General features: G+C 48.6%; 1 protein-coding gene across 2 annotated transcripts; it reads left to right on the top strand.

Annotated features, from left to right (window-relative positions):
- Nucleotides 1-24,865: 24,865 nt before the first annotated feature.
- Nucleotides 24,866-69,966, top strand: PODXL (podocalyxin like). Of its 2 annotated transcripts, none has more exons than XM_082280417.1 (9): nt 24,866-24,966; nt 52,638-53,477; nt 55,598-55,752; nt 56,254-56,319; nt 62,520-62,676; nt 63,483-63,544; nt 63,636-63,800; nt 65,122-65,178; nt 66,392-69,966. In XM_082280417.1, the coding sequence occupies exons 1-9, from the start codon at nt 24,921-24,923 to the stop codon at nt 66,581-66,583; spliced, it is 1,740 nt and encodes a 579-aa protein (XP_082136543.1). In that variant the 5' UTR covers nt 24,866-24,920; the 3' UTR covers nt 66,584-69,966. The 2 variants fall into 2 exon arrangements, with proteins under 2 accessions (XP_082136543.1, XP_082136542.1); XM_082280416.1 differs by having other exon boundaries at nt 66,389-69,966.
- The last annotated feature ends 1,017 nt before the right edge of the window (nt 69,967-70,983 follow it).

Raw genomic sequence — 70,983 nt, 5'->3', positions numbered from 1 at the left:
TCTCTGTTTTGTTCACTATTCCCTTCCAGTAATTCCTAACATTCAGTTCCCCTGGGCTCTGGTGCCAGGATCTCTTTTGTGAGTGGAAATAGCTACCCCAGAGACCATCACTGTGTATAAATGTTTAGAGCTGCATTTCCCACACGTGCATTACTCTGAATTTACTAACACTCAGTGTCACCTGTCTCTTTGTTGCCCGGTGTTGGGATGATCCTACAACTCCTGATGGGAATATTAGTTTCAATTTCCATGAATAATTCTGTGTCATCAGCAAATTTCATCACTCTTTTATTGTCAGTCGTTTCCAAATCATTTACAAGTGCGTTCAAGAACACAGTTCCCAGTGAAAAACCCTTCAGGACTCTCCTGGCAACGTTTTCCATCATCCAAAACAATCAATTCTTTGTTTCTTACCTTTTAATAAATTAATAATCTACAAGAATAATTAATCCCACAACTTCATTGTTTGACTGCTCTGTGAAAGACCGTGCTGACAACTCCTCCATTCCCACTATGCCAGCTGGGTGGTTTTATCACACGTTCACAAAGTCCTTCAAAACAGTTTGATTTGTGGGGATTAATTCCTCTAAAAGAAGAGTTGCCTTTTCCCCAACGTGTTGCATTTAGCCCTGGGACTATGGGTGCTGCTCCTCCTTGCAGACCCCACCAGTGAGTTTAATTCCGATGGCAACATTAATTTCCCCGACCCTTCATGGTGCCCTTCTCAAGAATTCCCAGCACAATTGTTATTTTACATTCCCCTGCAGCTAAGTCTGATTGAAGCAACAGGCTGCACACCATGATTAATAATACAGTAGTTTTGTATCTCCATTCCCTCTTGAATCATGTCTCCTTTCTTTTCATTGATTTTTTTTGTAGTTTATTTTACTAACCCTTCCGTTAGGGATCATTCCTGTGATTGACTCATTCCCTCTTCTTCCCCAAGATAAATGTTGGTGTGGGAACCATCTGAAACTACTCCACATTTAATAGGATTGGAAAAATTCATCAAACCTTCCTGCTGCACGCAGTGACCATCTCTTCCTTGCACACCTCCTTTACTCCATTTAAAAGTCCCATAGAGTTCCAGACAGATTCTTGTACCAATAAATTGCAGTGAGGTTTTATTGATATTTCATTCCTTTAGTAAAATGTTTCTTCAAGTCTTGTTGGCATAATTTATTGATGTTCTATGTTAAACTTCCAGATATTGACTTTTTCTATGCCTCATTTCTCATTTAGGTATTTTTAAGGATTTTGTTTTGCTTCAATCACTTTTAGTCTTTTACTAACCACTTATTTATCTAGATTTTGTCTTTTCCCAAAATCTTTTTAATACATGATATATATTTGTCCTCTGAGTATCCAGTTTGTTGCTTTTGAAGTATTTACTCTGCCATATATAAGAACTTTGCCATTTATTATATTTTCTTTTAAAAGTTTCCCCCTTTTTGAATAAGTTAAGCCCCTTTTGGAGCATAAAGTTTCTTTAGAGGACTTTTTTATCTTTTCCCCCCTTGCAAATATTTGTGTGCATTACGTTCACTGTCAAAGTACAGCGTAGGTTGCCTTTGGAAGCTGCTGGAAATTCCCAGGCTTCAGGAACAAGGAAATAAGATCTGGTGATCCCTCCTGTATCATGCCATTCTTTGCATAGCTTTTATTTAACCACCTTTATACCTCTGGTAGGGAGCAGGAAAAGCTGCACTCTGAGAGGTGAGAGTACACCAAGGATGATCCATCATTTAACCATAGCCTGATTATAATGAGAATTAATTTCAAAGTTAGATTTTGTTGTACAAGATCTCACCTAGTCCAGCTTTTAACCTCTCTAAGGATAGTCTGAAGCTGTTTCAATAATCAGTCATGCCCATGGTGAAGAATTGCACCTTAAAAACAGACAGAATTTCTTTTTCTGCATTTTTTTAACTTTTCTCTTGCCATCCCACTGCTCACCTTTGTCTTCACTGAGCAAAGCCCTTCTCCTGCTGCAGCCTCACGATCTGTCCATCCAGTCCCCATCTCTCCAATCTGTATACAGACCTGTGAGACCACATCAGAAGCCCTGCTTAAGTACAGGTAGGAGACATCAGCTGCTCTTGCCTGTCAGCTCATCCCAGAAGTCAAAGAAGTAGTCCAAACACAGCCTGCTCTCAGTAAGTCCTATTCATAATCCCTTTTTTTTTTTACTTCCCATGCTTGTAAATAGCTCCCAGGGGAACTTGCCCTGTTATTTTCCCAGTGGCTGAAGAAAAGTCAACCAGATTTTAGTTCCTTGGACACCTTTACCTGCCTCTTTGAAGCTGAGTGGGATGTTTTGCCTTTTTCCATCAGGAAACCCCAGGAGTTGCCACAGTCATTCAGACATTGGCCAGCTCCCTCAATCTCCTCATTCTCTCCTGTCTCCTGGATTTGTAATTGCCTACAAATGTTCCTGATTTAATCCTCCTCTACTCTGAGTACTGTCTCTCTTCCCCTGCCACAAGGCAGGTAGATCTGGGAAGTTTGGAGAAGAAGTTTCCAGTAAATACTGAAGCTAAGAAAGTCCTTGGTTATTTCCTTATAAAGCATCCTACAACAGTTTTGCTGCAACAGAGAAAGCAGCTGCCTCTGTGGCCTTTTCCTGGAGCACTTTCAATCAGAGACACTCTTTTGAGAGTGGCTTTTCTGTGCAATGTCATCATCATTAGAACAGAGCTATGGGATACCTGATGATGATATCAGCTGCTTGTTTTGGAGCTAAAGCTGTTTTCCTCCACATGTTGTACAAGGCTCAGTAAATGCTAACCCTTCCCACAGATGTCAGATATCAGCAGAGCTGTGATCAGAGAGCCCTACCAGCAGGTCTGATATTGCTGAGTAGGGGGCAGGAGGCAGAGTATCCTCTTCATCACTGCTGCAGGGCACAGAGTCATCCATCAGTTACTGCTAACCCACAGCTCAGGATTAAAATCCAAATGTACAACAACCACATGCTGCCTGCAAAGCTGGGCTGCAAGAGAGGAAGAAGGAGTGTTGCTGTAGTCCATCCTGTTGGTTGTTTTTTGTAGGATCAGATTCTGACTTTGGTGTGGGTCAGTCCCTTGTCCTGATTTGTCTTGTACCCCAAAGCAGAGTCCAGCTCTGAGTTTGCACGGGGTGAGTTGGAGGAGTTTGGACTGACACCTCCTTGCTCAGAGAGCCGTGTCTGGAGCTCCTGGGCTCCACTACTAATTGGAACACAGGTACATTTTCAGACTGTTCCTCTTTCCCCACTGCCAAGCTCTTTCCTTTCCCCCTGCCCCACTGTTCCTTCCTTAAATCCAGCCCTCTCTTGTTGTGGCTCTGAATTCACACTGAAACCTGCCGTTCATTTCTCTGCCTTCCCACATGCCAGCTGCCCTTCCCTCCCTCTGCTCCCTGTAATTTACGTTCTCTCCCTTCATTGACACAGATGGGATTTCACATTTAAACAATGTTCCACCATGTACCATTTCCCCCCGATAAGCAGGCTCAGTCCCAGAGTGACTCAGCCCCGTGGCACGCAGGTAATTTCTCCAGCTCCCTCCCATGGCATTCCTCCCTGGTGCCTGCCTGTGAGAGATTCCCACATTCTGGATGTCTGTGTGCGCTGTAGGTGACTGGATAATCTGTTTGCAGTGCACGAAGATGTAATGCACAGATTTAATAGAAATCTTCATAGCAGCTCTGTCTTGAAAACCTCTAATTGTCCTCATTAGGAGAAAAAGCGTTGAGCATTCCAGGGATGGGGCAGCCAGAGCTTCTCTGGGCAACCTGTTCCAGTGTCTCACCACCTTCACAGGCAAGAATTTCTTCCTAATATCCCATCTGAATCTCTCCTCTTTTGGTTTAAAGCCATTCCCCCTTGTCTGTCGCTACATGCCCTCGTAAACCATATTGCAAAGTGCCGCATCTTGTTTTTGGAACAAGGATTCCACCACATCCCTGGGCAGCCTGTTCCAATGCTTAATCAATTTTCTAGTGAAGAAAATTTCATAATATCCAACCTGAACCTCCCCTGGTGCAACTTGAGGCCGTTCCATCCTCTCCATCCCATAACTACACATCCATTTTTGCTGATGAATTTTGAAGATTCCTCTGTGATTGTTTTTGGGCTGCCTCATCTCTCGAGTGGTTGAGATGGGTCGGAATAACACCATGAGGGACTATGCCAACATGGATAGACATCACCACAGGGAGAACCGCAGCTTTTTTCCCCCCAAAACATATGTTCCTCTTGTTGCCATAACTGGAATCAGCCTGCTGGAGAGCCAGGTGGAGTGTCCCAAAATAAGTAATAATTCACTCTGCGGATCTGATGGGTTTGTGTCAGGATTACGAAGGCAAAATCCAAGACAGTTACAAATCTATGGAGTAATGGTGTGCTGATAAAAGCAAAGAGGGAGGAGGATCACATTCCTCCCTGCCCAGCAGGCTGACAGTGCAAAAAGAATAACAACATTTAGTGCTCTGTACACCGAGTCCTCAGCCTGGCAAAGGGTGTGAGCCTTATCACCTGGACAGGGACTTCATATCTCCCTGAGTTCCTCACTAAGACAGGTCACACCTCTGAGGTGTGATCCCCATCCCAGGTTTGTTTCTGCTTTGTATTTCTCAGCTGGGCACTTCCCCATCCCGAAAAAGCCCATTGGATGGGCTAAATTAACTGGTTTTGCTTCCAAAAGCAATATTTTGGGGTTTACCCACAAATGATAGGAGATTTAATTGTCCGTTTTCCTTCACCTTTTTTATTTTGCTACCACAATGTCCAAAAATGTATCTTTTCTTCTTTATTTTCCCCTTCTTTTTTTGAGCTTTGAATACTGACTGGTCCCCTTTTTTCTAGTTGCCCAAGCGAGGTTTAGAGGGGTCAAAAATGTGCTTATTATAGGTTTTTCTCAAGGCTAGCAGATCAAGATGGTCCAATCTAATTATAGAGAAACATCCTCCTCCAGACTGAGTTGTGGTGGCAAGAGTCCTGCTAGAGGGTACCACAGATCTGCCTGTGAACTGCTCCAAGGAACACTGTCAAATAGGAAAAAAACCTATATGTGGATAAATAAATAAGTCAGAGATGTTGAAAAAACATTTTTTTACTCATTTTCAAACCGAAATGTTGAAGTGCTAAATTGCAAACCTGGCGGTGATTTAAGATGACCTTTCCTAAGAGCTTGCAGGGATAAGCAGAAAAACCCACCTGATTTGAAATGTTTCATTTTAGGACAAACCCAAAGTGATGACTCAACCTGATAAGATTTTTGCCTGCTTTTCTATTTCTGTGACAGAAAAAAAAAAAGAAAAAAAAATCATTTTAGTTCAGCCAATATCCATATTTTGATTTTTGACTGACTATATTTTCTGAGAACAGCTTCTGAGCCAAAAATCTCCCAGATGAAGATGTAACACTCATTCTGACTGTGAAGCAGCTGATAACCACCAGACACTTTCTCTGTTTTTATGGAGGTCACCTACATTTAGATAGGTATTTCTGGCAAATATCTATGAAAACAGGAGTCCTCAATTCCCTGCATCAACAACAAAATCAGAAATCCCTCCCAAGTTCCTGGGACATCCTCCTGTGCTCAGTCTGCTGTAAATGACCCTCTTTGGACACACCAGAACATAGGGAAGGACCTTGAAAATGAAGATGTGCCTTGGATCCAACTAAAGAGCCTGACTGAACACCCAAAGAGCAGATATCCTGCTCTCTTTCGGATTTATTTCCCATCTGACTCTACTTATTAACTTTATTTCTAACCAGCCAATCTCCAAAGCTGACTCCCTTCATGCCCTGAAGATGCACTGAAAACTGTGTAAGTGCTTAAGAGCTGTTTTCCATGTCTGCTCTGCATTCCAAGAGGAAACTTAGACCAACTTTCACATCCCAGCTCAGCTGCAAAGGTGAAGAGATTTTCAGGCAAAGCTTCAGAAAGAAAACCAGGTTCACCAAAATAAGTCTGTGCCTGGCCTTGTTACCTCCACACACACTTTGAAGCAGCTGAGCCAGAGCTCTGGGATCAAAGTTAGGGATCTGTTTAAATTTTACATTGCAAATCTGTCTGGAGAGCAGGAGTGTCATGATGGTGTCACCAACCCATGTTCCCAGTCTCTGAACGATAATAAATCATTCTCCCTCAAGTCCCCCTCAGTGCTTTTTGAAAACAGAATAATCTGAATGAATACTTTAAAATATTTACCCCATGTGGAGGAAAAACTTAGTCTGCAGCACTACAGGGGGAAGATACAATCAGATTTTTGGGAAAAGATCATTAGATGATCTTTAAGGTCTACAAGATGATTTTTGGGGTCCTTTCCAACCCAAACCAGTGTCTGGTTCCATGAAAAGATGGTGTCTGCTCTCACTTGCACTCCCTAGACTGGTACAGAGGAGGGGCACGGAAACATCGTGCTATTTGCCTGGAGGAAACACACCACCAGTGACTATTTGCTTTACCTTTGTGCAAACAAAATGTAGATTCTTGCTCTGAAGCTGATTCTCGGTCACTTTTAGCATCCACCTTGCACACAGTGCAGATGCAGTCCCTGCCTCATGCATTAGCACAGAGACAATAAGGTGGGACATGCCTTAGGATGGTCACGAAGAAATACCAAGGCCCTTGGGCTGAGCTTTCTCCATCTGATGGCTCACAGTCTGTCCCAGCAAGCAGCCAGGTCACTGCAGTGCTTGCCAACAATGCTTGGCACAGGAATGTGGTGCTGATCACACCCTCATAGCTTCCTGCAGCCACAGGCACGGAGTCAACTCCCCTGTGCCAGGCCAGCACAGCAGCTCTGTCAGCCAGGATTGAATCTTTGCCCTCAAAATCTGATGTTTCCCTCACTTAGAACCATGGACTGATTTGGGCTGGAAGGGAAACCAAAAACCATCTCGTTCCAAGCCCCCTGCCATGCACAGGGAGACCCTGGCTGTAGGGCTGCGCTTCTCCAGCTCTAGCTCAGCAAACTGGGAAGGATTCTGGTCACCTAAAGACTAAATATCACCATTCCAAATCTACAGAAGAGGGCTGGAGTGGGCACGTGCCTTGCCCCAATCCCACCACAGCAGGAGAGCTGATCTTACCCAGCTCCTCAGCTCCATGTCAACCAACAGTATTCCTTGCAAGTCTTCCCACTGTCGCCTTTTGGCATAAAGAAATCTTTGTGGATCCCTCTGGATGTTTCCCTCAGCCATTAATGCACGGTGTGGAATCATGGGAATGAATGTGTGGAATACGTTATGCCTTGATTCCTCTGAATTTTGAACTCGCTTGGCTTTATTTGCCATGTTGCTGTGATTATTATTTCATCAGCCTCCCCCAAAACTCCTCTTCTGACCCCGTCTTTCAGCCACGCTGACTGTGCAAAGTTCATTCTGGCTTTGTGGCCTTGCCTCTGAGTCTCTCAAGAGGTTCTCCTTGCAAAGAGGGGTTTGTAAAAGTGGGTATAAATTGTTTCCTTCTCATGAAGCAAACTTTCTTTGATTTCTTGAATAGAAATTGTGGAAAGGTAGACCTGGTTTCAGTGATCAGTGTGTCCCTTTAATTTTCACATACTCTTGTCCTAGGAAGGGCATCTTTTCAATTTATCCAGCAAGAAAACTCCAGCCACCACCTCTTAGTTTGAAACTTCTTTCAAGTAGCACCACTAAAACAAAGCTTTCACTTAACAATGCATTTCCTTATGTTCTTTAACTCTCAAGAGCATGGGAGCATATAATCAAAATCCTGGCTAAACAGAAGTTTATTTTAAGTAGAAATATCTATAGAAATTGTCAAGAAGGGTGTTCCGTCAAACGTCACCGCTCCTGCCAAAAATATATCTCAGCCAGTATTGTATGATGGTCTCAAACCCACGGAAAGCTCCTTGAGGATAAACAATGCACTGCACTGCACTTCCAGGCTGCAGGACAGATGGTGACACAGGAGCTGTTAGCTGTGGGTGAAGGAAAAGATCAAAAGTCCCAAGAACTCAAGATAATTGACGTGTTGGAATTTATTACAAGATAAAATATCTCAATTCCAATTCTTTAGCAGAATTAGGCCTGGACACACTCTCCATTGAAGGTTTGGGAGCCTGATTGCTGTGAGAGCTTGTATGCAGAGCAAGACTCTTGGGGGATCAGGGAGGTGTCTCCAGTGGGTCAGATGATCTCTGCAGTCCCACTGCACAACTCGTGCTGCCTCAGCTCTAACCTGGGCAATTCTTCCTAGCCAGGGATATGGAATACCCAAACCCTTTGGTTTATAATTCCCTGGCCCTGTTGGATGAGTTTAGACAGGTTTGAAATTCTGGGGGTGCTAGTTTTGCTTGCGAGCAAGTTCAGAATCCAAAATGTGATGTTCTGTTTGGCCATGAAAGCCAAACATGGTGTCATTTAGGCGCTCAGATTGACAGGAACATGATCCTTAAGTAGTTCAAAGCAGCCTAGAAAACAAGATGGAAAGGGACATTTACAAAAGCATGGAGTGACAGGACAAGAAGGAATGGCTTCAAATGAAAGGGTTTAGATTATAAATTAAGAAAAAAATCTTTACTGTGAGGGTGGTAAGACACTAGAGCAGGCTGCCCAGAGAAATTTTGGATGCCCTATCCTGGAAAGTGTCCAAGGCCAGGGTGGATGGGGCTTGGAGCAACCTGACCTAGTGCAAGGTGTCTCTGCCCACGACAGGGAGTGGAACTGGATGATCACAAAGTCCCTTCCAACTCAAGCCATTCTGTGATTTTGCAATTCTATTAAAATAAATGTCCAGTGCAAGTGCACAGTTATGTACATACATATGGCAAAACATGGAATTTTTGCCCCCCGTGACTGGAGTTTTCTTTCTGTGAATAAATAAACATCACATCAATAACAGGTATTACACCCTCATTGCACCAAACACATGCTAAATGAGTTTTGAAGCACATTGCAGCTCTGGCCTAATCAGTAGCATCCAACTTCCTGACCCAGCAGACTTTTGGTTTAGGATCCACCATGACAAAACCGTAACTGTGAGGCATTAACTTCCCTCAGCAGGAGGGTTTGAAAAATATCCTTATTTGCCATAGTTCATCTCCATCACTCAAGATGACTTTCAGTGTGATAAATACTCTGGAAATATCAAGATTTCCTTGTCTGGTGTCCATTAATTTCAGTGATGTTTCTAATTTAAGCCTAGAGAGAGAGTCCCCAATGACAGTGAGTTACCCAACCACAAGCAGATGATTTAAGAGCAGATGCAACAACCTCATTCTCTGAAGTTTCCTCTCTGCCTGCCTGCCTGGTGAGTTCAAGATATCCCACAGGATGCCAGTAGATAAGTGCTTCCTTTGGCTGGAATCAAAATATGCCCTAAAATTCTGCCCATGACACAAAATATGTTTGGGGTGGTGTCTTTAAATAGATAGAGGGCATGTTTAGAATGGAAATTAAGAAGAAATTCTTCCCTGTGAGGGTGGTGAGGCCCTGGCACAGGTTGCCCAGAGAAGGTGTGGCTGCCCCTGGATCCCTGGAAGTGTCCAAGGCCAGGTTGGATGGGGCTTGGAGCAACCTGGGATAGTAGGAGGTGTCCCTGTCCATGGCAGGGGGTTGGAATTGGGTGAGTTTAGGCTCCCTTCTAATCCAAACGACTCTTGTGATTCATTCTGTGATTCCACCCTTTTGAGCTGGGTATTTAAACCCCCCATGGAAGTCAACAGAGACTGAGGGCTCAACTCAGCTGAGCTGTGGCACCAGCTGAGGTGCTCTAGGACGTCACAGAATATCCTGAGATGGAAGGGATCCCTTAGGATCATCCAAGTCCAACTCCTGGCCCTGCACAGGACACCCCAAGAATCCCACCCTGTGCCTGAGAGTCCTCTCTGTGGGATACAGAAATATTACAGATGTATCAGACACCTCACAGAGACAACTCAGATGATCCAATAAACCCATGACAAGGCAGCTGAATCCCACCTACTGTGCATGGCATGGACAGGAGACCAAAGGGAAGCTCAGCTTGAGGAACAAGCAGCATGGAGGATACCTGCACTCAGTAAGAGCTTCCTCACAAAGGGAGCAGAGACAGGTCAGGAATACCAGACATTATACAGGATTAGTTTGCATAGCCAGAGACAGTTCCCAAAACAAAATTGGTCTGGATCTCATCGCTTTGTGGGGGGCTGGTCCAAAGCAGTGGCTAAAGGCATGATCAGCTGTGTGCTGCCCCTGTCCCCATCCCTCAAACCCCACCTCCTCCCTCCACAGAGGCAGCTCCTAAGCCTCAGGGACCGGGAACCCACCAGTGGTGTTTTGCTGCTGTTTGTTAGGCGCCAGCAGACCCCAGAAATGGTGGAAACTAAATATAAACTGGCTCAGGCTCACAGATTTCATTATCGAGCTCAGAAGAGGAAACACCTGGAGCGAGGGGAGGAGGGGCTGAGCACAGCCAGCTCTGGAGCTGGCAGGGAATACCCGCCCCAGAGGCAGCGGCGTTCCCATCACGGCCTCCTGACAAACAACAAACAGATAGTGTTTTCCATCCTGATAGCACATCCCTTCGGAGTGACTGTCCAACCTCAGGCTGTAATTACTGAGCCAGGCTGCTGCAGACCCCTCAGAGAGCTCTGCAGATCCATTGCTCATCGAGGGACTGGGGAGGATGAGCGAGAAACATTCCGTCCACCTGCCAGCCCTTCATCTTCTGCTGGCCAGGATTCCCCCCACAAGGGACAGTGATGTCTTGCACACGTTGGATCCCCATCCCAATGTCCCCACCACCGCCTAACTCATGGCAGGTGCCTTTTCTCCCGTCCCAGCCTCCAGCTCAATCCACCTCCTCCATCCCTGGCCTCGACTCATCAAAGGGCTCTGTGTTGCCCCTCCCGCTCGCATTGAGGTCGGCACTACAAATTATCCTTTCATTGCTGCTGTCGTCCCCTCGGCACAGCACTGAAGTCCCTGTCCCCCACTACTCTCTCCAAGTTCAAAGCTGAAAACAAAAATTACATTCTGTTTTTCCCCAAGAAACACAGTCCACCTGCTCTGATTTTTGTCCCCATCTCATTTTCTGCCCTTCCTTGGTGTGTTGCCTGTTCTTATGGGAAAACATCCACAATGGAAGGGATCAGAGGCGGTGGGGAGGATCACACAGGAGCCAGCATCCGTCCAGACAGCTGCTCCTGCTCCACCAGCCAGCAATAAAGATTTTGTTTTCCTCTCTCCCTTCACATGCTAATCACCCAGCAGTGATTAGAGCTGCAGCCTGACTCCAAGGGAAAGAAACAGAGGCGAGGGGCCGAGAGGAATTTTTTCAGCTCTGAGTAGAAAGGGGGGAGAAATTGGGGAAGGGAAAACAAAACAAAGCAGCAAAACCAAGAAATGGGACTTGAAGAAGCTTCATTCCATATGGTTGGTCACGTCCATCCCTTTCGGCATTCAATCCCAAAGTGACCAGGCAAGGGGCCTATTAAAGATCCCTATTTTGTTATTAGTATTCCTCCCTCCCAGCAGGAGGAGGTGGCGGGGGGGGGGGAGGGAGATGGGAGCAGGTCTGGGGAGGGCGCTGGGAAATTCCTGGCATTTCTCTGCCTTTGTGTCTGGGGGCTGAACTGAAAGGGAGGGATGCCGGGCTGAATTAAGCCTCCTGCCCCCTCCAGCAGAGAAGGGATTGCGCTCCCAGAACTGAGAGCCTCTTTATCCCATTCCTTAGACGGCTTCCAAGAAAAAAACCTACAAATTCGGTGGGGTTTAGAGGGAGAAATCGCTCTGAAGGGAAGTCTGGGATCTCCCTGCCATCTCACTTGGTAACACTGACTCCTTTCGATCCCCGTAGGAAAGCAGATCTTCTGCGTACATCCCTTCATTTTTTCGGCTGGTTTCACTTCATAATTGCTGTTTGATGGGACTCCCCTGGCTCGCCTTTTGACACGATTCTACAGTGCTTCTTTTCACTGTCAGATCCCGGCTGGTCACACGCCTCAGGGAATAACAGCCACCACCCTGGAGCTCAGCAAAACCTGGTCTGAGCTACCACCACGTCCCCAAAATAACCGGGGGTGGATAAAGGGGGAGAGTGGGAATGGAGGAATATTCCTAGAGAGCAGAATAAGAACTGCAGCAATAGGTGATCTCCCCAGGAACTCCAGCACGAGGGTGGTGGTCCGGAGCATCATGTTCATCAGCCACCAGTAGATTTGTCCCCCACGAATTTTTTTCAGCTTTATTCACGTCTCTGGTCTTCACAGCATGCTGAGGCAGCAAGAGCCACACCTGAGCTCTTCCTGGCTCTTGCTTGGCTGAGGGATGCTGCCCAGCTGCTGGAGTTAGGCGAAGGAGCTGATGCTCCTGCCTCCTCCCCCTCGCCCTCCAGGTGCTGTGACCCAGGGGCTGCTCTCCTGCTCAGCTTTCTCTGCTGCACACAATGGGGACCCAGTCTATTCTTACACAGGAGCCAATTCAGGGCCTAGAATTGTTCCTGGTGCTTTTACCTTTTCCAGCACTATTGTATCCTCCTGAGGTGGGGCATCAGCATTGTACCCACCACGCAAGGGGTCAGTGCCATGGGGATTCACTCCATGCCACGGTGGGGTTTTTTTTAATAATATTCTTCTTGTCCAAACTCTAGACTCCTATTTGACCTTTTTTGACTCTGGCTGAGTGCAGTGTTGACATTTCACTCAACACTTTCCAGGGACCCAAGGATGACACCCTGGGAATGGCTAATTTGGGGTCTGTGTATTCTCAGGCTGCTTTGTTTTCCATGTGCAAACTTTTCCACTTTTCAACATCAAACGTAGGCTGTCCCTTTTCCTGCTCACTTCCTGCAGACAAGGAAGAATATCCTTCAGCAGGTTTTCCTGGTGAGTTTTCAGTTGCATAAATCTCTGCTGGCTTCACTATTCAACCCCTTTGCCAGATCACCCCTGAACGGTCTGGGCAGAACAAGACCAGCATCATGACTCTTCTGGGAAAATCAGCCATGCATCCCTGTCCTTTGTTCCCCAGCTTTAAACATTTAATTAATCCACTGCAGCTTCTGAATAAGGACAGTAGGATAGTCTCTCCAGGAACTGGATCAATCCCATCAGATTGGATTCTGCCCATGTGCCAACTCACCCATGTTTTTGACAGGATCCAGCAAAAGAGGCCAGAAAGTCCCCAGTGGCAGGATGGCCTCACTCCTGAGGCTCAGACTGCTGCTTTTTGGTGGCTGTCAGGAAGAATTCCAGCAAGAGGCTTTCCTGTAATCCACATCGTCCTGTGAGAAGATGAATGTGCCTTATAGTATGAGGCTCAAGCATTAAGTCATAGAATCAGAGAATAGTCTGGGTTGGAAGAGACCTTCCACTAGACCAGGTTACTCCAAGCCTGACCTTGAATGTTTCCAGGGATGGGGCATCTACCACCTCTCTGGGAAACCTGTGCCAGTATTTTTTCACCCTTCTTGTAAAAAATTTCTTCTTTACATCTAATATGAATTGACCCTTCTTGTTTAAAACCATCACCCCTTGTCTCATCACAACAGGCTAAAAGGTTTGTCCGCATCTTTCTTTCAGTATTGAGAGGCCACAACCAGGTCTCCCCAGAGCCTTCTCTTCTCACTGAGTCCCCAGAGCTCTGCCTGGATTGATTTTCCCTGGGGGAACCATCTCACTTATCCCACCCAGTCTACCTGCAGGACACATCTCCAATCCTTCTCCCCTCCTTCATCCTGCTGGCACCAGGAGGAGAAAATGTGCAGGATTTTACATCATGGGGAGCTATAAACTGTGTCCAGGTCTGTTGCATGGAAAGAATTACGAGGAGCTGAAACATCCACATGTCATCAGATAGCTAAAAATAGGAAGTGTCCACCAGGAATTGCCAAGCCCCACCTTGGCGTGCCCATGGAGCACCAGTGGGATGTGTTTGCAGCTACACAATGGGAGATGGGGAATGCTAAATATAGAGAGAGCTGTTCTTTAGCACAAAGGGGTGGGGTGGGACATGTGCAATACCAGGAGAGTGGCTTTTGGCCAGTAAATAAAAGATGGCAACAGTCAAGGAGGAAGAACTGCATTTATTCCTGAATATGTGCTGTCTTGTGCCTCTGTGTCCTGCCAGGAGTGACCTCAGGGAAACTGGGAGCTCCTCACCACCTCCTGCTCCTCTCCTTCCCTACTCCTCTTTCTGCTTTGGACTCCTCTGTTTCCCATTCTCAGAAGAATCTCCCTCATTCATTGACAAATGAATGTCTCATATCAAACCCACAGCGCACTGGAGAGGAAACTCTCCATGACTAATACACCAAGGGAGGTTTCAGGATTCCATTTTCTTTCTCACTATTTCCTGTGATTATTCCCTGTGCTTTTCAACAAAGAATGAGCAGTCCAACCCTGCCTGGTGCTGTAGGAGCTGGGGAAGCAGATGAGGCAAACTCAGTGATGTCACATCAAAATAGGAAAAGGGAGATCCCAGCTTGGGGTGGTCACTGCAGTGTGGCTCTCTGGTTCTCATTCCTCTGAGGTTCAGGCCTCAAAAAGGACAACTAAGTTGGGAACCCACTCACTCAGTTTTGAGGATGAGGTCAGGCCTACCATATTTTGGTTTGTTATCTGTAGAATATGGCCATAATATTTCCTGTTTTCCATGTTTGCCCTCCTATGTGCAGGACTACATGCTGTTCTGTAATACCACCCATGCAGACACGTGAAAGGGAAAACAGTTTGAAGAGGACAAACAGACTCTTTTTGGAGAAAATGAGGGGGTTTTGTGATTCTATGTGTGAACTACAATGTTACAACATCAACCTGTTCTTTAATCCGGCATCTTGAAAAGCAACAATAGGAGTCAACATCTGGGTTTGTCATCTACCCTGTGGATTCAGTAGCTTTGAAGGAGGTGAGGCTCTTCCTGCAGGGAAGATTCTCACGGGACAGCAGCTGTGCTCACAGACCTTGTTTCAGAGGGGTTTCTCCACGTTATAAAGCAGGAAATTTGCATTGATCCAGGATGAAGCTTTAGACATTAACTAACCATGCTCCTTAAGTCTAAGGAAGAATTAATTTTGTTCTCAAGACCTTGGAGACGAAAGGGCTGGGAGTTCTTCCAAGGTTGCCTAATTCTTCCCAGTGCTGCAGCTCCCTTATCACCCTTGTGAGCCCACCCTGCTCCTTCCACTCTCTCTCCTGGGTGCTCCTGGACATCGTGGCTGCTACACACAGATGGGCAACCCTGCCTTCCCTGCTCATCTCAATGCTTGAGCCCACTGTCCAGAGGCTTAGAAATACAGAAACATTACGGACTTCACATTTTCCTAGTTGACTCAGGATCCTAAATATTTCCAAGTATGAAGGAAGTCAGTATGGCACTGCCTTCTGGGGTGTGTGGGGAAAACTGTGCCTCATCTCACATTTCCCAGAGGAAAAAAGTGAACATCCATGCTAATCTCTCTCTGTTCATCCCACCCAGGGCAATGGAGGGAAACATCTCCATCCTCTCCAGTGATTGGAGAGACCCTAAATGGAGAAACACACTTGAAAAAGTCCGGCTGCTGCTGACCCAGGAGCCTCAGGAACTTCACAGTGGGACGTGGAGCACTTGCTAGTCAGGGGTCGATTGAGGCTAAGCCTTCCCTTTGTTTCAGACCAAGATATTCTAGATGGAGACCAAGAGTATTGATAGAGATCAGTAGTGTAGATTCCAGTTCCACCCTGCTCCAGACAGGTGTGGGATCCAGCTTTGATCCTGGAGTAGGTCAATCAGACAAAGCATGGAAAGCACACCCTCTTTATCCCATGCTGCCTGGTTTGCCAAACCCACAAACCTGATCCATCATCAGAGCCATGGGACCTCTCCAGCATGGTCACTGCTGGTGGTGAGCTGAGGGCTAGCTGTTTGTAAGCCTGTTGGGGAAGAATTGCAGGTTTTCTGTGAGTGGATTTGCCATTTGCTAGCAGGAAAACCAATCAGGTTCAACCTGGAGAGAGAGGTCAAAGCCTTGTGTGTCCTTTTGCATCTTTTGCAGATGTTCTCCTCAGTGGGCCGTGGCTCTCTCACACACAGGATGCAGCAACATAATGACAACTTCCTTTGATCCCAGAAATGTCAGCAAAGCTGTCCCCACAACTGGAGCCTTCCCACCATGTTTCTTGTAGGAGCAGGTCCAGCCCAGCCCCCTGTTCTACCCAGAATTTCCTTTTATTGTTCATCTCAGCAGAGTGGAACACAGACCACATCTGGAGTGTTCTCCTGGACACTCAACCGTCCCACCAGCCACCCTTCTTCGTGATGTTTATTGCCTTCTCTGGAAGGAGAGATTCAAGCTGCCCCCTTGGTTAACTGTTATTTTAATTGACTCCTGAGGAATTTCTCTGCTTTGCTGTGTCCTGCTGTGTACTTGGCAAGGAGCTGAATCCTAAAAAACTCTCCAAGTCTCTCTGCAGTGTCTTCAGATCTCTTGCCCTTCTGTGTGCACCATTGCACAGCTTGCTTGGTATAAATACAGAATGTATTCACTCAAATGCAGAATCACCAACAAAGCAGCCACATCTTTCACCTCCAGGAGCACAGGGTGTTTCTCTGGGCCCTTCAGTAAATGCAGTGTCCATTTGAGAAGTCCCAGAGAACCCCCCCGGCTTCCAGCTACCGCATCTGTCTCCTCTAGTTACTGGGACACACCTGCCTCTGTGGGTGGGTGCCCAAAAACCTGACAATTTGAATCACATTCCATCCTTAACTTGTGCCCCAGAAGTGGTCACATTTCAATACAGGGCAAAGCTGGATGTGATGTGCACCCTTCCAGGTTCCCAGATCCATATTGCAACCCTCGTGTAACTGCAAGGACTCCTGGAGAGAGGAGACCAGGCCACACAAACTGCAGATTGCTGGGGATTTATTAATTTTATTAATTTTCTTCTTTTTCTCTCCACTCTGGCTTTTAACTCTCCTCTTTTTATTATCTTGATAGAGCTGCAGCCCATCACACTGCAGAGCAGAGGGGAGTGGGATGTGCATCTGACTGGTGCAAGTGTAGGGGTGCCCTTGCAGAGCACCCTCCTTCAGGATGCTCAACCTCTGAGCCAAAACTGACATTTTTAGGACAAAGCAACTCCCCTGCCATCACCCCCTGCATCTGTGAGCTGAATCCCTCCTCCTGCAGGTAGCAGAGAGCTGAGGCACGAAGCAGGGCTGTATCTGATGTAAAATACCAAGGTGGAGGGTTGTGAATGCTGCTAATTGTCCTTCACGAAATGTCAGCTCCCCAGGTACCTCATTAACATCCTTAACCCAGCCAAGAGGATGTGGCTTTATGCTGTGCTGGGACAGGGATGCTCTCCATGCCTGTTTGCACAACACTGAGCAAAAGGCAGCTTTGAATCCATTTGAGCTTTCTTAGATCAATCTGAACCACAAGAATGAGCAGTGATATTCCTCAGGTAGAAATAAATCCCATTTCATTGCCAATACCCCAGGCTAAAAGGAGAATTTCTTTTTACTGGTTGAGGCTGCAAGCATTCTGCCTCCAGGCTGGCTCGATCTCTAGGGGGTGAAGTGTTTGCACAAGGTCTCCTGGCAACAATTTCCCAGTGTCTGGGCAGTAGGTTTGGCTAAAGCTGAATCAACAGTGACTCCACAATTTGGGGTGATTCAAATTGATAACTCCTGCCTACTTATCTTAGATCTGAGTGCCAGAGAAGAAGTTAAAGCCATCACAGATCACCAGTACCCAACTGCAGGAGGGAAACACCTCATAATCCTTCCCCAAGGTCAGCACTGTCAGAGGGGAGATGATGACAGGCTCTCACACCTTCAAAGTCTTTCCTTTCCCAGCTGCTTGGAAAGCCCTGAGATGCCTTTTCTTTTCAAACACCACGCAAAAATTGTCATGCTGGGGGTGCTGCAGGTGTGGGCACCTGCACAGAGCTGCAGGAATGGTGAGGAACTGGCTGGATGGAGACTTCCCCTGCTCATTTCCCCTTTTCCCCTGGCTATTTATTGTGGAGGATTCTTTTGCAACTGGAGAGAGAGAGCTTTGGCCACATGTTTTGGTGCAAGCAGGAATTCTCCTGTCTCTGCACTTGTCCAGCAGGGAAATTTATCTCCATCTTTGTCAACCTTGCAACCAGCATCCTTCTGTAATTCCCATTACTGCTGATGAGAGTGACGCATTTCCACTAACTGGGTGAATGCCCCTTAAATTAGTCTTCACTGAGACATGGGAGCAGGGAAATAAAAGGGAGGCAGGGTTTCAATTAGCTCCTAGTTTGTTTTCAGCCTTGTCTCTAAATAGGAGAGCTCCACATAAAGTGTTTAAAAACCCCTCACTATTAAGGAAGAAAAAGAGCAAATTTGTTCATCTGTACAAAGCTTTAGTTTGTGAAAATAACAACATTTATTATTTCCACTGCATGTTCTTTCTGTAAATGTCAAAACCTTTCACAGACCCAGCCCGTGACGATCTTGTTAATCTTGTTGAGATGTAGGATGTAACTTGGAGCTCGTGTTGGGAAACTGAGGAACTGGAAGGGAAAAATACAGGTTAAAAACTAAACCAGTGTGAACATTAGAAATGAGACTTAGGAGTGGGGTTCACCTCATCTGATTTCAAGAAATAACTCACCTGGCCTAGCCTGGGTTCCCACTGTACAAGTGAATTCCCCTGCCCAAAAGCCCGTTTCTCACCTTAATCCACCACGAACAAACACCAGCATAAGGATGGGAGGTGCTGGGGTGACACGGGATTCACACCAACTCTGCCGTGCTGATATCCCAGGGAGGAGTTTTAGGGGTGGAAGGAAGCCATCTGAGGTGATTCATGTCTCAGCAACCCATAGTTTGCACCAGGCATAAGGGAAACTGCTCACAAGGGCACTGGGAGCACCAGCCCCACAGTGGACATTGGAGTGGGGAAGAGGAAATGAGATTTTTGATAGTGCTGGAGGAACTGGAGGGGTCAACCACTTCTCTGGGACATGAGGCTTTAATTTGACCCCTTCTTTCCTCTTTATTTTTTATCCATGTCTAAAAAAGCACAAGGGAAAGCAGGAGGACACCAACTGAAACACAGTCCAGGACAGGGAGACAAACAAACAGGGATTTGCCCAAGGCTACCTGACCCAACCCAAGCCTCTGGCCCTCACTCCCTGCCCTCACTGTCCCCCAGGCACCCTCAGAAAGCCCCAACCACATCCTAAATGCTCCATGGAGGGGCTCCACAAAGACAATCCACAAGCTCCCTCCCATCCCTTTCCCCACTCCAGGCTCCGAACAATTCCCCTCATCTCTAATAATTCAACGAGCTTTGTTATGACAGGGCAATGCACTTAATGGACAGTGAAATTGAAGAAGAATGTGTGGAAGTTGCAGCTTTTATCTCTAAAATAAATAGTGAATTCCTCAGGGCTGCTGCAGCCCCAAACAACGCTCCAGAGCTGCTGGACTTTTGCAGGTTGCCCTGGTAACTTCCAGGCTTTTTTGGGGGCAGGTCCTTGTCAGAGGGAAGACGTGGTGGCAAAGCCACTCCAAAGAGATGTGGAGTTGGTGTTGGGAGAGCAGTGTGGGCCCAAGTGGCAGAAGATATTTAGGTTGGAGAGGTCTGCTGCGCCCAAGGATCATCGTGGGTAATTCTCACTGAAAAATCCAGCTTGGGATTTCCAGGAGCTTCCTCTCCCCATGTTGAAGGAAGTATTTCTGGTCTCTTGTCCAGTAAAATGGAGCAATCCCTCCCGAATTTCTTTTAGAGGTTTCCTACTGGTCCTTCACATCCCACAGACCTCTGCAGGAGTTTGTGGGGAGGATGAACTCAAGGGATTTTGGAGCAGCAGTGGCCACTCACTGTGGCCTTGGAAAAAGGGTTATCTGTATTGGTCTCTACCCCTTCCTGAGGAGGGGAAGTGGGGAGGGAGGTGCTGAGCTCTACTCCCTGATATCCAGTGACAGAACATGTGGGAATGGTTCAAAACTGTCCCAGGAGAGGTTCAGACTGGACATGAGGAAGCATTTCTTTACCCAGAGGGTGGTCAAACACTGCACCAGGCTCCCTAGAGAGGTGCTGCATAGGCACTGCAGGAAGGCTGGCAGCTTGCTGAAAATGAGGTTCCTTGCTTTTTCTCTTAAAAAGTTAAACTCAAGAGAATCAGAAATTACACCTGTCTGAGTGGTCAAGTGCAGACAAAAGTGGAAGAACAGAAGTTCTTCAAAATACGATCACAGCTGAGACAGGAGATTATTTCAGAACTGAGGGCTGAACCTGGATTTTGTAAATCTTTGTCTGATACCAATGGGATTTTTGCCTCTCCATTCACAGAAGTTTGGGAACAGACAGCTGGCATTGTGAGCAGTATCCCAGGCTGTTCTTGGCTTTCTTAAGACGATTCCTGCTCCTGAGGCTAAAAGCTGCATTTTGTTTCCTTCTTCTGGGTCAGGTCCAGGCTAAGGAGCAGATTCCCATGTGACATTTCTGACTCCCCAGCTTCTGAAACATAAATACAAACATCAGACCTCTGGTATTTTTGTCTCTTGATGAAAGGAGGGTAGTTTGGGTTTGGGTTTTTTTGCTTCCCTTCCTGGAATAGCCTCTAATGATCCTCAACCCAGGAGCCCACAGGCTGTTGCTCACACTGTTACTGACGTCAGAGGTATCAGCCCTTCATCTTCCCCATTGTAGCCCCAGATCTGAATTCCAAACATTATTACTTGGTGCCCAGTTGCACAAGGAGATAGGTGACGACATTCAATAAAATCGGATTACTGGCAAGTTAAATGATCCTAAGCTGGATCTCAGCCCAAGGATTTTTGAGCTGCACAGGCTTCCCTCGGTCATTTTCTGTGAGAAGAGGTAAATATTGCAAGGCTCCCTGGAGATGTCAGTCAAATGTTGTGATGAATCTGAACGCAGCCGAGAAGGAATTACAAGGTGCAGAGAAGATAAAACTGTCTTGGGGAATTTATCCCAGCACTGTGAAGCACAAGAGCAACTCCTACTTTATGTTTTCTTCTCCTTTGTCCAGTTTGCATTAAATTGCAGAGAAATGGGGTGTCTGTAGCCTTTGGGGAAACACAAAAACATCTTGGGATTTCTCCAACAAGGAAATCTTGTGTCATGTGGAGTCTTCCTCCTCCTGAGAGGGTTTCAGCCCAGCTGACTTGCATACCTTGAAACCAATGACTCCCTGTGCTACTCTTTCACAGCCTTACGTAAATATTTGGCTGGAACACACAGACCCAGGTACATGTGAACCTGTGTGCAACCATATTAATGTCAGGATTGAAAAACACACTTGACTGACTTAAGCCCATGAGATTTTAAATAATCATAATGTCAATAATAAATTTTAAAGTGAATTCTTATTTTTGACTCCCACTTCTCAGAGAGATGTCCAGGCCATTCTCCAAAGGGTTTCCCTACACCTCTAAGGCATTCATGTTTGGAGTTGAAAGCAAAAGCCTCTGCATAATTTCCTGGCCCAGTGATTTTGGTATTTAGGAAAACCTCCAGAGCTGGGATACTCGTGATAAAGCTCCCAGTTAGCAATGCTGCATGTCTTGGAGTGTCAGAGACTGTTTCCATCTTTCTGGGAAACACCGATGCCTTTTTGACACCCCCAGAAAATGCCCAGTTTCCCAAATTAGGGTTCTTTTCCTGGCCTTTCCCCCAGCTGATGGTTGGGATGTACTTTATCAGACACCCAGCTTTTGAAGCAGTCTTGCTAAATATCCCTTTATTTTTCCCTCAGCTGCTCATGATTCATAGCCTTGATCTGACACCCTCAGTAATTATCCCTTTTGCAGCAGAGGCAGATTCAGAGCTGGCGCAGGTGGGAAGGCGCCTGTACCCTGCAAAGCAGCAGGAATAATGGGAGACCTTCCTGCTGCCCTCCTGGAAAAGGAGGCTTAACTCCATGTTTCTGGAAGAATCTGTTTTTCCAAGAAGCGGAGGCCATGCCGTTGTTTCAGCCGCAGTGACGATTGCCAGCAGCCGAGGCTTGAGGAGACAAAAGAGCATTGCGTCCAACAAGCCTCTTGAGAACTCACAAAACTGCCTGTGTAAGTGCCAGGGTGCCTTTTGTGATAATTAAGAGAAAACCTACGTCCCAAATCAGCAATCTAGAAGGGTTTAGATGCTCAGGGGTGAGGCTCCTTCCTCCTCCTTGCCCAAGGCCAAAGGACCAGCACAGCCCAGATCTGCTGATGGGACCAACCAGGCAGAATTCTTCTCCTAACTCTCATTACAAACAACAAAACCAAATCCAGCCTGATTTCTAAGTGGATTTCAGGCAGTTCTGTTTTCCTTAGGTTGCTGCCAAGGCAGCTCTGTTCTTATCTGTTATTCCCACAGCCCTCACTTTGAGAGGACACCCAGCACACCTTGGGGAATCCCTCATCTCCCAGGCACTGCTACCCCTGAGCAATGAGCCACGGGATATTTTTGCAGTGTTTTAGGGGCACTGGTGCCATAAAGAGAGAATTTGAGGAGCTCAGCATCACCTCCCTCCTGTCCATCCCAACCTATACTGAAGCAGCTCAGGTTTTTCCCCGAGCTGTCTTGGCTTGGCAGTTAACAACAAAAATTCGGAGAGACTGTGTGTATGAATGGGATCTGGTATTAAAAATACTCCTCAGGGAGAGAAGGAAGTGCCTCTCTGATACTGGCAGGATTAACAACGTGCACCAACACATTCATTCATTTATTGCAACTCGAGTTTCACAGCTTTTGGGTGCTGTGTAGTGCAGAGTGGTAGCAAGAGGAGCTGAGTCTGGGCTGAGGCACCTGGAAAGTCTCTCTGCAGTGGCCCAGAAGTAAATCAGGACAAGAAGCCTTTTCTGGGGACAACATGTGAAGCAGGGAGAGCTGAGCCAACAAACCCAAGCATCTCCTCATCTTCTGAAGGTGACCTTGCAACAAGAACAAAGTCCACCTTTAACTGAAGGCGTCAAGAAAATCGTATTTGAAAAATCCTTTTTGGAGTGAAGGTTACCTTCACCACCTCTGGGTCCAGGCTGGGAAGGTTCCTGGATCCAGCAGAGCCAGGAGGAGGATCCAGTGCAAAGGTCTGACCTTATTTTCAGTCTCCTCCCAGCTGCAGCGAGCGCTCCTTGCCTGAACACTACAAAACAACTTTTGGTGCCTCAACACAAAACAACGCCGAGATTTGATCATAGTTTTGTCCTTCTTGGACACGTGGCTGCCTGTGAGACATTCTCAAACAGGAGCTAATCTTTCCCAGAAAACATCCTGGGAAAATGTACATTCTCTGGGGGGAAGAGGAGGGGTCAGTGTGTGTGTATATGTGGTGTATACGCAGAAGGTGATCCCAAATTAATCCCACCTTCTGATGAAAACTCCAAATAAATCCCCAACCCTGCTGAGAATCCCAGAACTAACCCAATCTAGACTGAAATCCCCAAGTAACCCACACCTGGATGTGAATCTGAAATCAAACCCCAAACCCCCATCCAGATGAAAATCCCAAATCCACCTCCAAATGCCCATCCTGATAAAACCCACACATTTTTGCCTTGCAGGTGGGAATCCCAGTGAGATCCCCAAGTCTGCATCCAGACAAAAATCCCAAATCCTTGGTCATGTGGGTGGGAATCCAAAATTACAAAACCCTATCCAGATTAAAACTCCCAATCCCTCACAAGTCTTCACCATGACAAAAACCCCCAAATACTCCAGTGAAACCCCCCAAATCACTCCTATGTATGTTGAAACACCAAATCATCCTCATGCCTCTCATTCCAATAAAAACCCCAAATCCTCCCCAACATCCCAAATCCAACCAAAACCCCAACCACCCCCCCAGAGATGGGAATGACAACAAATCCCCCCTCAAATGCCCACACTGACAAAACCCCAAATCTTTCCAAAGTCTTCATCCTGATGAATATTCCAAACTCCCTCCATGCAGGCAGGAATCCCACCACTCCTCAAGTCCCCATCCCATTGGAAATCCCAAATCCACCCCTAAATTGAATGTAAACCCCCATGTAGTTGAGAATCCCAAATCCCCTCCCCAAATTTCCACACATCTTCACCTCAATGAAACCCCAAAGTCCTCCCCAAGCCCCCAACTCTAACAAAACCCCTGAATCCCCTGTGCAGTTGAGAACCCCAAATCCCAATAAAGCCTCTAAATCTTTCCAACCTCCCAATGCCAATGAAACTCCCAAATCCCTCTATGCATTTGAGAACCCCAAAATTTAATCCGAACGAAACCCCCTAAACCCTCTCCAACCTCCTAACTCCAACGAAAACCCCCAAATCCCGACAAAACCCCTAAATCCTCTCCAACCTCCTAACTTCAACGAAAACCCCAGATCCCTCCATGCAGTTAAGAACTCCAAATCTTCATCTCAACAAACCCCCCAAATCCTCTCCAACCTCCCAACTCCAACGAAACCCCCAAATCCCTCCATGCAGCTGAGAACCCCAAATCCCCCAGACACCAATCCCAACAAACCCCCTAAACCCTCTCCAACCTCCCAACTCCAACAAAACCCCCAAATCCCTCCATGCAGTTAAGACCCCCAGATCCCCCCTCCCACACCTCCACCCTAACGAACTCCTTAAACCCTCTCCAACCTCCCACCTCCAATCAAACCCCCAAATCCCCCCCAGACCCCCATCCCAACCAACCCCCGCCTCCCCTCCGCAGGTGCATCCCCCGCTCCTCGCTACCCGCTCCATCCCATCCCATCCCATCCCATCCCATCCCATCCCATCCCATCCCATCCCATCCCATCCCATCCCATCCCATCCCACGGCGCTCTCTCCCCCCGAGCCGGGGGCGGAGGCGGGGGCGGGCCGGGGCCGTTCTGCGCCTCCCCCGGCGGCGGGGGAAGGGGGGGCCCGTGGCCGGGGCCGTGGCCGGGGCCGGGGCCGGGGCCGGGGGAGGGAGGGAGGGAGGGCATCGCCCGCCCGCCCCGCCGGGACAGAGCGCCGGGAGCCGCTCCGGGACGGCCGCGCCGAGGCACCATGCGGGCTCCGGGGCTGCTGCCGCTGCTGCCGCTGCTGCTGCTCGGTGAGTGCCGCCTCCCGCCGCTTTCCGTGCCTTCCTCCCCGCTTCAAGCATCCCTCGCCCTCTCGCCGCGCTCCGCTGTTCCCGTTGCTATTGGCGAGTTTGGCGGAAAAGGAGCTGCGGGCCGCCGGGCGCCCACCCGGCTCCTGCTTGCAGCTTATCGCGCCGCTTATCGGAACCCCGGGCACATCCAGCGCTCCGCGGCAGCGCAACTTGGGGCGCGGGAGCCGCAGTGCTGCTTCGTTCTGCGGCGGGATGAGCCCGACCCTCCGGCACTTCCCTTCCGCATCCCTCTCCTAAAGCCCCCGCTCGGGGCTTGGGGCTCTTGGGAGAGCGATGCGCGGAGCGTCGAGCTCCACACCCCGCTTTTGGGGTCCCATCGAGCAAGGGGGGACCTTGGGTTCGGCGTGGTGGGGCTGTTCTTGCCGCGGTCCAGCGCGCCAGGTGCTGCACCCGTGGAGCGTGAGCCAGAGATGGCGCGGGAGGAGAGGGGGGAAAACTGCTGGAGACAGCAATTCCCTGCTGGAAGTTGATGGTGGAGTTGGGAAAAGGTTAAGCTGGAGACTTAGGGATGTGTCGTGCTGGGGAGGTTTGGGAGAGGAAACAGTGCCTGGGGTCCTGTGGTAGTGTTGGGGTTCAGGGGTGATGGAATGGGAGTTCCGGTTCTCTGGTGGGGTGTTTTGTCGGAGAAGTGGCCATAAACCACATGGAAAAGTAGCAGGGAAAGGAAATGCACTGATTCTTTCCAGAGTGAATAAAGGTAGGGAGGAGTGGGGCATTTCTCCCGTGTAATCAGGGAAGGCGAGGGAGATGCGAAATGAAAATAAAATTTAAAAAATAAAATTAAAAAGAAATTTAGAAAATAGAGTAAAATAAGAGAAGGTGAAATCCTGCTCCAACCCATGTGCCACAGAAGAGCCTCTGCAGAGCTGAATGTGCTTTTATTCAAGGTAACAAAAGCTGGGGGATGCTCCGGAGGTAAAAGCACAAGTGGAGGCAGGGCCCTGGGGATTGAACTCTGGGGTGAATTCCCAGAGGTCTGGTTGAAATCTCTGCCTGCTCCGTTTTCTTTCCTGTTCCTCTCAGGACTCACAGGGCTTGGTGGTGAGCAGGTGTTAACCCCCATCTGTCCCTGATGCCAACATGGGCTTTAAAAGAGATTTCTCTTCCCATTAAAACTCAGGAAGCCCTGAGCATCATTAATATTGGCATAAAGTAGGAGCTGTTAATGCAATTCTTCTTGAGCTGGCCAGAATTTAGCTGAGTTTAGCTGACTTTGCCTGCTCAGAAGGTTTTGATCTGTTTTCCAAAATGAGGTGATAAATGCACTGGGATTGGACAAAACGGGCTGTCAGTTGGAGGATGGTGTTGGGAACCTGTTTCTCTAACGCTCTGGAGTGATCCTATTACATCTTTCTCAGAAATTAATTGATTAAATCCTTCCAAACAGTGTTTTCTGCTATTCGTTGCTGCTCTTAAGTTTTGAAATAAGCTCCTTAGAGACGCTTTTATGTTGCTCCCTGGGTATTGGCAGCAGGATTTTCTTTCTTAGGGGCCAAGATCGGCATCCCTATTTGCTGAGTGTTTGGGCTCGGAGTCCCAGCAGTGCTTAACCCCAAGACTGGTATCTGCTGTGATCATCTGAGTTACTCAAAGCCCAAAATTCATCTTTTTTTTTTTTTTTTTCTTCCTCCTTAAATAAGAAGAAGTTGGGTTTGTAAGTGAAACTGTAAGATTTGGGATATCTTAAGAAATAGAGATTGGGATGGAGCCTGCATGATTTTCTGTGTTTAAATTGGATGTGGAATGAGAGTTGGGATTTCAGAGCTTGTTTTTGGAGGGTGACAACCTCGGTGTGTGGGGCAAAGCAGAACCAGCCCAAGGTTGATGAAGTTTTTTGAAAGCAGCTGTCTGGGGTAGAGCAATTTCCCTAGAAATACTGACTTCCAGGCTTGTACATCCCAATCCCCTGATTCTGGAGAGATTCCCCTTTATATCTCTGCTTAAATCAGAGGAAAATAAGCCTCAGACAAGGTACAGCCAGTGTGTACAAAGAGAGATGCAGCAAATATGACATTAGGCAAAAAACATCTTTAAATTCCACCAGCCAGAGAGAGGCTCAGAGTTACCCACTACAGCATCTTCACGGGATATTATATTATATTATATTATATTATATTATATTATATTTTATTTTATTTTATTTTATTTTATCTATTGTTTCTCTAAGTTGCATCTCGTATTCCCACAGGGGATCTGATAGCAAAATTGCATCAGGAAGAGACAAACAATACTTTTTATTCTCAGGGGATTCAAAAGAGCCACAGCTCAAACCTGTCCTGGGGGCAAAAAAGGGCAGGAAGGGCTTTTACCAGAGATCAAGCACCCGGCTCAAGGCAAACCACGGATTGATGGGTTTGAAATCCTTGTTGCCAAAACACCGCTTTTCATTCCCAAAGCTGAATTCCCAGGGTACCTCCCTGGTACTGGGAGTTCTCTGGTACTGGGAGTTCGTGCTTGTCCAGGAGCTGTCAAAGATGTGCTTTTAAAAAAAAAAAAAAATTATCCATTGAATACTAATCCTGACACGGGCAGGAGGAGGCAATTGGGGCCATGTCCCTAGGAGGAGGAAAAAAATGTTTAACCAGAGGATTTTAGAATCAGCATCAAAGCTGAGAGCTTCTTCTAATATATTTTGTCTCGGAGGAACTTTGATAAGATTTTTGGAACACTTTTGCCATTTTAGCAGTGCAATGTCTTCGCACAGACACAGTAACACTACCCCGGGGGCTGTTTGGGAGGCTTAATTAAAGAATTGTTTGTAAATCATTTGAAGATTCCTGGATGAAAGGAACTGGAGCCATGCAATATACCGATTTAATTCCAGGGAGTTGCTCTAAAGGCTGGTGACGAGGGTGATCATTCATGCTGCTGTGACGGGAGACCGGCTGGAAATATCTGCCCTCAGAATTTCCAGGGAGGCTGGGGTTGCACTTTGGTTATTATTTTCCCTATAAACCATGCATTTTCTCTCCCCATCTGCACTTCTAAAAGGTCTAAAGCCACCAGCATGAGTTCTGGGGTATTTCTGGGCACTCGGAGGTCAGTTACAGACAGTGAGTATCCCTCTGGCTGTGCAATGCCCCCCTGTTATCCTGGGGGTTTTATCACTCTACAACAGCAGAGAGGAGCTGTGAGGTTTAGATGCCCTAAATTTTGCCCCTTTATCCATGATGCTGCTCTGGGTGGCCCCTTTGCCCTGTCCCCAAAGACCCACCACAACCCCCAAAGCCCCCTGAAGCTCTGCAGGGCCAGGGAGGACAGGGTGAGTGGGGTTTTCTCCTTACAGGGTGATGCTCTGTGGAGGTGAGACACTGCTGTAACATCTGCCTGAGCTGCACTGTGCTACGGGGGCTCAAACACCAAGCTCAGGTGCCTTCAGCAATTTCATCTCCAGGTGGTCCAGGTGGGATGAAGCCCATGGCAAACCCACCTGGGGATGTGCAGGAATTCCTCCCTCCCTCCCCGCTGTTGAGCTGGTGGGGAGTGACACTTAAAAAAATGTGCAGGTTGTGAACCTGAATATCCAGCTGACTTCCAGTGTTGTTCCCAGCCTGACAGCACTCCTGCATGACCAAGAATCACCCTCAGCTCTGCCCAGAGCAGAACAGCACGAGAGGGTTTGAACTCTGCAGGAATCTGGGTGGCCCGGTCGGGTCCATTCCCCATGTGCAGGCATGTGAAATCTCACCAGCTCGCTCCAGAGCTTTCACATGCTCCTGCCAACTTCCTGCTCGAGAGCCTGTTTACGTGCTCAGCTCCTTCCACAACTGGCCCATCTCCACCTAAGGATGTTGTTTCTGAATTCTTGCAATGCCTGCCCTTTCCTTCACAGAGAGATCCTGAGCAAACCTTGCTTTTTTTTTTTTTTCCCACTCTCTAAGCGATGCACGCAGTCATCTGGCCTTTGTTGTTCTGCAGCTACCTGTGCTCTGCCCATTGCAGCCCCCAGGGCTTTGCCAAATACTCCACGTTGCAGAGAGCAGTTCCTTTGGGCTTGGAATTGCCAAAAAAAAAATCCATCAAGTCTTTCTCTTGCAGTTTGTGAGACCACCCTGACTCTGCATGGGGGTCTTGCTGGTCCTTTGGGGATGTGCCACCCATCTTTCCCAAAAACCTCTCTGTCTGCCATTGGGGCTTAATAAAAAAAAATCCCTATTTTTTTTTCCCTGAACTGCCTGGTGGGATGGTGTCCCACACCCCAGGGTGAGGGTGCTTCCTCCTGTGCTTCGTTATTTGGGAGGTTTGGGGACAGTTTCTCTGAGCTTTGTTGGGTTTTAACTGCTCTGATTATGTACTTGTTGGGCTGAAGCCTCATGGTGTTTTGCTCTGGGGATCCTTGAGGAAAACAAAGATCCACTCAAAACAAGCAGGAGGGATGTGCTCTGCCCATATCACAGCTCCAGAGGTGCCTAAGCACTGGGGCTATCCAAAAACCTGCTGATTTTTATGCTAAAAAGCCCTGTCTGGAAGGCAGACAGAGCTGGGGAGAATCAGATAATTTCCTTGTTGCTGTACAAAAATCATATAAGATTTTTTTTCAGCTATGAACTGAAGAGGTGAAATGCTGTTTAAAGGACTGGCTGTGGTGGAATTTCTCTCTGTATTTTTCTTGTGTTTGGTGGAGAGACTGTGCAGTGAGTGGTGAGGGGTGGGGAGATTCTCTCAGGTGGGGCTGCTGCGGTACAAATAATATCGAGAAACGTTCAAAAATGTAGATGTGGTGCTTAGGGACACAGTTTAATGGTGGACCTGGCATGTTAGCCATCAAATGATTCCATGATTCCATGGGCAGGGACATATTCCACCATCCCAGGTTGCTCCAAGCACTGTCCAGCCTGGCTTTGGACACTTCCAGGGATCCAGGGGAAGCCACAGCTTCTCTGGGCAACCTGTGCCAGGGCCTCACAGTAAACCTGAGGTTCCTTCAAGGGTGACTAAGCCTGTTTCAAACCTGCTGGCTTTGAATTGCAAAAAATGCTGGAAATGGTGATTATTTAGGGGAATCTTAGAAAATGGCAGTAGTAACCTTACTGCTTTCAGGGAGTGCAGAGCTCTGTGGTGGCTTATTTGGGGTGGCTTTTGGGGGTTACGTGCCTGTATCCACTGGATTTGAGCTGTTGTGTGTCTTAGAGCCAGCCTGTGGCACTGAATATTGCTGAAATCCATTAGGAACCAGAAAATGCCAGGATACCCTAAAGAGAAAAAACCCCTTTCTCCTTCAAGAGCTGAAACAAAGCTGCTCCAAACTCCACAAGCAGCGATATCCTTCATTGCTCATCTGCCTGTTGGGTCCCAGGTCTTGCTGATGGAAGTTTCATCATCACCAGATGTGCCTGTTTAGCAAATCTTTGCATCCCTGCAGCTCTGCATGTTGCAGGCACCTTTTCTGCCCCGTAAATAACGTGCGTCTCACGCCTCGCTTGGCCGCAGGCCAGGCGCTCTCAGCAGACGCCGGTGACAGTTTGGTGACAAAGCATTGCAAGGACACAGGGAGAATTCAGACAACTTACTAAAGTCAGCTCAGTGTGATGTCTCAGCACCCAGCAGAGAGCGGGAGGGGGAAGGAACGGGGGCGAACGTTTTTTTTTGGGCGATGGGAATTCCAGCACTGCTGGAACTTCTACTTTTAGATGTGCAACCAGCAGAGGGAACAGGCCAGGCTGAGATTTAGTTTTCAGCAGGACTTCATTTGTGAATAATGTCCAGGATTCTGTGTCTTGGGGTTGGGTAGCAGCGGGAAGGGAATGGGATCTTCTTTGGACAAACTGAGACGACTGGACTTGAGGAGGAAGGGAAAGTTGGAAGTCACAGTGTGACTCTTCTGTGTTTTCTTCCCACTGAGGGACCCAGGGTAAGGCCATGCAGGTTCAGATATTTAACTAAGATACTTAAGGTTGAAGCTGAGTTATCCTTGAATCCACCTGCATCTGAAGGCAATCCAGATGTGTCTTGGGATGAGTTATCCACTAGAGATGTTTGTTTCCAGAAATGATCCCCAATATGGCCTGATGTCGCATCAAATATATCCAGGATTTGCCCCTGGAAACATTTATGTTGTGTAACACTGTCTGTACGTGCTTAAAAACATTTTAAAAATTTAGTTTCGGGATTTGGAAGAACTTCTTGCTGGTGGGTCAGGAGTGCACCCTAAGGGCTGCAAAATGAACAGGCAAATAAGAAGAACACGGTCCTTGGGCTTAAAAACCAAATCTGTGCTTGCTGTCAGGTGCAGGACAGATCCTTAGAAATAGGCAGAGATGGGACCTGCGTTAAAAGCTCCTCCAAAATTGAAAATGTAGTTTTTTAAATTTCTGAGTCAGTCCCATTTTAGATGTCGCTTTGAGGTCCGGTTCCTATCCTTATCATCCTTCATAAAAATTGGATTAATCCAGTGGCTTTTTCTCTGTTTCACAGGCTCTGTGTGCAGGGAGCTTTGGTTTGAGGCCACATGGCTGACGAGGGTGGTGAAAGGGGGAAGGAAGGTCATTTTGCAGTGCAAGAATAAGGCCTCGGTTATTAATGGCAAAGGCTGAAATGTTCTCTCTCAGCCTTAATTGATTTTGGCAAATTTAACTGGAGGAGGAGGAGGTAGAAATTGGCTTAGAAATTAAGCTCTGGTACTTAAATATGTATCAGATCTATTGTAGAGAAATGAGGAGACTGCCTTGTTAGACATTTATTCCAAGTGGCTTCTGCTGGATACAGGCAAAGAGAAAAATACCCAATTTCTAACTTGGACAAAGGGGACTTGAAAGGCTCTTCAGAAAGGCTTGGAGAAACTCTGAAGGAGAAAGTCCTTCTTTGAAACCTAATAGCAAAGACCACTTTTTTTTTCCCCTCCTCCCTGGAGTCCAAAGGCAGGAGGGCGAGATAAGACATTCCGTCACGTAGGCAAATGGGGGAAAAAAAGGGAAAAGTTTAAATGATACTGCTGCAGGCTGTGGAGAGTGGAGAGCTCTCAGGGTGACTATTATGTGCTGCTTATCAAAATACCGTGAGCCCTGACTGTGAGAAAAAGCAGAGTATTTAAAGAGATGCTCTGTGCCAGCACAGATCTGGTTAGCAGTGATTTTACTGGAGTAACATCAAGTAACCAAGGTTCTTGAGATATATCTATATCCACATTAAATAAGCAGTAAAGTTGTCCTCATTGGACATCTCTAATTTATCAAGCAACAGAAGAAATGTTTAAAGCACAGGTAAGGGGAGAAAGTTTTCTGAGACAGTTACTAAGGAGCAGCCTCAAAGAGGGATGTGATTGCTCAACTCCAAACCAGTATTCTCATCATGCATTTTTTCAGCCACCTCTCTGCTGGCAACCTGGTTTGGTTTAGGAGTCTAAATGAATAAAAATAACAAATAAACAAACAAGAATTTGTTCCCGTGGGTTATTCTTGGAGAAAGTAGCAGCACTCAGTAAAGGCATAAAACAGCCTCCCCCAGTTTTATTTTCTTCTTTGTTTGTTTTTGCTTCTAATATTGGTCTCATTTTTAGATGGATCAGCCCCCTGATCTGGTTGGACACAATGCTAAGAAGTGTTTGTTCTCTCCACTGCCTCATTCTAAGGGCACACAAATCACAGCAACGCCGTAAACACCCCCAAAATCCTGTGTGACGACAAAAAGCCGTGATACCTGTGCTGCAAATGCCATGAACAAGCAATTCTGGGGCTCCCAAAAATCCTGATCCAACTGAGAGACGATCACAGAAAAATACAAGCAAAATGGGACAGGGCATCCCATCAGCTGTGAAGTCAGAAAGCAAAATTCACAGCCTTGAGCCCAAATTTCAAGCGTGCAGGAGTTAATCTCCCCATCACCTCTACTTTCCCGAGCCTCAGGGTCATTCCCATGCCAAAAGCCAAGGAGAGATGCTGATCTCTTTGACATAAAGAATAAATTTTCCTGCCCCATGCAGCATGTGGAATACTGCGGAAAAAGAAAGTTTAGAGATTAATGCAACACCCTATTAGAGACAATTATTTTGTTTCCTTGAAATTTTCCCAGATGTCTAAAAAAAGCCCTCAAGGCTCTCAGCCCATGTGAGTTTTTGGGCTTCTAAGACAGTTCCTGCCCATGAATGGCACCAATAAATCCCTATTAACCGTATTTAAAAGGAGAATGATCTTTTTTTCTCATTAAAGCCTTGCAAAGGGTTCAAAACCTCATTTTACTGGCAGGGTGCTTTGATTTAAATTGATGTGGCTTAAATTATGAATTTTAATCACGACTTAAAATACGGAAGGAGAAAGTCATAATTTGAATGATTTGATTTTAATCATGTTTTTCATTTACAATTCATAGCTGTATCTCTTAAGCAGGGCTGAATCTCCTCATTGTAAAGCTTGGAGATTTACAGCCCACTCTTGCCTTTCAACTGTGTTTTCTAACCGGGCTGGCACACTCTGAACATATTTGTTGAAGGAATTTTATAGCCTGAGACCTCTCTATTTTGATTTCTAATTTATGCATCTCTGGAGTCATCCCTGGTAATGATGAATAAAACTAATTTAGGGTTTATTGGTGGAAATCACTCTTTGCTTGTAGAGGAAATTTATGTTAAATTGACAAATGCAAAAGAGCATTTAAAATTCCTCTGAGATACATCAAATAACCGAGGACCTGGGGACCTTACGCAATAAACTTTTCAACAAACTTTTGAGTTTAGTGCTAAGCAACTCACTGAGCAAATCTGGAGCATCAATCTGTGATGGAGTTAGTGACTGAAATGAATTGTTCTGTGTCTCTCGAGGGTTTCAAATAAACGGGAGTCGCTCTCTTAAAATTCACTTTTACTGTTGAAAATGGGAGAGGAGACAATTTTATTTTTTGGCTGCCAGTTTCCAGTTGTTTTCGCAGCTTGGAATTAACTGTTGGTGGAGCAGCTGAATGCATCTCTCCTTGACCTGCAGAGGGAATTTCAGTGGATAGCTGAGGTTTTTGCACATAACTTTTTGGCTGTCTGGCTATCCCATGCTGAATGTCTGGATACCCTGGACATCTGCCCATAGCGTGGGCAGAAAGCAATTAAAGAGAAGCAAAAATTAACAAGGCTTTCTTTAATTGACTGCCTTGTTTTTGTCTCACATCCAAATCCAGCCCCACTTAGTGTTGGAAAATCCGAGTTCCCCAAGTGCCACGGGTGTCCTGGTTGGCTTTATTCTCACTGTAATGTATTTAATGGGTTTTTTGGTGCTAGATGATAAAATCTGGCCTCTCAAAAGTTAGGAAGAGATTTGGCCTTGATGGATTGTGGCCCATTCCCCTCATCCAGCCTGTTCTGATGTGTCCCCTTGCTGATCCAACATGAGAGCATTTTCTCCAGAAAGCTTGACAAATGAAACTTCTCTGTTTAAGGCAACAGTCACAGAGAGGAGAAGAAGAAGGAAAATAAAATAATCCTGTGGTGATTGTGGTTGCCACTCCTGCTGTCACTGCTTTGCACGAAGCCATTCCAGTGGAAGGGATGCACCTGCTTCTGCTGCAACACATCAGTTTAGGCTGATAAAGGTCTCTGATAAGCTGCAGTTTGACCCACCTCAAGGTGGAATATGCACTAACAGACCCTGGGCAGGTCCCTGCAGCTCTCACTCTGCATTTCCTTAGCCCAAATCCCTCTCAGGCTCTTGGGAGGAGCAGCATCCCATGATGGCCATGCTCCTGAGAAGCTCTTCCATGGAGAGTGGTTCCTAAGACCTGGACAATAATTCACCATCTCACCCCAAACATTATTTTGTGGGGAGTTTTCCAGCCAGAAGAAGGTTGATAGTGGATGGGGTGGTGTTAAGCAATTCCTAATGAGGACAAGGGTGGACAACACAACCCCCACTGTTGGCTGCCGAGTGAAGGACAAAGCCTGTCACCCATCACTGTCCATGCTCTCCATTCCAGGTTTCTCCAAATCATGGCTTCAGTTGCTGGGGGTGATTAAGGGTAGCCAGTTTGGGGAAAAAAGCTTTTATTTTGGCAAAGGAAGTGGCACAAGAAGGGCGGAGTGATGGGAGGGTGGCGAAAAGTGGACAAGTGAGGTTGGGTTGGTGGCAAGAGAGGTAGGAGATGTCATGATCAGCGTGTGCATTTATGAATGCCCTTTACAGAGGGTTAGAGAGGGAAACACAGGGGTCCAAACTGATGAGCTGAAAAAGGAAAAAGATGCTTTTCTTCTTTAAAAAATCCACCTGTTTGTGTGCTCCTATTATGCATCTGGTCATGGGTAGCTAACAGCTGCACTGGCTAAAATTTTGGGGGTTTAAAGGAGTTTGGGTGTCACAGGAAGACCCCAACAGAGCAGTGCTCGTCCTCCCTGATCATATCAGAAATGAAAATTCCAGCATCTTGTCACCATCCCTGATGGAGGCAAAGTGACCTGTCCTGCCAGCAACTCCTGCTCCTGCAGGAGCCTCTGCACTTAATCCCTGGCCAGTGCAGAAGATTCCAGCATTGCAGGACATGCCATGGACAGTTGGATAGGCCTCAGGATGGGTACAGAGCCCCAGCACGATGGTTACTGGTGAGAAATTCATGGGGGCACTGTGTAGAGCGGGTTATTTTGGACCAGACCCAAAGCCAAGCTCTGGAGTGGTCCCACTGCGTACAACTCTCCACGTCTCAGCCGTGCTCTCACAGAGAAAAATCCCACTGCCAATCCTGATAAAATAGTGCAAGGAGGGAAAAAAAAAGAAAAAGAAGTCAGGAAATCACCAAAAGAAGCTGCATGTGCCTTGGGGGTTTGGTGGGGGGACAGCCACGCCGAAGGAATGCCGGCTGTTTCGGGCCGTGTTTGTGTTAGAGCGGCAGGAGGAGGAGGAGGGTTGCAGCTCCACACTTTGTCTGCCGTGAGAGCCTTTTGCATGTCTGGTAGGATGGCTCCAATCTGATTAGAAAGGGTCTTGATTAGGAGGGGTCCTGATTAGGAGGGGGCTCGCTGTGGGGGCAGCAGCAACAATGGAGGTAAAGCTGCTTTCCCTGGGAGCAGCGGCCAGGGGATGCCCTGAGCCCAGCTGGCCTTTTGGGGAGGGTTCCCTTCTAATCCAGCTCAGAATCAGTTTTGGGGCAGGGGTTTATCTCTGTCTTGGCTGGTCAGATTGGTACCCTGAGGTGCTGGAAGAGGAGTGTTGATAAAGTGGATGGGAGAGGAGGAGCGGCACAAGGAGTGCTCTGTGGGGGAATTGGCTTTGAAGCTGGGTTTTGGAGAGCGCTTTTGGCATTGCACTTTATTTATTTATTTATTTATTTATTTGTTCCCATCCTGAAGGCTGACACTCCTCACAGTGAGGGGAAGGGTAAGAAAAGTGCAGTCCATGAACTGTTCCTGCAAGGATTTCCACTCGGTCTGAGCAGAGACATTCACCCCACAGAGGGACAGCAGAGAGAATGGGCAGTAAGATTTTGTCTCTGCCCAAATCTGACAAGACCAGATGCTCGCAGCCTATGTCTGAAGTAATTAGAAGCATTCCCGCCACAGGAATTTCTTCCTTAGAGGAATTTTTTAGAAAGGAAATAGAGGGATTATTGAAGGAAATATTTCTTAGAATTTATTTCTCATGCTCTCAGATCTCTCAGCCCTTGTTTTAAGCACCAAGACTGCTCTTTGCTGAGATGGACAGTTGTGCCTGTGGGCAGATTTCCCATTTTTCTCCTCACAAAAGGCAAGAAATGGCTTGTTACAGGAACCTGGTGCCACCTGCACCTCTCGGGACTCCCCAAAGCCAAAGAGTTGCAAATTTTCCCAGCCTGTTCAACCTATGGCTACCGTCATGAAACTGCCAAGAGTGGGGAAAGGCATAGCCCTCTGCTTGATAATCTAGATTAGGAATAATTAATTTGTTTTGTAGCAATAAGGATCAGCTTTTGAATCTGCTTGGATTTGGATTTGAGCCATCTTCCCAGGGGTGAGGGTCTAACACCCAAATGTCCTGGTACTGTAACTCATCTCCATCACAGGTTTGTGCTGCCCTCCAAGCATCAGGGATTTGCTCCACATCTTGCTTTCCTCCAACACTTTTCTGCTCCTGTTCGGGAGAGCTGATTCCAATCCTGCAGCAGTGCAGGACCTGGCCATCTGCTGCATCATCCACAGTCCCAAAATGCAGTGCCTGGATTCCAGCATGTGTCCTATTTATTTGGCAGCTCTGCTGTGCACAAACTTACTGGGCAAAGGACCTGGTGCCGTTGGTTTGCACCACTTGAGCATTGCAGCCTCTCATCAGTGACACTGTTGCCCACATTGAGAGGTCTGGGCACTGCAAGGGACTGGTGATGGACAAGGAGAGCAATTCAAGGCCAGGTTGAATGGGGCTCTGGTCTAGTGGGAGGTGTCCCTGCCCATGGCAGGAGGGCTGGAACGAGATGATCTTCAAGGTCCCTTCCAACCCAAACCATTCTGTGATTCTGTGATGATTCTGTGCCAGCTACCAGGGGCACAAGCATGCCTGCACCACAGAGTAGTGTCTGCAGTACATAGGCTTGCAAGTTATTAATTATTTAAAGCAATCAGCTGCTAAGAATTTAAAGCAAGCAACAATTAATTACAGAGAATTATCAATAAGAATTGCTAGAAGTCATCTTTTGCTTTTGATGGCTCAGCTCTTTCTTGCCTCCATGGTCAGCTTGGGGCTTGATTTCTGAGTGGTGTCCAGCAGCATTTTGTGCAATTACAATTTCCAGAGACATCAGGATGAGATGGGGCTCAGGGCAACGAGAGGGTATTTTTGCACAGCTGATCGTGCTTCTCCAAATGCACATTTGAAATCTGTGGGGGGATTTTTCAGCTGTCTCTTCTGCCTTGCTGTAATCAGGGATGCTCCTTTTCAGGTAGTTTTGGCAGCAAAGCCATGCTTTGCTTTGGCCAGGGATCACTTGCAGACGTGCCAGGAATGTTCATGTAGCTGCAGCCTTCACCAGTGTAGGGGCTCCATCTCCACTGCCCAGCTCCAGGATTACAACCAGCAGCACCCACTGAATCCCAGTTCAGTGCCCACTCTCTCCTCTGCTCTGCTGATGGATTTCTGTGGGTTCCATATGTCCCCACCCTCTCCTCCCATCTCCAACCCCACCGTGACTTCAGCTCAGCTTCCTGAAAGAAATGTCCAAGCTGACATGTCAGAGTTTTCCTGCTGAGCCCAAAGCGGGACCTGGTGTCTGTCGTCCCAGGAGCAGAGGAATTGGGATATTATCAGCAAGCCCAGCCCCACAGCTCCCTCCCGTACCCAAAGCTGCCACTCACCTCTGTGGATCCCCTCCAAGCTGGGAACTCAACTTGGTGTTTACAGACCTGATGGCCTCTCTTAGAAGAAAGAGGAGGATGATAAACAGCAGGGAGGGGATGCAGCTCCTTCTTCCTTCCTGCTTCCTTTGCTCCTTTCCCTTGCCCTGCTGTGGCCTTCCCTGCTGCACAACCTCCAGGCACTGCCCTGGAAAGAAGGGTTTTGATGGCAGGGAGATGTTTTGGTGACAGAGAGACACTTTGGTGGCAGGGAGATGTCAGCAAAGCCCTGAGCTTACAAGGTGACAGGGCCTGCTCCATCCAGACCATCCTGGGTGCAGTTGCTGTAAGCTTTGCTTTCCTCTAGATACCATTTAGGATTTTCCTCCCTGATCAGTGAATCTCTTCATGCTCAAACTCACTACCTGTCCAGGCAGTTTTTGGGGAGCAGAGTATGACCATTGTTGTGTGCTGTATTTTTTTCATATATTACTTTTTTTTTTGCTGGGGTTTCTCAGCACACAACTGTGCCATTGAAACCTACTGAGTGCGAAGCGCTGCAGCCCCAACCCGGTGACATCCCACAACTTCCCATGCTCTTCTACTCAGCTGTAACCATGCAGGAATCTCACTCCTTGCTGGGCTGCTGGGTGGACAACATTGTTCCCCTATTGAGTCATTAACAATGAGGTCATTGGGCTGGAAAGACAATGTCATTCAGCAGCCAAGAACCCAGCTGGCTGATCCCCGTTGTGTCTCATCTCCTATGACAAAGCCACTTTTAATTGACTAATTAAAGCTTTTGCAGGCTCCATCTTGGAAGGGATGACCAAAATACGCATTGCTCTTTGTCAGTATTAAGTCAGGCCAGTTGGCTGATTAAGAAGCAAGACCTTTCTTCCTTCTCCACTTTGCTACTTGCTATGAAGGCCTAAATTCCTGGTCCTGGCAATGGGAAAACCTCCTCAGAGGATTCCTCAGAGATATCCCGCCATGTGTGTGAGCTGCTTGAACGAGGACCCGTGGATCTCAAGAGAACTCACCCAAAGCCCACTCAAGCCACTTTGGGATGGCCTCTCTGCATTACCATCAAAGCTTTTGTTGGACACTTGTTATTTTGGATTCTCAGCTCCTATAGGAATTTGATATTGCACCTAAACCTACGGCACTGGGGTGCTTTCCATACCCTGTAGACCTTACAAGGACAATTTGGTCCACTGGCTGTGGGCCACGGGCATTTTTCTTTCCATTTCTGGGCCATCTTTCCCTTTAGGCACTTTTTGGGTGGCACATTGTAGGCAGAAAGCAGGCGAAGTCCAAGCACTGGCAAGAGATGTGCCCACAGTAAATCCCTGCTTGCCTCAGCTGAGTGCTCCCACACTGCCAGGACCCTCACCACTCTCTGAATGAAGATGTTTTGAGCCCTGAGACCAGTGGGCACTTGACATTTCTTGCTCTCATTGCCACTCTGAGGAATATCATCCTGAAAACAGTGAATAAATGTGCCCTGAGGGACTCCACAGGACGAACACTGTTCAGTGCAGCTACATTGCCGTTTCCATTAAACCCTCAGGGCTTTTTCTGCCTGCACTGTGATTGTCTCAGATCAGATTTATCTCCTCTTTGCTGCCCAGGCCCAGCTGAGCAGGAATGCTGGGTGTGTGTTTACCAGGGCCCGTGTCCCAGCCCTAAAGCACAGCAGCCGCTTCTTTTGAAGAACACACAAAGCAAGGAAGAGGAGCAATTGTTTGGGAGGAAGTTGAACCATAATGTGATAGACTCCCACGGGATTTACTATTAGTAATTATTTGTATTGCTCTGGCACCTGACCAAGGTTGGGGCCCCAGTTAGAAAGGTGCTGGATCAGCCAGTAAACGAAGACATCTCCTCTATACAAAATCTGTCCACTCTTGCAGGTAGAGATGGGGAAACTGGGGCAGGGAGAGGTTGATAAGTGTAACAAGGGTTGTTTTGGAGAGTTGTGGCTGAGCAAGGAGGTGAGCCAGCATACAGTGCTTACAGGAGCATCCTTCCTCTCTGGGGGTAAATCCTGGAACATGGAGTTGCAGAATGGTTTGGGTGGGAAGGGACTTTAAAGACCATCTCATTCCACCCCCCTGCCCTGGACAGGGATACCTTCCTCTGGACCAGGTTGCTGAAATCCCATCCAACCTGGCATTGGACACTTCCTCTACTTGTGCTGCTCCCAGTTCCACGTAAGAGGCCACTCAGTTACAAATATGCTGTGCTGGAGATTCCTGCACTGAGACAGCACTGGAAAGGGCAATTTCTCACTGTTTGTGCCTTTAATAAGTGATTTCTGTGACCATGTGTATTATTTTAAGGAGGGTCAGAGCAGGAGCTGTGGAAGAACACAAGTTCGTCAAATGGAAACTGAGTCCCAGTGCTCCTGAAAAACAAAATCAAACAAACAAACAAACAAACAACAAAACAAAAAGCTAAAATGGATTTTTTTTTTTCAGTAAAACTGACTGTTTCAGGAGAGTTAAGTAATGAGGCAACTACAAAATGACCAACAATAGAAGCTGATCAGATTACACAGGCCTGTAAAGCCAGATCGTCACTGGAGCCATTTGGTGGGAAAGAAACTCAGTGCCAGACAGTCTTTAAATAGTATTGAATAGGAGGGAGGGTTGGCTGTGTCCTTCCCTTCCGAGGCTCTCCCCACCTAAAGAATAGCACCGAGCCTCCTGCCAAGTCCAGCGTGTCCAGTTCATGCCCGAAGGCTCCACTCGCAGGCCCAGCTATACAAATATATGTAGGTGCTCGTGCATGCACATGTGTATATATAGAGCTCCCAGTTATCCGGGAAGACCCCACCCTGAGGGAGGTGAGGGTGTGGAACTGGAGAAAAACTAAAAATGGTGGGACCCAAAATAGCACCAACACACAAAGGATTCCAAGGAAGTGTGAAGCTCTCCTCACGGCATTGACAGGAAGCCTCCGGGCTGCTGTCTCGGTAACCCTGGCTAGCCAAGGTCATGGGGGACTGATCACAGTGGAGGGATGGATCCTGACATCCATTTTCTGCAAAAATCATGGCATGAGGGGTGTGAGGTGGAAGCTTTTATGTCAGTGAAGATTTGCAGGTGTCCCAGATGTGCCTGCAGAGGAATCTGTCTCCAGAACAGCACTGAACAGTGAATATTTAACCAGGAATCACCCAAAGTTTTACTTACAGAGGCTGGGATGCCTGAGGAAGTCACCAGTGCCTCTTGGCTTCTATGTCACTTGGCATCAGTTGTGTGTTTCACATCACCTTAGAATGTCAATGGACCAAAGATCACAGAATCACAGGATATCTCCAGCTGGAACGACCCACAAGGATTATCCAGTTCAAGACATTTCAGCTCATCCTCTTTGGGTCCATCCTGACCTGGTGGTGGGTGGTGTGTGAGATGGGCTGAGGGACACAATGTGACTCATGACCCCCAAAAAGTTTAAAAGTAAATTTGCTGGCTGGAGGGCGTAAATTTGGGCTGATTTGTGACTCATCAGAGGTTCTGGGAGCACAAAGGAGGGTGAGGCTCTGGGCCTTATCGTGCCCCCCGCCATCTCTTTTCCCCTGGTGCGTTCTGTCCTCGGGACAGGCAAGCAATGTCTGAGTGCTGCCCTGAGCATGGCCCCGGGAGACTGGCAACCGTGGTGACAGGAGCAGGCAGAGGCTGTTGCGTGAGGGCGATTCCTGCTGTAAATCTTCAGGGGAGGTGGAGAGGAAAGGGAGGTACAAGAAGCAGGGGACAACGTGTTGCAGTGCCACAGCAGCACTGTGTGCCAGCACAAACTAACCTCCCACTCACCCATCTCCATTTTTTCCCCTTGTACCAGAGCAGCCTGTGACCAGGCCGAGGTCTCCTTATTCATTTGGGTTTAGGGTCTCTCCTCTTGTTTTCTGCCCCTTAGGGCTGTGGCTTGGACCTCCTGCACGCTGGGCCTGCAGCTTCAGCCTCCAGCTGGGGATGGCATCCTTGGTTTTGGTGGCACAAGTTTGGGCATTAGAACTCTGATGCTAATACCAGCTCTAATGCCTCTCCATGGCCTGGCTTTGTCAGGCTGTGAGGTCCCAGAGAAGCCAGTAGTCCCTCTTTGGGTTTGGGGTTGATCCTTTTTCTTTAGGAAGAGCCCCCACCACAAGAGAGGGAACATTTCCTTCCTTCCTCTTCCTCACTGCAAAAATTAGTGACGCTCCCAAAAAGTGAGGAGAAATTCAGCTACACAACTAACCTACAGGAGTTCTGCTCCACGAGAGCCTTGTGGCCCTCATTGCCCATGGATAAAGTCTAGACAGGTCTCCGATGCACAGCACCCAACTTGAGTGACATTGGACGTGACAACTCTTCCCCGGTGCCGGCCAGCTGGCAGAGGTTCAGCTGGCAGGACGAGTAGCTCAGGGCCAGCTCCATCCCTGCCTTGCTCAGCATGAACCCAAATATGGACCCAGCCAGCTGGAGAGGAAAGCAAGGCAAGGAATTTCATCCCCCATGTCACCTGACAGGTTGTAGGGTGCTCTCTCCACTGCCTTCTTGTGATCCTGCCTTTCTCTGTGGCAAAAACTGAGAAAAACTGAGTTCCAGGGAGATCTGATTGTGGCCTTTTTGTAGTTAAGGGGGCTTATAAGAAAGATAAGTGAACAAACTTATTAACAGAGTCCGTTGCAGTAGGATGAGGAATGATGGTTTTAAATTTAGATTAGATACAAGGAAGAGATTTTTGATAGGAGTGCTGAGATGCTGGCACAGCTCTTCCAGTGAAGCTGTGGACGCCCCAACACTGGAAATGTTCAAGACCAAGTTGGACCGGGCTCTGAGCAACCTGATCTAGTTGAAAATATCCCTGCTCATTGCAGTGGGGTTGGACAAGATTTTAAACATCTGTTTCAACCCAAACTAATCTATGATTCTATGATGTGACATCAAATCTGACATCAATCAGAGCTTTCCATGCCCAGGAATTAGGGCAACCTCAGCTGGGGAGGAAGTTGTGCCCCATCCCTAATATTTGGTCAATGCAACATTTAGGAGCTTGTTTTTGTGGGGACCATCACCAGATTTCTCCTGAATTATATTTCTTAAAGTGCATCAGCTCCCCATCGTCAGCTTTGAGAGCTGAGGAGACTTTGATTTGATTTAACCTACTTCATTTGGGCTAAATTAAATAGAGACTGATTTAAAGCTGAACAAGAGTGGCCACCTGGTGGGTTGTGTGCACTTCGACTAATCCACTCTGAAATCATACCTCCTTTTAATTTTAGATTAATTTTTTCTGAGTACCCCTGTGTAGATAAGCCATCAGGCTGAATAAAGATCAGTTCCTGTCTCGTGGGCTCACGTCCTCACTCCTTCCCAAGCTGTCTGGAGTGAAGTCCTCCAGGAAAAGCCAGCAAGGGATGATTCATCTTTCTGGGGTGAAAAGCAGGGGGAGGAACTTTTCCTCTGTCTTAATGAATAAATCCATGTCCTCAGACACCCTCGTTGGTGAGTGGCAGGGCTGGAGAAAGGAGGTCAGGTCCCCAGGAGGGGCTGCTGCAATGTGACAGTTCAGCCCTCAAGAGCAAAGCTGATGCTTTGGCCAAGCAGCTCCTTGTGTTGGCTTCTCCAAAGGTCTCCTTCCCACCACCTTGCAGGCAGCTCCATAGCTCCTTAGTGCTGGAATCAGCTTGTGGCCCAGCCCTCAACCCCGGGGAGAGGTGGTGAAGTTCCTCCAAACCTTCTTCCACCCTGGAGAGAGGTGGTGAAGCTGGGTGGGATCCTCATGTGTTCAAGGTGGAACCCCCAATCTGGCAGCCCCAGTCTTTAGGTCCTTCCCATGGACCTGAGATTCCTCTCCAAATTCAGGCAGATATAGACTTTGAACGTATTTGCCTTTTCTTAAAAAAAAAAAAAAAGGCTTTTTTAGCACTTGTTCACAGACAAAAGCCTGAAAGACCATCTTAAAGACTTACAACACTGAAGAAAAACCCCAGATATTCAGTGTGTAACAAAGTTCCTTGTTCTTATGGTTTTCCTGTGGTTTTCAATGTTGTGTTGGTTCATCGCCACTGTTTTGGGACAGAAGCACCTGGGTTTTACCTTGATCCAGAGAGACTTTTCTGGTCCATCACTCAGTGCAAACCTTGAGTTTCTTCCAAAGTCCTGTGTGACTTTTGCAGAAATAGAGGGGTGTCAGGGCTAAATGTACCAGACACCGTGTCCTTCAGTTGATGGGTGATTGATGCTCGCTTGATACAGGCCACAAATGGTCCTTCAAAGCAGCAAGGTCATTGTGGGATAGTTCCACTCCAGTGATATAAAGGATTGAGGAGCAGGACAGGACCATGGCCATGCTCTGTGTTGTGGAGGGCCTGGTCAGGCTGGGACATGAGGCTTTTTTGGCTCATGCTCCTCACGTTTCCGCTCCAGCAGCTCCGGTGCCATTTCCTCCATGACAAGGTGTTTCTGGCTGCAGAGACCCCGGCTCATTCTGTAGCCTAGGGAAGGGTGCAGGGCTGCAGTCAGGTCCTTTAAAAATACCATCAGCTGCTGATGGGAGAGGATATTTCCAGGCTTAGTCGTGAAAAATGCCTGTGGGTTGCGTGGATAGAGGTGAGCATGTGTGTTTGTGTTTGTTTGCCTCCTTGACAACCTCCTGTGAAGGATTTCAGCGATTTCATTTTCCACAGTGGTCTTCCTGTCTCCTTCTGTCCCTTCACTTCTTGGATAGCCACAGATTTTCCATGAGAAGAATTGTGGAGACACAATCCTAAATAGGATGTCCTATGTTTATCCATAAGAGAGGCTGGACTTCCCACTGCTGGCATTCCTCACCTCTGGCTGGAGCTGGCCATGGGGTGCAGAACTGCCTGGGATGGTCCAGTTGGGTCCATTTGAGTGAAAAATGCCCCTGATCACAAATTTATGGCAAACCCCAGAGTCTGAGGAGAAGTTCAGGAGTGGTCCAAGCGTGGCACGGAGGGCAATTCAACGACAAAGCTTTTGAGAAGGTGAGAGTGAGGAACACTGAGATACTCCTGCTCCCTCAAATCCACTGTCTGGTTATTAATTAGTGCAGCAAATGAACCCATTTCTACCTCCCCAAATGTGGTGTTAAGAGGGATCAAGGGAGGGAGGAGGAGACAAGTCAGGGCTGCAGGGAAAAAGGAGTGTGGGGAGGTGTGCCTTGGGATGATTATTTTTAATATTTGTCGTACTTCCAAATGAAACAGCAGACGAGCTGAGCTGGCTCAAATACTTGCAGAAAGAGCTGATGGGGAATTTGTTAATGAAGCAGCTTTCTCATCAGAAAATGCCTGTTCATCAAAACCTGGGTTCTGGGGACATGTGTTGCAGTCCTGGCAGGAGAAGCATACCAGGCTGCGGGTGGGTTTCTTGGTTGAAATCAAGGAGGTTTAAAGGCTGTTGTGTGAATAAAATAAAGCCAGGCAGATCTAACAGAGAGGATGAAGCAGCCAAAGCTCGCGTGAGGTTTGCTTCAAGTCCTACTCTTTGGGCTTAAGGGTTACTTGTACTTGGTAAAAATAGGGACAACTTGAATTTTTCCTGGTTCTGGAAGCCGAGTGGCCTTGTGGCTATTGTAGGGATGTGACTCACTGCAAAATGCTGCAGACTTAGAGTCCTCAAGATTATGCTAAAATGCTGTGAGGACATGCCTCAGATCTCCTGCTGAGGGGTATCTTCAGGCTGGCAGTGGAGTAGGAAGCCCTGGATGCTCCTCTCCATCTGGAGATGAAGCAAATCTGCTTGGGGCTTGAAGTACATCCATTCCCTCCCTGCCCTGCTCCAAGTCCAGACAGTAAGGGTTTATTGTGAAGGTTTTTCAGGGCAGAGGCTGTGGCTGCAGATTCCCTTAATTTGACAGCAGAGAAGAGGGCACTCGTCAGCATTATTGCCTTGGTCCCACTGTCACTTCCATGCACAATCTAAACAGCAGCAATTTGAAGAGTTTTTTCAAGAGTCCTTTCACAGCAGGGCAAAGGAGGTTCCCTGCTGACAATAAACCCAGTGGCTCTAAATCACAGTCCAGGTACACTCGTTCCGTAGAACCATAGAATGGTTTGGCTTAGAAAGGACCTTAAAAATCATCTCATTCCAACCCCCCCTGCCATGGGCAGGAACACCTTCCACTATCCCAGACTGCTCCAAGCCATGTCCAGTCTGGCCTTGGACACTTCCAGGGATCCAGGGGCAGCCACAGCTTCCCTGGGTAACCTGTGCCAGGGTCTCACCACTCTCACAGCCAAGAATCCTCCCCCCTGACCTGCTGCCCACACTTCTTTGATGCAGCCCCTCCCCAGGTGTTCCTGCAGCACTAATTAGACCCAGCCATTCCATCTCATCTTTAATATTTTGCAGAGCAATTCTATCAAAAGTGTTCTGCAGCAGTTTTTATTCTGGCAGGGGTTTGGAGAGGATATGTGTGCACTGGATGATTGGTCTGATGGATTAGAGGCTAATGCTCTGGCAGCTGATGTTGGATCTTTCCCCATTCTCTAACCCAGGAAGACAAGTTGATCTTTGGCCTGGGTGAAGCCATTTCATAAAGCTGATGGTGATCCTGGCAGCAAAGGGGTTGGGTGATGCTCATTAGGAAATGCATCTTAAGACATGGAGAGTGCCAGGGTGTGTAAACCATCCTTGTACCATATCCCTCACTAAAATCTCCACTGGCAGCTCAGGAAGAATCTGCTTGGATCCCATCAATCCTTAAGCCGATGGAAGGGAAAGAGCCTCTGCACAGGCAAAATTAAAAACTCTGTGAAGTAACCATTTGCTCTGGTAGCCCAGCTTAATTCCAGGATAAATAACACTGCTCTGTGATATTCTGCCAATCTGATCCCTCTCACAGTTTCAAAAGGAGGTGACAGATTTCCTCTCCTCTGCAGTGACTGGGCTCTGCTGCACCTCAGACACGGCTGCACTGCAGCTGGTGGATAAAACCCTCCTTGCTCCCAGGAGCTTCTTGCAATGCAAAGGAACGTCCAGGAGCTTCCTCATTCACTTTGGCAAATGCTGTCTCCTAGGAAAGGCCACCCCCGGAGCCTCAGCCCCTGCTTTGCCTTTGATGAACTCAACCCGCTGCCCCTGTTCAATCAGGAAAGGCTGCAAAAACGAGGAGGAAAATAGGAACTTCCTCAGGGCCTGGCTCACATCCCTTCCCCTTCCCTGGGTTGCTCAGGCTCCTTAGCTTTCTCATCCCGCCTTGGGAGGAGCAGGAGCTGGCTGGCGTAAGGCTCCGAGCCGGGCTCAGCCTGCTGGTGTGGGGTGTGTCACCCACCATTTCCTAAGTTATTCTTTTGAGTTTCCTTTTCTCACTATTAATAGAATTTCAGCCAATATCTGAGCTGTTTCAACGAGGTGGACAGAGGGGAGACGGGGGAGGCGTTACCAAAATAGGAAGCAGGAAGCTGTTGGGCAGGGAATTAATCAGAGAAGCTGCGTGGAGAGGGAATTAATTGCTGGCTTGGGGTGGGCTGCAGGAGGATGGACAGGACATGTCCTTTCACTTTGCATTTTGAGCCTGTTTAATTCTCATTTTGTGGTCCAAGCCTTGACCTTTCCAAAAAGCTTCTCCCCTGAGTGCCTTCCCCAGCCTGCAAAATTCCACGTACTCGCTGCATGGAGGTTACAACCAGAGCATCACTCCATGGCGTGGTTAAACTGCAAGAGAGTTGCTTTAGGTTAGACATTAGTAGGAAATTAGATTAGATATTAGTAGGAAATTTCTCCCTGGGAGGGTGGTGAGGCCCTCAGAGAAGCTGTGTCTGGTCCATCCCTGGAAGTGTTCAAGGCCAAGGCTTGGAGCAACCTGGTCTAGTGGAAGGTGTCCCTGCCCAAGGCAGGGGGTTGGTCTAGAGGGTCTTTAAGCTCCTGTTTAACCCAAACCATTCTGTGATTCCATGAGTCTGTGGTTAGAGGTGATGCACAGCAGCTCAAAATTGTGTCTGTAACTGCTGTTGCGAGGAGCTGTGTTGGCACAAATCAGCTCAGTTTTTCCTTTTACGTTTTGGGTGACTTTTCACATCCCACCAGCCCCTGACCAGAGAACTCCCACACCAACCCTATCCACGAGCGCCCACAGCGCCACTTCCAGCCTCCCACATGGGGCGAACAAGCCCATGTGCGTAATTAGCAATAAGGGAAAGTTCTCTCCCCTCCTGGCTGTCCCCATCCCAGACACACCGTATCTCAGGCACAGTCATGGGATACACGTATCCGGACATGAAATCATGTTTTTGCAGCGGACTCATTTCCTCCTGTTTGGCCGCCGAGCTCACGGATGAGTGGCGGGCTCGCAGCCTCCTCCCACAGACCTACCCCAACCCCAGCACCAGAGGTCTGGGGTTTCTGAGGGATACGTGAAAGAAGAGAAGTGCAGACCAACCTTTAGACTCTCTGCAGCCAGTGCTTATCAAAATACCTTGGTAGCTGATGAATCGCTCTCATCTTCCCTAAAATGTGGAATTGGTGACAGTCCAGAAAAGTGAAATCAAAAAAGCAGCCTTGGCGTGCCAAAATGCAGCCAGGAAGGTCAGGGGCAGGTGGTTTTTTTCTGCCTTCTGGAAAAGAGGGTGAGGGACTCTGGTCCAGTTCAAGTGGACTTTCTTCTGGAGAGGGTCTCCTCTGGGTAAGGGGAGTGATAACTTGGAGGATCTTTCCTCCACCCTCCTCCTCCTCCTCCTCTCTCATAGATGTGTTAAATCCTTTTATCTGCGGGGCTCACGGTGTGAAGGGATCACTTGTTCCCTGCAAAAGGACTTACTGTATCTTTTGTGAGTAATTTTCATGCTGAAGGGGCCCTGAACATAATCCTGTCCTGTCTGGCTGTCCTTACCAGGGGTTTTCTCCTCCTTCAACCAAATCCTTTTTGTTTCTTCTGTTGGGGACAGTTGTCAGGCAATACTGGCGACTAGCCCAGGCAAACAGGGGCTCATTACCAGTTATTACCCCTGGGTCCACCACTGAAATTTGGCACAGGTGGCCAGTGGCAGAGAAAGAGATTAAAAAAACATTTTCTGGCATTTGAAAGAGATACAGTACGTGTGGAAGGAAAACAGTGACTCCTGGGACTGTGGTGCTTGTTCCGTAGTTGTTTCTGCTTTGGAATTAAGTTTGCAGTTGGTTTGCCTAAGCCAGGTCTTCTGTGGGTGGTGATCCTGCAAGACACCAAAAAAAAAAAAAGCAATTTTTCTAAATGAAATACATTTTTTCCCAAACCTTCAGTGAGAGAGAGTCCCTGGACAAACAGCAACATTAAGCTCAGAGCAATAAAACTGCTGGAAGGCACTGAGCCCCGTGACTGCAGCAGCACCTTGTGCAGCAGCAGTGAGAAAACAGTTTCATTTAATGGAGAGAAAAGGTAAATTTTGCTGACAGAAAGGTGCCCAAAAACCTGCAGGAGGGGTGTGGGGATGGATGTTGTTGCTCAACACCCAGCTGCAGCAGCAGCTTCTCTCCACTGGTGTGTTGTGGGTCCAGCCCATGATGCTTGATCCCACTTAAATCACTGGACCTGGCTTAATGAGGAAGAATAAATGGATCTTTTAACATCTCTTGACCTTAGTGGAGAGGAACACTAGGAGTGGATGCAGAGATACAGAAAGACAAAACACCAGTGAGATTTTTGGGTGCCAGCTTGAGTCTTGGTTCTTCTCCCAGTTTCTTTTTTTGGGCTGTGTCCCTGTGTGTGCCCCAAAAGACGCCCTGCTACCACCCCAGCCAGGACAAGCCTGGAGGATCTCACCAGACCTCTCCATCAGCAGAACAACCCCTTGCTTTGGGCTTTTTGCCCTCAGTTTTTGCTAAAAGTGGTAAAATCTTAGCTGTATCTCCCTGGGGTGGGACAGGAAAGTGCTGGGGCAGGGATCCTGGTTCCTTGGATCACAGGGTGGTCCCAGCTGGCCACCAGGACTGGCATAGAGCCAAGCCATGGTCCTATCCCTTTCTCTTGGACTGAGTTGAATTGAATTGTCTTTTTGACCTCTCTTTGGAGCCTTTAATTTCTGCCCCTCTGGGATGGGGCCGGGGCATGAAGAGGAAACAAGAGCAGTGGGGGATTTCCTCCTTCCTTCCTTCAAACCCTTTCTTTCTTTATGTCTCTTTTATTGTTCCTACCTTCAGGGGATTTTTTGTGCCTCCTTTGTTGTCAACCCCCCTGTCAAACTTTTACACCCTATTATTTATGGGACAGACACATCTTGTGGCTCACTGCATGCCTGGGCTCTCCCCAGCTTGGTACAACCATCACCAACAATTCAAGCCACACAAATTGATAACACAACTAAGGAGGTGGGTAGATAAATCTCTCTCTTATCTTCTGCACCTGGGGTTTATCTGTCAGGTCCCTGTGATGGTGTTTTGCTTCCTTACCTGTTCTTCTCCTGCAGACAGTGGTCAGCCTATAGGAAATATGACTTATCTCCACAAAAGCTCTTTTCCTGCAGATGTAATGGAAATGTTTTCTTGCAAGCCAAGTGTTTCCTAAAATAATTCATGCTGCTACTTTCAGTTAAACTCACACCTTGTCTTTCCAGGAGTGGCTTGCTCCCAGTGGCTGGTGGGGAAACCGTGTTTTGGGAGGAGGTCTGAACTTTTACAAGGGCATGGAGGGACAGGACAAGGGGGAATGACTTTAAAGTGACAGAGAGCAGGGTTAGATGGGACATTGGGAAGGAATTCCTGGCTGGGAGGGTGGGGAGGCCCTGGCACAGGTTTCACCAGAGAAGCTGTGGCTGCCTCTGGATCCCTGGAAGTGTCCAAGGCCAGGCTGGATGGGGCTTGGAGAAGCCTGGGATGGTGGAAGGTGTCCCTGCCCATGGCAGGGGGGTTGTAATGAGATGAGCTTTAAGGTCCCTTCCAACCCAGATCAGTCTATGGTACTGTGATTCCCCTGAAATGGTGAGGCAGTTGTATGAGCTGATCAGTGTAGGTCCCTTCCAACTGAAATATTCTATATTCTATTCCATTCCTTTCCATTCCATTCCATTCCATTCCATTCCATTCCATTCCATTCCATTCCATTCACTTTCTGGATGGCTATGCAAGGCCCAGCTGTAGCTCCTCTGCCTTCTCCAAACCCACTCTGTTCCCAGGCATCTCCCACAGGACCTCAAACCTGTTGCAGCCTCCTCATCCCAAATCCCACTTCCCAGGCCCTTCTCAAGCCAGATCCTGACATGGTGGAGTTAAATTTTCCCACCAGAAACTTGACCTTTCATCAGATCTTCCATGCACAACCAGTGTCAATAGACAGGCTCTGTAAGAGAAGATACTTTGCCCGTGTGCCAGCACAGAGGAACAAAGCAGATCTCTGGAGAGCAGCATTAGGCTAAAAATCAATCCTTGGAAGTGTGACTCCTGTTTTGGAGAGTTGGAAATAATATACTAGTGCTTCATGGGGAAATAAAAAATAATGGCATTTCTTCTGCACAGTTCCCAAATGGAAGAACCTTCTCCCCAAATCAGGTTGTTGCCTTGACTCCAGAGGGATCCACGGATAAAGTGGCTCAACGCAGCCCATGGTTCTTGAAAGGTGAAAAAGTGGTCAAACTTTTCCTGGGGTGAATTTGAGCAAGAGCCCAGAACTGGTGGTCACCATTTGGGGAAATTCTCCATGGCAATTCTGGAGCTCCTGCAGTGATTACAAACAGAAGAATAGACACAGGTTTTTATACTGGTTTAGCAGTGAAAATACCCCATTTTGGCATTGCAGCACATTGCAGAGCTCTCTGCAGTGGGAGAGTTCTCTCTTGTCAGGCGAGTTGTCCTTCAGCTGCATCCCCCGCTGAGAAACAGGGTCATTATTTGAAAGTTTAAAGTATTCTTCAGAAGCCAACTGCAGATCTCTTTGTGTGTGATAATGTGAGGTAATTGGTTGGGCTTAATGATCTTGGAGGTCTTTTCCAACCTTAATGATTCTGTGATTCTGTGTCACCTTACGCTTTCAGGGATGTGAGAGACCTTTATAACAGGAGGGACAATTGCAGTCAGTGCATCCCTTGGCTGTCCCCTTACAAGGGCTGGATCTACCTTATTTTGGGAACCACTTGCAGAGCTCTGCATGGAAGCTGGTGGACCTCCCATCTGAGGGAGACCTATGTCTTGAGACCCAGCAGGTCTTGTCCTCCTGCTCTTGCTCTGAAGTCCTGTGAGTTTGACTACATTTGGAGGTTCCTCAGGTTTCCCCCTCTTGTCCTCCTCTGCTCTCCTTCCTGCTGGACACAGTGATACCAGAACGTGGAATTTGATACGACTTTGGAGAGCAGGAGGCAAGCCCTGAGTGAATGACTCGTGGTTTATGCCAGTGTTTATTTCTACAAATACCTGTTCTGATGGGAAACCAAGGGCTGTTTCCTTAGTTCAGACTTTACCTTGGCATTTTTATTTTTCCCCAGGTGTCATGTCTCAGGATGATGCAGTCCTAGGACAAAACACTACCACAACAATCACCCCAGGGACTACCCCTGCAAGCACTACAGGGATCTCACCAACCACCTCTGCATCGTCACCTACCAAACAACCCCAAACGACCGCCACCACTACGACTGACAAAAGACTCACTCAGACCACTGCGACAGCCACTGCTCAAAGCAGCACCACCAATACCACCAACTCGGGAACGTCATCGTCCCCCGCTGCAATGTCACCTACCACAGTGAGAGGGACCACCCCCACAGCATCAGGGACCACATTGGCTAAAACCACCACCACCACATCAACCCCCACATCTGGGCAGGACAGCTCTTCACACAACGCCACTACCCCCATAGCCGTCCCTGCTGCAAGCGCCACTACTTCCCAGCAGCCCAGTAATACTACAGCCAGTTCGGGAATCCTGGGGACCACCACTGCTGCAAAGTCTGTCCTTGCTGGTGCCATCAGTCCTCCAGGAGCTGTAGGGGCTGCTACCACATCCTCTCCCAGCACACAGCCTCAGGGAAAACAGCCTTTGGATCATTTGCCCAACACCACTGTGAGCACCACAGTGCCGAGGACTGACCCTTCCCAAAGCTCCAAGGATTGTGCTGTCTCTCCTTCCTCATGTGCCACCAAGCAGCCTCCTTCTTCTTCCAGTTCTCCAGTCCAGGGACTAATCCCTTCCACCAGTCCTGGAAGCACTGGCACACCTGTTACCCCTCTGATTATATTCCCGTCCCTCTCCACCACTCCGACGTCACAAGCTGGCAGCAAAGACACACTCCGAGAGGCAGCCACCACGACAGCTCCTGGGGCAGGTAACCGAAGACAGGAACCTTGGTTTCTTGTGCTGGGGAGGCTTTTTTGTAGTCTCTTCCTCCAGCTACCCTAAACACCTCCTGTCATGATGGGCTGTCACTACCTTGTGTCATTTTAGGACTTTCCAGCGCAGTTGTCTGTGTGACAAGCAGGTGTTTAGGTCCCTGTTGTCCTCGGTGGGGGTCGAGTCAATACAGTCAGTGAAATTCAAGGAATGAATCAACTGGCAAAGCACAGGCATTGGCTTTTGGATGGACCAAACGGTGCCTGAAGCACCATCAACTGCAGTGACTCGATCCCCAGTGACGGCAAACGGGAGCGGCGGCGATGGGTTGGGGACTGACGCGGGAGAGCTGGGGAAGCAGCCTGACAGCCCCCGGAATGCTGCCCATGGAAGATCCCTGGTGCAGCTGACAGCTGAGGGAAGGCTGGATGGGCATGCACAGAAAACGAGCTTTAGGTGACTAAGGAGATTTTGTGGCTAAACTCCGAGTTTACAACCCCTAAGGAGTCTGACTTTGGTAGGATGTTCATCAGTGCTGTGGGAGGGCTTTAGCTGCTCACGGCTGTCTAAGCAGCATTAGGAGTGTCCACATGCTGTTTAGGACCTTGCTGAACACTGTTAAGGTGTTTTCTCCCACCTCTGGAGCTTTACAGAGTCGTGCTAGTTCCTAAGTGTCCCAGTGAGGCACAGTTTAGCCTCCCAAACCAGCATTTTGTCTGGTGGCATTTACAGGGAAGTCATCACCCTGTGGGACTGCCAGGGCTCCATGGAGCCTTCTAGACTTGGCTGGGATTGTGGGTTCAGCTCACGTGGCTCTGAATAAAAGCTGTGATCATGCTGAAGCCCTTTATTATCTTCCCCTGGAAAATGATGTTCTTGACCCAATTTCCAGTTACCTGGAATTAGAAGCCACTCAAAAACCATCTCCACCCCATTCAGCCTCCCAGCTGTTGGCATCACTAAATGGGCCAAGGTTTTATTGCAGGCCCATCTTCACTGTCTTCTCTCAAGTCATGTTTTCATGTGTGGGCAGGAATGAGGTGAAATGGGTATTTTCATGAAGGATATTTCTTTTACCTTTCTTTCCCCTCCGGCTCCACAGGACTGTTCTCCAGTGAAGGACGATATATAAAATTATGTTAATTCAAATTTGACCCCAAGCATTAAGCCTGAAGAGGTCTGAAAAACCCTTTATATTTAATAAATAGCTGACAGAATGCAAGAGAAACAGATGGCTTTGGAATGAACTCTCTCCTGGAGCCTTCAGAATGTTTCTGGGAGAGAAATAGCCCTCATCTTTGCTGTGGAAGAGGCAGGAGTCCCAGAAGCAAACAGGCTGTGAACATCCTGTGGCATTTTAATTCTCTTTGCCACCACTTAAGGATCAATTAGGAAGCTGGGGATGAGGGTCCTTCAAAGGGATCTGGGGAGGCAGGAGGCTGCTGTGCTCCTTGCACTACTCCTCTGCCCAAATAATTCTAAGATGCTACAGACCTTAACCAAGTCCTCAGAGGTGACCTCAGGTATCAGAGACACCAGACATGGGGCTGGCAGATTTGGGACTTGTGACCTTCTGGAATATCAGGGAGGACACCCCAGGCTGTCTCCTGTAGAATCAGGCACCACTTCTAAGCTTGTGACCCTGGAATTTTTCCATGGAGGTGCAGTCAGCAGAGGTTATGGCATTACATCCCCTCCTAACAGAGGTGGGTGGCAGGTCCTGGAGAGCCAGGTCTGCCCCTGTTGAGGAAATCTCCATGGAAGACAACCCAGATGAAGTGAAATGAGGGTCACTCCATATTTCTAAGTGATTGCCCAGCTACCCACACACAACAATCCAATAGCCTTTGATTCCTCTTTCCAGAACACTCTGATGGGTTTCAGCAGCAGAAAATAAAATCAGTAATAATATTCTTTCCATATCAAAGTTCATTAAAAAAAAAAAATTAAAGAAACAACTTAAAGACTCTCCAGCCCTTGACACAATGAGCTTTGATGCAGGGCTAGAGCTAAAAACTGATTTTGAGCTGATCCCTAACAGAGCTGTGCCAGCTGTATCCTCTATACTGTGTCAGTGTCTCTCTGCTTGTTTTTTGGTGCATATTGGGGAGCCAGACCAGAGTACCCACGATGCTGGATCTGCATCAGCCAAACCCACCAGTGCCTCCCAGAGCCCTGCCAGTGCCCAGACATCGGCCCCAGCCCTGAGGGAACAGACAGACAGCTGCAGTCCTGGCCACCAGCACCCCAACATTTCTTTCTCAAACAAGGTAACAGCACCAGAATGCCAAGGAGGGCACTTGGCAGTGGGGCTAATTTAGCTGCCATCCCACGTGCACGTGGAGCCTGAGGCTCTTCTCACTGTTTCTGTGTCAGAGAGAGAGAGAGAGATCTGCCAGGAAAGTAATTCCAGGTTGCAGAATCACAGAACTGTTTGGGTTGGACAGGACCTTAAGAGGTCATTTACTCCCATCCCTTTCTCCTGTAGTTTTCCAGAGAAGAGACAATGGGGATGGAGGTGAAGGGGAGCGTGTCCAGGGGAGGGGTCTGGAGCACCAGGAGCAGCTGAAGGATCTGGGGGGGCTCAGCCTGGAAAAAAGGAGGCTCAGGGGAGATCTTCTCCCTCTCCACAACTCCCTGACAGGAGGGTGCAGCCAGGTGGGGGTCAGGCTCTTTTCCCAGGAAACAAATGATGGACTGCTGGATTGGTGACCAGCTGTCCTTCCAATCTTTGTGCATCACTGAGAATTGCTTTCCTTCTGCCTTTCCAGCTCATCTGTAAAGACAGGGTGCAACATACCGGGCCCACCATTTATCTGAAGGAACCCAGAACCTGTGTAAGTACCACCTTGTTGACTGCCATGGAGGATTAGCAGCTGTTGGATGTTCAGCTTTTAACCTCTGGTGCTCTGAGCATGTGAGAAAATGCTCAGAAATGAGGAAATTTCATCAAAGATGCAACCACTGTAAAATGGTGAATGCAAACCCAGGCTCAGCAGTGTCACCAGTGGGGGATGTGGCAGGAGGAGAAGAGGCTGGTGTGGTCTTCTTCAAGTAGAAGTCTCAGCTGAGCCCACCCAGCTCTTACAGAAAGATAAATGGAAAATTTTAAAAGGTAAATCTTTCCCTATACAAAAGCTAGCAGGAAAGCTTTTTGCCTAAATTGAGGGGCTGGAATTTTGTGCCAAAACTCAAGAAAAAAATGAGGGGTTCTTCCACAGTTATTGTGTACTTTGTGAGATCTTGTACCTCACACTGGGGTAGGGTGGCATCCAACTGCAGAGCAACTGGGGAGGACAGGAGCCCAGAGTTTGAGACTCACTGTGCTCCTCAGTGCTCTCACAGAACCCTAAAGTGAGAGGAAAAAACTCCATTTCACTTGTTTCAGACCCTCTACAAGACCAAGGAGAAGTACAATGTGGTGGAAAGTCTGGGGACAGGCAAGCCCAACCCAGGACCACACACCAAGACCCCTTCTGGTGGGTGGGCACTGTCTGCTGGTGTTCCTGAGGGATATCCACATTCAGAATGGTTCTTGTGGAAGCTGTGAGCTTCCTGCAGTAGTGAAGATGCACTATACTGATAAGTTCCAAATAGGAAGAAGTTTTAAGTTGGTGATAAAGGGGAAGAGACACCAGTAAATGGCTGGCGAGGTCCTGACAGAGTGATTGTGGGCAGGGCTCAGGGGTGGGTTTTGGCATGATAATGCTCTGGTTTCTGGCAGTGTAAGCAATGGAAAATTGGCACTTCGGGGACCTTCTCACAGCCTGTGCCATGGGCAGGGACACCTTCCACTAGACCAGGTTGCTCCAAGCTCTGTCCTGCCTGGCCTTGGACACTTCCAGGGATGGGGCAGCCACAGCTCCTTTGGACAAGCTGCTCCAGTGTCTCACCACCTTCACAGTAAAGAATTTCTTCCTAATATCTAATCTAAATCTCTCCTCTTAATTTAAAACCATTCCCCTTTGTCCTGTCACTCCCTGTCCTGTCCTAAGTGAACAGAATCAGCTGAGTTGGAAGGGAAGTGAAGCCACATCGTGTTCACAAAACCCCTTCAGACACACTGTCAGCACAGCAGCTCTTGAAATTCCCTGTCCCTGGGAAATGGCCCTGCCTGGCAGCCCTGGAAAGGGCTTGGACCTCCCAACATCACCCACTGTTCTCCTGGAGGAGGGAAAGCACCTGCCTGCTGCCTGTTGTCACCTTCTGACTCTGGCTGCTGCTGGGTGTGAGTGCTCCTTGCCCACACGCCTGCCGAAGTGGTGATGTCCATAGTGATGCTGCCCTTAATGCTGAGGATGATTCCAAGGAGGGACCTTATTTCCATGAAGCCCCAGCAGGACAGTCTCTCCTGAGACCATTCCTTTCCCCATGTAATGTCTGGACACAGTTGCAGGATCATGCTGGGAAAGCTTCTCATTGAATTTTGTATTGAATATATAAAAAGATTCAATCAGATTGGACGAAATCCAATTTTGGAGACTAAAAGTACTTAGGAGCATGCTGGTGTTTAAAGCTTCCCCCCTCCTCCTGAGCACTGGGATGCTCTGTCTGGAGCTGTCCTTCCCATGGAGCTGTGCTGGGAGGCTTTTTGGAAGCAGGGATGGTGAGGCTGGGAAGCACCAGCGAGCTGAGGGATGGGCAGACACCACATCTTGGCATCATCCACCATTCCCCTGTGCCCTCTCCGGGCCCGTGGAGCGTTGGAGCTGGCGAGCCAGGGAGTCTCCCACCCTGTTTCCCTTTGATTCCTCTGGGTGTAACAACGAGCCAGAGCATTGTTAGCACAAAATGCCAATTACGCCCCAAAACAGCCACAGAAAGGCTGCAGGGCTGCAAGGGTGCATCCTCCCATCCCATCGCCCTCCTCGGCTGCCAAAGCACCTCCCACACGCTCGCCCTTAACTTTCCACTCATATTCCTGAGAATTGCAGCCCATTTTGTGCCTCCCAAGCTGAGCAGATAACAGAGAAATGGCACTATCTGGTTTCCCTGCTTTGTAGGCCCGGTAAACACGTCTGTAGCCAAATCCTGACAGCAAAGTGAAAAAATCCTTTGCGTTTCACAGCCCGTGGGAAAACAGGAAAGTGTGTGCTATAAGGAGAAGTGTTCCAGAAACAGCTCCAATCCTGCTCCGAGAACAAGCCAGAGTCGGGGTGGCATTGTACTCAAAATTCAGATCCAGCAAGAAACCAGGGAAGCATCAAGGGCAACGTGGGGAACCAGTGATGGGGGACATGTCTGAATCCCACAGGGCAGGGGAGAGGACACTGCAGAGCCACACAGCCTGTGCACAGCTGGGCTGGTGGGGCAGCACCAACAACAGGGGGACACCAGCAACTGTTGGGACTGAACCCAGGAACTGCAGACATTTCACCCCACCACACCTCACTTTCTTCAGAAAAAAAAAAGGAATTCAAGCCATAAATCCCCCAAAAAAGCCAAATACACAGTTGGTACCACTTTGTGGACTGCAGGTATTTCACAGGCTGGTTGGTTCCCCGGATCCTTCCTCTTCAGATGATGCTTTAAGCAGTGCTGAACAGTTTGGTCCATGTTCCCCCACCTTCTACTTCTCCTTTCTTTGCTTACAGCAGGATCTTAATGAGTTTTTTCAGTAAGTCTTATTAGCTCAATGCCTCACGTTCCATAGGATGACTTCTCCCAAGGTCTGGATCACAAATATATTTTCAGTTGGGTTGCTCCTGCCTTGGAAGGGATGGATGGATGGATGGATGGATGGATGGATGGATGGATGGATGGATGGATGGATGGACGGACGGATGCTCTGCTCCTCATCCCAACCCTAAAATGAGTTAGGTGAAGCAAGAAGTGATGATGGCAGAGGTGGTTGGTGTAGCCTGAGCTGTGGTTGAGCCACACAACCCCACGTCCCTCTCCCAGGGTTCCTCCTCCATCGTGTCCCCCACCTGGACACAAATGTGCCCAAGGAGCTGAGTCAGTGGATACTGGGGAGCACCAGAACCTGCTGCAGTGGGAGGTGCAAAAGCCACAGCAGGAGCACTCGAGCCCACTGGAATTGCTGTGTGCCACCCACGGCTCTGGGGACACAGGACAGTCCCTGGAGCAGGCAGAGGGACTCCCTCACCGAGCAGGGTCGTGGTCCCCCATCACCCCGTGCAGCTGGCAGGGGTGGTTGTTGACTCAAGTGCTGTTACCTCATTCGGGGATGTTGATTTTAGGTCCCCGCCAGTGTGGGAACCGGATCCGAGCTGCTCGGCAGCGCCTGTCAACTCCGGCCAAGGAATGCGAGCGGCTCTGGCGGCGGAGGGGGAGCTGCCAGGGGCATCCCTGCCTGCCCAGCGGCCTCACCCTGCCCCTCTCCAGCCCTGGAAAGGGCCAGTCCCTCCAGCGCACCCTCTGAAGGGCTTTAGGCACTGCTCACCAGCTGCCAGTGAAGCGGTCTCAGCGAGGTTTTAGCCTCGCATCCCATTTCCCTGCCCACCCAAAAACAGGGTCTTTTTTTCCCCCCCATGGGATGGCAGAGGGACAAACAGGTTACTGAGGGCTGGGGAAGGCAGAGCTGCGGCAAAGCCTGGGGAAGGAGGATGCAGGGGGACAGCAGAGGCTTTCCCTGCCTCTGCCAAGCAGCAACTGCTGCACAGCCAGGGACTGATAACATTCCAAGCGTAGGAGCACAACCCAGCGTCCAGACGTGATAAAACCACCGCCATCACCAGGCTACAGCCTCTGTCCAGCTGGGAACCAGCTTTCCAGGGAATGCTGCCCTCGGGCTGTCCCGGCACCGGGCTGGAGGCAGACTCCCCACCCAGCTCTTTTCCCAGGGACGGTACAACCCCACAGAGGGGCCCCGGGGAAATTCTCCCGGTGCAAAGCGAAAGGACAGGCAAGGGACAGTGGCCTCACGATGCTGAGCTCGCCCTGGAACTGTACCCGGGGCCGGCCTTCCGCCCTGGCAAGTGCATCCTGTCTCCACTGCTGCTTCCCAAATATTTAGATAAGATGGGGTGAGATTAGGTGCGTCCCCGGGCCGGGCAGCTCCCATCCTTGCAGTGCAGCAAGCAGGGTGCTGCCGGCCACCGGTGCTGTTGGGATGGGAGGGGAGGGTTTGGGGTGATGCAGCAGGCAGGAGCAGAGCCTTTCCCAGCCACGTACTTCATTTCAGCATGGATTGAGGACTTTGACACACAGGAGCACCTGCACACGAAGGACTTGTGCACACAGGAGCTGTATATACAGCACCTCTCATACAGGACCTGTGAGAGCCAGGCCTGTGCACAGAATCATGGAATCATTTAGATTGGAAAAGCCCTCTAAGATCATCAATTCCAACCATTAACCCAGCACTGCCAAATCCACCACTAACTCATGTCCCCAAGTGCCACATCCACACATCAGGACCTGTGCATGGAGAAGGGTGATCCCCTCTACCTTGCTGAGCTCCCAGATGCTACGAAGCATCAAGCAAAGAACTTCAGGAACACCTTAGAGGGAGTGTGGGCTCCATTCACCCCTCTACCATCTCTCCAGGGATGCTTCAGTTTGCCCAGAGAAGCTGTGGCTGTCCCATCCCTTGAAGTGTTCAAGGTCAGGTTGGATGGGGCTTGGAGCAACCTGGTCTATGGAAGGTGTCCCTGCCCATGGCAGGGGGTGGAACTGGATGATGTTTTGGGTCCCTTCTAACCCGAACCACTCTGCGATTCACTCTGCGATTCTATCCAAAAGCAAGGCACTGTCTCTTGCTCTTCCCTACAGAGCTGTGGGGAAGCTCCAGGCAGGACAGGGACCTGTGTTGGTGGGGACAGAGGGTAGAAAGGCTGGAGATGCCTGTGGGTGAACTGTGGGGCTGCACAGCCCTGCCCTGCTCCTGCTGTGGCCCCCTGGCCTCCCCAGCCCCCCCGCCTCACTTCCCTCAGGGACCTGCTATTCCTGGAACACCAAAAGCTGCGGCTCACAGATAAGGCTGGTGCAGGGCCCCGGTAAGGAACGGCAGCCAAGAGCTCGGCTTCTTGTAAAGAAACTACTTTTAAACTTTTCCTGTTCCCTGGGAGGGCTGGCGGCAGGCAGGCAGTGCAAAGGGATGAGGGAAGATCACAGAATCTGTGTGGTTGGAAACGATCTCTGAGATCATCAAGTCCAACCTATGACCCAATACCACCTTGTCAACCAGACTCGCACGGTCCCTGAGGCAGGCTTCCCTGAGCCAGGACACAGCTGACATTGCTCAACAGTCTCGGAAATTAAATAATATTCACGAAAATATTCTTCCATCGGCATATATTTTGACTCAAAAATTAACTGTGTCCAAACGGTCTTTCCAAAGTCTTTGGTAAGAATTAAATCCCAAGAAACATGGAAAAAGTTCTTAAACAACCGTGCCAGGAAGTGTTTCAGTTCTTTGTGAGCTTGAATCAAGCTAAAATTTACAAATCGTTGTTCAAGAATCATTTTAAGATAAATGTCCATATGCGGCTGTGAGAGCCAAGAGTCTTCCCATGGTTCCTCCATAGTTTAGAGATGGAACAGCAAAACAAAAACAAGAGGAATCCACAGTTTCTAGAATTTACTCACAATCAGTCGCTGTAGGGATCGGGGATCGTTCTGCTCGCATTCCCCACCATTTGTTACAGTGGGGATACTGCAACACGTGTATCAAACAAGGAGGCCATGGAAAAGAAATATATATGGGCGGATTCTTGATAGATGTTTCAGAGATGTTTATTTCTCCAGCTGCATGGGCGGGGCTCTGCCCAGGAACTCTCACAATCCCCAGACCGAGGGTCCTTGCCCGTGCAGGGGAACACAAAACAACCAATGAGGAACGAGGCTGACCAGGGGCAGGGAAACCCCAGCTCTGTCCCCTCAGGGCCCCTCTCCCAGGGCTACATGGCAGGGGGAGGAGACCCCGACACCAGCCCGTGGCACTGAGTGGCACATCCAGTCTTAAAGGGGTTATTCTATAAGGATGGGACATCCTGCACCCCTGGCGATGGGGCAGGATGTTCCTGGGCAGTCCCTGGTGGGGAAGCATTGCTGACCCTCGCTGTCACTGCAGGCTGAGTGGGAGGCTGCCAGCAACGACACCACCTTCTTTGAGAGCTTCTGCTCCACGGCCCAGCACGCGTTCGACAGCAGCAGGGACAGGTGCACGGTGACGCTGACGGCCTGCGAGCCCCAATCCCACTGCTGGGCCGTGTGCGTGGTCCTGCACCGTGAGTATGATCCCACCCTCCTGCTGCAGTGGGACAGGGTGGCACTGGAACTGGGGACCCCAGAGCTGGAGGCTTGGCAGAGCCCTCAGGTCTACTAGAGCTTGGCCAAGGGACTCTGTTCCTGTGGCTGCCCCATCCCAGTGGCTGGGAGAGGTACAACAATTCCAGAAACGAGCTTTGTGCCCCAAGGAATGCACCAGATCCCTCTGTCATGTTGAGTCAAGGCAGGAACCAGTCTCCAGGAGGAAAAATCCCTCCCAGATGGTTAAAATCAAGTGCCCAGTTCAAATCCTTCCCCAAAGACCACAGAAAGCAGCTTCTTGCCCATGACAGAGCCCTGTTGGAATACCCAGCTCAGCCTGGGGGTGCCCAATTATTGCTTTAGGACTGGGGTGCTGGGGACATGGAGACATCCTGCTGCCCTAGCATGAGGGGCAGGAAGGCCTGAGCTCCATCCTGCTCTTACTCATCATCAGAGCAGGGGTTGCATGGGTGGCCCAGACTCCACATCCATCCTCAGGGAAGGCACCCAGGCACTGGGGACTAATCCTTGAGGAGCCAAGTATGGCCCCTCACTGGGCTTGCTCATAAATCACCCACTGGAGATGGATGGTGGGGCCTGGGGGCTCTGCCCCCTTCCAGAAGAGATCCCGGCTCCTTGTCTGGCTGTGGAGCACCTACAAGGGTTAGGTTAATCCCCACACATCTCCATCCTCCTCCTCCAGAGGATGGTGGCACATCCTCCAGGGGATGGTGGCACATCCCTTCCACACCTTGTGCTCACTGAAGCCTCTTTCTTCCCCCAGTTCGCTTGGACTCTGAAGAAGTCTTCAAGGGGCTGAAGGAGAAGAAGGAGAAGTTAGAGGAGGTGAGTGGGTCCCTGGTCATGGCACAGCTACCCCATGGCTGTTCCCCAAAGGTGGGTGGCACAGGAGCCTGACCTGTCCCTTCTGTGGCAGCTTGGCATCGTCAACATCACCTCTGACAAAATGGTGGAGGACATGACCATCAACGACGAGTTCAGCACCCCCCTGATCATCACCATCATCACCCTGGCCGGGTCCCTGCTGCTCATCGCAGCCATCTACGGCTGCCACCAGCGCTTCTCCCAAAAGAAGGACCAGGTGAGGTGGCAGGGGGGTGGGACAGGTATCCCAAGACTTTTTTCATCCCAGAGGCATCTTCAGGAGATGAGGATCATCAGTGTTGCTGTCTCTGCTGGTGGAGACATCCTGGCTTGCCCAGTGGGCACCACCCTCGGTTGTAATTTGGATAAGAAAGGCCTTCTCTATCCAAAACCCCATTCCAAAAACCAGCTATGCCCCTCAAAAATTTTTTTTGAATACTTTTACGAGTAGTGGAGCTGAGTTGGGTGCTCGGAATCACCCCCAGGGGTGCCAGGGAGCCCCCCTGTGTGCAGGGAAGAAGGAGGGCATCAGCAGGAGGGGCATCGACACCGCAGGGCTCAGCCTTTGCAAGAGCTGGGCCAGGGCCAAATTTCAGAGTGGGAGCAGCAGGATTTAAGGAAGAACCAACACAGAAAGATAAAATAATGTGAGTTTTATCTCAGGAAGCAATCCTGGGTGATTTTAGTCCACCTGCAAGGAGTGGCCATTCCCAAGCCCTGGGGCACCGAGGTTCGCACTGGTCCCAGCTGCTCTTCCTGAGGATTTAGCTCTGGGACAGACAGAAACAGAAAGGGAAAATAATTACGAAATCAGATTACACAATCAGGGTAAACCACCCTTCCAATGGAGAAGCAAACCTACTTCACTCTTACTTCAAATCATTTTCCCCTGGACCAGCTCATCCTTTCTCAGTGATCCCAACATCTGCCCCATGGGAAAACAAGGAATACAGCTTTAAATATTTAGAGTGCAAGGTAGGTGAACACAGGAGGGAGGGAAGAGCAAACCAGTGCCAATGTCAGATTTGTTTGTACTTACCAGGCTTGATTTTTTTGGGAAGAAATAGGGGAAGATGCAAAACCTCAATAAATATTTGACCTGTGCTGTGGTCGTCCTGGAGCTTATGGGATTTCATCACCCCTTGGATGAAACCTCCCTGGTTGGGGTGAAAAACATCCCAGCAGGGACAGAGAACAGCACAACGTGCTCCATGTTGTTCAGAAAACAGGTAGAAATAAGGTATTTTTAGCGATGTCCCTAAAATAACCTGGTGCAGAGGAACTGGTACCAGTCCCAGCTGGATGTTCCCGAGGTAAATTCCCAGTAGGCACAGAGCAAAGTAGCAAAACCAAAGGTAGTTCTGAAAATCAAATGCATTCCTCCTTCCTGGCTTTGTTTTTGGGTGGTTTCTTTTGTTCTCCTTCTGTTTCGGTTCCAAAAATGACTTGAAAGTTTTTTTCTATTTTTTTTTTTTTTTTCCTCCAACCTTCCCTCCCCCTCACCTCCCTCCCTGTTGTTTTATCTTGGAAATACCCAGAACATCCACCCTGATGTCCCCGGGTTTGATGATGGACATGTGGCCCTGATCTTTAATGTGAGTTCCAACACAGGGATCGGAGGGGCGGGCGCCGCATCCGTAACACCCCCAGCTCTCACCTCCGGCGCTTGGTAGGGCCCAGGAGCTTTTAACAGGACTAAAGCCCAGCTTTACAGCCCCCTTCCCCTCACTGCATGGCTGGAGGGTGCCTTGCCATGGTGGGAGACCAGCAATCCCACAGGGAAGCAGCCCTTGGGAGAGCCCAGATGTGTCCTCTGCTTTCGAGCATCCCACAATCCCCACCCACATCCCCCCTGCCACAAGTGACACAGGGGACGCCCAGCAGTGCCTTTGCAGCCCCTCTGCCAGCACCAAGCCCTGCAGTTTTGCTTCTCCATCCCTTTCCTTCTCCATGGATTGCCTCCCACGCCTGTCTCCTGACATTTACTAGGAGCATTGTAATAGAGCAAGCTGTGAATCCAGGCAGATTTTAACAGGGCTCCCCAAAAAGGGCTGAGCAAGGACTGCAGTTCCCCACTGAATCCTTCCAGGGAAGGAGAGGCATGAAGGACCCACCGAGTGCCCTGTGCTTCCCAAAAAAAGGCTGACCAAGGACTGCACCTCCCCACTGAATCCCTCTAGGGAAGGATGGGAATGAAGGAGCCCAAGTGGATGCAAAATTAGGATGGGCTAGGGTTCTGCCAAGGGATGAAGGGCAGAGTCGGAGCCTGAAGCACATCACACCAAAGGACCAGGGTGACAAAGTACCTGATTGCATCTTTCCCTGCCTGGTTGTCATAGAGAGTTCCAGAATGAGGAGGGATGATGCTCAAGATCTGGCAGGTAGGACTACCCCTGAGTTAAGGAAGAGAAGAATAATAGAGCAACTAAACAAAGACAGGGGTGGTGAGAAAGGGGAGGGGAAGAGCAGATTTGAGGTAGGGAGGCAGGATGGGATGCAGCGATGCTCAGCCTCTTCCCAACATCCTGGGTGGAACAAACTGAAGCTGGCAGCTGCTCCTGGAGGTTTTCCACATGTCTCTGGCTGCTCTTTCTTCCTTCCCATCATCAGCAGAGTCTTCCTCTTGCCAGCTCCATGCTATCCCCTCGCTGAGCCCACCTCAATCTCACCACGAATATCTATGTAGTTACATCAATCTATATGGGGCAGCTGTCACAGCTGGCTGGGAGGTGACAGCCCTGAGGTGATGCTCACAGCGTGGCCAAGGTGTTGTTCAGTGGGGTTCATGGTTTTCTTTCCTCATAGCAGCGCCTGACCGAGGAGATGCAGACCATGGAGAACGGCTACCACGACAACCCCACGCTGGAGGTGATGGAGACCTCCTCTGAAATGCAGGAGAAGAAGGTGAACCTCAACGGTGAGCTGGGGGACAGCTGGATCGTTCCTCTGGACACCCTCATGAAGGAGGACCTGGAGGAAGAAGAGGACACGCATTTATAAGATGCAGAAGTCGATCAAGTGAAAAACGACCACCCCCCCCAAAAAAAAACCCCAATAAACCCTACACTCATGCACACACAGCTCCAAAATAAGGCAAGATTCCCCCCAAAAGGCAGAAAATCCCTTAATGAACTAATCATGGCCCCTTGTGCCACCACATGGGGTGCAGGATGGAAGAGGAAAGGACATGAGAAGACACCTCTGGGGCACATCAACACAAGCCACTTTGGTGGCCACATCTGGCCAAGCATCCTCCATCCCCCATCCACCTCCCACACCAGACCTGATCATGGGCAAACAGGGTGGCTTTGCTCCTGAAGAGCTGCTGGTGTCTCCTCCAAGCAGGTCTCCTCCCATCCCACATCCAACCACACCAGCTGCATCCTCCAGCTATGGAGCGACTCAAAAATCAAGAGAAATGAAGTAAATAGGACGAGAGATGGAGCACGTCTGACAGCAAAGCAGCACCTGGCAATTACAGCTAGAAAAATCCTCTGGCCCACGCTGTTTAGTCATCACCCTGCCCTCCCTGACACCCAGGTATTGAGTGGAAAAAGCTGGAACAGCCTGTTCCTTTTTAATCCGGTTTCCATCCTCTCCTCAGAGCTAAAACGCACAAGAGCTCCTCGTTGTGCCATAGGCAAATGGATGCATCGGGACCCAGCGGGATGGGAGGAATGCAGCAGTGCCAAGTGATGCTCAGCCCTGCTGCCAGGGGCTGTGGAACAGATCCTGCACCCACTTGGAGACTGAGAGAGGTGCAGCAGCTTCTTGTTTTGAAAGGATGAGATGGAGGGAGAGGAAAAGGAGGAATTCCTTGAGTTCATCCCTCTTAGGAAGGGTGTGGAGAGCAAGAGTGATGCCTGGTCTCTAGTCCAGGTATGATGATGTTGGCAGTTTTGTGGTGCAGGAGTCCAGCTCTGGTGCTGCATTTCCCTATAGAATGCCTTCCAGGAATTACACAGCAGCATCTCACAGCCCTCATCCATCCTCCACGAGACTGTGGGACACACACACCATGATGGTTTGTGATTTTTGAGGGCACATTTTCCTGCCTGAGCAGCAGAAGAGGTAAAAGAGCAGCAGAACAGGAGCCAGGGAGCTTGGTGGCATTCAGGGTTTTCCACCAGTACAGCCCTTGGTGTTTCCTCCCCTCGAGGTTTAAAAGCTCAGTCCACGCCCTCAGGTTCTTCTTCACAAGCCACTAAGACAACAGAGACCTGCAAAGCAACTTCCAGCTCAGCAGCAAAGCTGGGACTGAGCTTTGTCCTGCAGCCCTTGGTCTGTCACCCAGCTCTCCCTTTGCTGAAGTCTTTAGAGGGAAGAAGAAAGACACGGCTGGACTGAGGCCATTTCTGGATTTTGACTGCCCACCACAGCTCCTAAATGGCTCTGAAAGGTTGGGGAGAGTTTCATGCCTTTGCTCTGGTGAAGCAGCTCAGCCCTGGCAGAGGCAGGGACCAGTGGGAACCATCCTCCAGCACATGAGGACCAGAAGGTCACTTGGCTGAGTCCTTCTCCTGACCTGAGGATGGTGCTTGTCCCAAATCCCTCTGCAAACCAGAGGAGCTGCAGATAAGAGCGATGCCCAAACACAGCCCTTCTCCCCTGCTTGCCATAAACCAAGGCACAACAGGGAGATTTCCTTTGGGCTCTGCCACCAAGTCAACCCGACTGGGATCTGCTCCCATGGCTGCCCTGAATGAGGGGAAAAGCAGAGCCAAGCAATGGGAAGCTTGGAGAAACCCTGGTGGAGTTGGGAGTACTCAGGAAAGAGAGGATCGGGGTGGTTTGTTCAGCCCCATGACAGGCACTGGCAGAAGATACAAGTGGCTCTTCCCCCTTCTGTCCTGCACCGAAGGGCAGAGTCTGAAGTGTTCAAACCTTTATATTTTTGTATGTAAATATTCCTGCTATTCATTAGCAATGTATTCTGCACACTTCACTTACCTGTGCACTGCACTATGGGGAAGTAATTTTGGAGGGGAGGGGAAATAACAAAATAAAATTTAAAAAAAATTTAAAATTATTAAAAATAAAAAAAAAAAAATAAGAAGAAAGAAAAAGCTAAAGGCCAGCCTGGTAGGGGATTAAATTTTGACATGAAGCAGGAAAACACAGCTCTTGCCCAGCTAACTCTATGCCACAACTTTACCCCTGTTCTAGCAGCATCAAGTTCAGCTCTCTAACATGGCCATGAGGCTCAGAGAAGCGGCCTCGGCATCCACAATTGCTCTGGTGAGGATTTTGGCCTCCCAGCTGCCCTGGAAGGTGAGCAGCAGGTCCCTGACCTTACACTTCTGTCCTTCCCAGAAATAAACACAGTGAAAACAGGGCGGCAGCGATGCTGTGGCCATGGGGGCTGGAGTTGCCACAAGGACACCCCTGGCAGGGCATCTCCAGGTGGTCAGGCTTTAGCTTGTGCCTAAAGATTCCCCCTTCCCAGCAAAGAGATGCCAAAGTGCTTTAATGAGTCAGGTCCAAAGACTTTCCAAGAGAACCCTACAGAGGCTTGAGATCAAGTAACCTTAAATCTTTCCGAGCAGAGACCAGTGAAGATATTACCTGCTCAGCAAGTGCTTACAGTGATTTATATTTGAATAGGAATTGTACATTTATTTATTTTTCCAGACACCATATTTTTAAACCACTAATATTTTATAGTAGATTTTCCTTCCCCTATTTAAAAGAACTATTTCCACAGGAAAAGAAAACAGTACTTTTTTTTTTTTTTTTTTTTTATGTTGAGAACATTCTTTTTCGGGGAAAAAAAAAAATCAGGTAGGAAATGCAGCAATGAGCATCTTTGGCCTTAACCCTTCCCTTCGTAGACTGTAGCCATAACTGTCACACCAAAAATAATAAATAAAAAAATAAATATTTACCAAGGCATTTCCTTCCTCCCTGCCCCTCCTCCCTTCCCTGCGCTCCTCCTCTCTCCCCCAAAACAGCTTTAACATCCCACACGTTGTACAAAGAGATTCTTGCTCTTACCTTTTGGTGAGAGCTTTGCAAGCAGCTCAGATGTCCTTGCAAGAGACTTTTCTATTTTCAGATTCATGAGGAAACGTGTAAATACTTTAGGAGCATTTTATCTCCCGCTCCCAGTGCCGTGACCCAGCTGATGAGGTTGATACTGTGACTGCTGCCTACAGAAGACACACAGAAGTCTGTGAGGGACTGGAGAAGGAAAAACTAATTGCCCAGGTGGTTACCTGTTGAGCCTTGCACATATAGTAGAGCTCTTACATACTGTGTGTAGCAGCATCTCTCACGGGGACAGGAGTCTGATTTACACTGGAATTTACTGAGGAACTGGATTGTAAGAGATTATTCTTGCATTTTCCTACAAATATATTTTGAGAGCATCATGTATTTCTGTCAATAAACATTCTTATGTAAAAGACTCGTACCTTTGGATGAGTGAGGGGAGGGGTGGGCAGGGCAGAGCTGGTGCTCCAGGGCCACAGCTTCCTGCTCTGGAGATGCTCCATGGGAAAACACTGACCAGCTAGAACAAAACCAACCCAGACCTTCAAGGTAGCCAGCCATGGAAGAGCCTGTATTTTTCCTATGCAGAAGCAGTATTATAGTGGTGGAAAACCTATTAAATTTAAAAACCAGAGGACTTGGAGGGGTGGGCAGCTGGGGCAATGTGAGGGCACCCCCACCACAGCCAGAGCACTTGCTTAAGCTCTTGGTGCCTTCAGGCTGACAGAGGGAAAGGCAGCTCACCCTTATTTCTGCATTTCACCCTTATTTCTGCATTTCATCCTAACTCACTCCTGGCCTGCAGCCCCTCCTCACACTCAGGGCAGGCTGTGGAGGAGGCAATCAAACCTCACACCCATAAAGCAGGAGAGGCATCACCCAAGGGCAGCAGAGGGGCAGCAGCAGCGTGGGCAGTTCAGCAGCTCAGCTGGCCTTCAAGTGCCCAAAATAAAACATTTTGTCCCACGTTAAGCTTCTGCTTATGTAAAGAAAAAAAAATAAAGAATTTGGTTGAAGTCAGATATTAAAAATCAGCGTTTTGCAGCAGCCTGTGTTCTAACTCCGTGTTCCTCCCCAGTAAAAGTTCCTGTGAATGTTGGGAACACGCTGGATTTATGGGACACTGACTGAGCTCATCAGTGACATCAGGAACAGGGCCAGACATAACGCACCACTGGTTTCACAATTTCTCCAACACTACAAAACCTTCACAGGCATTTTTCCACTCTCCGAAGCGATGTGAGAACAAAAAGATCTTAAATCAACACTCTTGCTAGCATATACATTTTTATTAAGAAAAAAATGAACAAAATACATTCTCTCCTTATGTACATTACATACAACATAACTACATTTGTAGATATTCCTCATATCACTCATTCATTTATGTACAGCATGGGGCTCACACA

The sequence above is a fragment of the Coloeus monedula genome (assembly GCF_965178545.1).
Source record: "Coloeus monedula genome assembly, chromosome: 4".
In the NCBI taxonomy this organism is placed as follows: domain Eukaryota; kingdom Metazoa; phylum Chordata; class Aves; order Passeriformes; family Corvidae; genus Coloeus; species Coloeus monedula.
Note: the sequence above shows the minus strand (reverse complement) of the source record. Positions and strands in the feature narration are given on the sequence as shown.

Bases quoted from the DNA above. Each gene is read 5' to 3' on its own strand.
- PODXL (XM_082280416.1), top strand. From the start codon at position 24,921: ATGCGGGCTCCGGGGCTGCTGCCGCTGCTGCCGCTGCTGCTGCTCG. The intron at 24,967-52,637 runs GTGAGTGCCGCC...ATTTTTCCCCAG, and splicing joins GCTGCCGCTGCTGCTGCTCG to GTGTCATGTCTCAGGATGAT. The intron at 53,478-55,597 runs GTAACCGAAGAC...TTGGGGAGCCAG, and splicing joins CACGACAGCTCCTGGGGCAG to ACCAGAGTACCCACGATGCT.